Source organism: Somniosus microcephalus, chromosome 28, assembly GCF_052327205.1.
Source record: "Somniosus microcephalus isolate GS21.2 chromosome 28, FLI_Smic_1.0, whole genome shotgun sequence".
NCBI classification, from domain to species: domain Eukaryota; kingdom Metazoa; phylum Chordata; class Chondrichthyes; order Squaliformes; family Somniosidae; genus Somniosus; species Somniosus microcephalus.
Genome location: NC_141014.1, coordinates 40948928 through 41013886, shown reverse-complemented (window position 1 = coordinate 41013886; position 64959 = coordinate 40948928). Strand labels below are relative to the sequence as shown.

Sequence of the window (64959 nt, the reverse complement as noted above, 5' to 3'; positions counted from 1 at the left end):
AGTCTCTGGAGTGGGACTCGAAGAACCCACAACCTTCTGACTCAGAGCTGAGAGTGTTACCCACTGAGCCACAGTTGACACTTTGGACCTTGTGGTTTAAATGTCTTCCCTGAGTCTCATAACCAGCAGTGGACACAACACTGACCAGAATGAGACTTCCTTCGAGTTGTGGTCTCGGTGAAGCTCAGTAAGATCCAAGTCTCGTGGACACGCAATAGGAGTCATGGTTTCCACCAATCAGCGCCTACGGCTTGAGGTAATTGACCTTTCTGGGGTCAAGATGTGAACATGATGTATTTTAATTCCAATTTACAAGACTAGAAATTGCAAATTGCATATGTTTACAACCGCTATCACCTCCTGTGTGGCAGGAGCATTCAATCAAGTGTGGTAATAACAGGCTAGTGCTTCTTCAGCAGCACCTCCCAAACCCACCACCTCCACCATCTAGAAGGACAAGGGCAGCAGGCGCATGGGAACACCACCACCTCCAAGTTCCCCTCCAAATCAGACATCATCCTGACTTGGAAGTATATCGGCCGTTCCTTCATCGTCGCTGGGTCAAAATCCTGGAACTCCCTCCCTAACAGCACTGTGGGAGCACCTTCATCACACGGACTGCAGCAGTTCAAGAAGGCGGCTCACCACCACCTTCTCGAGGGCTAATTAGGGATGGGCAATAAATGCTGGCCTGGCCAGCGATGCCCACATCCCTTGAACGAATATAAAAATATGCCGCGTGGACCAATCTCAACCACATGGCAATGATGTAGCTTGCACTGTCGGAGGGGCAGTACTGAGGGAGCGCCGCACTGTCGGAGGGGCAGTACTGAGTGAGCACCGCACTGTCGGAGGGGCAGTACTGAGGGAGCGCCGCACTGTCGGAGGGGCAGTACTGAGGGAGCGCCGCACTGTCGGAGGGGCAGTACTGAGGGAGCGCCGCACTGTGGGAGGGGCAGTACTGAGGGAGCGCCGCACTGTCGGAGGGGCAGTACTGAGGGAGCGCCGCACTGTCAGAGGGTCAGTACTGAGGTAGCGCCGCACTGTCGGAGGGGCAGTACTGAGGGAGCACCGCACTGTCGGAGGGGCAGTACTGAGGGAGCGCCGCACTGTCGGAGGGGCAGTACTGAGGGAGCGCCGCACTGTCGGAGGGGCAGTACTGAGGGAGCGCCGCACTGTCAGAGGGGCCGTCTTTTAGATGAGACGTTAAACCGAGGCCCCATCTGCTCTCTCAGGCGGAGGCTGAAAATAACAAAGTGAGGGGGTTCGACATCACAAGAGGGGAACGGGACCCAGGGGGGAAAAGTACATTTCAAAGCTGGACAAGACCGATATCTGGATTTGGAAAGAAACATGACAAATTGCAGTGCAGTTGGACCTTTAGCCCATTTAATGGTTCAGGATGTAACGGAATCGATATTAAAACACCACAAATCACTGCACAGTATTAAAAGATATTAACAAGTTATCATTTAAAAAGGCCTTGACACAGAAACAATATTCAGCATCTTGGGATTGAGAAACAGGGATAACTAAAGCGAAGCTCACACTCGGAGCGGGGCTCAGTGTGCTGGCGTGAGTTTCCTCGCAGTTATCATGTCACAATCAATGACCAACAACACATGCTGACAAGACACAGCTCCGCATTCACTGTTACTGTACCCCAGAGAAAAATCGAGAAACTCACGTAGTGTATCATTTACAAGTGCTGGCCTACAAACTACTGCCAGTGATATTAGCAAATCGACAGTCACCTAACGGGCTTGTAGGACGTTCCTCCGCTATCAGATTATCTTACCGCCTCCTTTAACTGGCAGGGTGATAGCACTCTGATGTCGCCAGCCCGCCCTTCGGGATTGGCCCGGGGCTCTCCAGGAATTGAAGATTCATCGCCAGGACACCCCAGGGAGAAAACAATCAGAGGGGCGTTAAACAAAACCGGTGTGTTTTTACTCCTTTTCTTCGAAAGACTTTAGCTATAAAAAATATTGGAGATGGGGGGAAAAACTGTATTCACTAGAGTTTAGAAGAATGAGAGGGGATCTCACTGAAACGTATAAGATTCTGACGGCTAGACGGACTGGATGCAGGGCGGATGTTTCCCTTGGCTGGGGGGTCTAGAACGAGGGGTCACAGTCTCAGAATACGGGGTAGGACATTTAGGACTGAGATGAGGAGAAATTTCTTCACTCAGAGGGTGGTGAACCTGTGGAATTCGCTACCACAGAAGGCTGTGGAGGCCAAGTCACTGAATATATTTAAGAAGGAGATAGATAGATTTCTAGACACAAAGGGCATCAAGGTGTCTGGGGAGAGAGCGGGAATATGGTATTGAGATAGAGGATCAGCTATGATCATATTGAATGGCGGAGCAGGCTCGAAGGGCCGAATGGCCGACTCCTGCTCCTATTTTTCTATGTTTCTAAAAAAGGCTGTTCGACCGGATGAGGCAGTTGGAGGTGGGCGGTCAGGGAATACGGCCAATCAGAGTTGGCGATCTTGTAGCACTTGAACACCTTGACTGCGCCAATATTGGGCGACTGTCTATGATGGTCAGGCTGTGGTTGGTACGCAGGATTGTGCATGGTGCAACATTTAAACTCAGGGATCACACTGTGCGATACGAGAGTGCATTGACACCTCAGTCTGCGGGGCATTGTCTGTCCCTTCTGACTGGCGGGCAGCGGGCAGACCTTATCACCGCGTCAGGTGCTGACGCCCGTTAACAGGCCGGTGTGTACTCTTTTGGATTGGGTGGTTAAACAATTGGTCTGTAAATTAATAAAACTTTAAATAAAACTTAACAAATTAAATTAGAATTTGATTGTCCAGGTTGACTTGCACTCCAGTCCCTGCGGCGCCCACCGGTTGCGGAAATACTCAAGCGCGCCGGCGGACACCGCGTGCTCCATCTCCAGGGCCACCCGGGCAGGCCGGTGTGTAAAGCGCCCGCTTGTGTCTCGACCCCTCCTCAGCCAGTCAGTGTTAGGGCGCCGGGTAAACCCCGCAGGGCCGAAGTCCGCGTGGCAGCGAGCATCTCGACCGATTCACGCGGTCCCCCGCTGTTCCCACGCCGTCTCCTACCAAACACGACAGAAATATTTGCAGCCCTGTAACTTTGGCGGCAACAGCAATAGTGGCAAAAATAAAGGCCACAAGGAAACGAGCAGGTGGTAAGTCGGAGTGACCAGGGCGATTCGCCGCCCCATTCTGTGCTGTGTAACTCTAACCCTGACTGTGGTCGTGTCCCTGGACTGCGATGTTACTGATTGTTTTGTCTAGTTCCCAGGCTGCCCAGCAGACCCTGGGTTATTCGGTCCGGCCAGAGAGTCTGGTGGCTAACGCTCCACAGTGTTGGCCGTTCAACATCAGAGCTTTACATTCACCTTTAAAAGTCGGCACAAGCCCCTGAAACATTGAGAAATAAAAGGTACAAAGCGGGGCGCCCACCGGGAGAATTGGTACGTTGTGCGGATTTTCATACTTTGGGCATCGAACAAATCACCACGGGGGAAGCTTTCTGCTTCTGCATCCATCGGGAAATCAAGGGTCAATCGAAGGTCAATCGAGGGTCAATCGGAGAATCGAGGGTCAATCGAGGGTCAACTGAGGGTCAATCGGAGAATCGAGGGTCAATTGGAGAATCGTGGGTTAATTGAGGTCAACTGAGGGTCAATCGAGGATCAATCGAGCAACAACTGAGGGTCCATCTTTTTAGTGTACTCTTTTGGTGGGTACATTAACAAATTTGACTGTAAATTAAACAAACTTCAAATGAAACTTAAACGAATCAAATTAAAATCGTGTTGTCCGAATTTATTACGCACTCCAGTCCCCGCGGCGCCCACTGGTCACGGAAATACTCAAGCGTGCCGGCGGACACCACATGCTCCATCTCCAGGGCCACCCGGGCGTGAACATGGCCGTGGAAGAGAGGCAGGCAATCTGGCTGAACGACCCCCTCAACCGCCCGCTGCCTGGACCAATTGATGGCTCTCTTGGCCAGGCCCAGGAGCAGTCCCAGGAGGAGGTCCTCCAACCTGCCCGCTCCCCTCCGCACCGGGTGACCGTAGATCAAGAGCGTGGACAACTGAGGGTCAATCGAGGATCAATCGAGGATCACTTGGGGGTCAATCACTTGTGGGGATGTGGAACGCTCGACCTGAACAGGTGGTAGAAGCTGATTCCATCAATAATGTTAAGAGGGAGTCGGACGGGTTCTGGAGGATGAGGAACTGACAGAGTTACCGACAGAAAGCGGGGGGGTGGGACTGAGCGCGACCAATCTTTCAAAGAGCTGGCACAGGCACGACGGGCTGAATGGCCTCCTCCTGCGCTGTAAGTTTCTATTTCTATGAATCTAAGAATCGAGGGTCAATTTGAGAATCTCGGACCGTGTGCACATCAGGAGCGCAAAAGCAGAAAGCAAATCCTCGGAGGTTTACAAACAGGTTGTCTGTTGAGGGAGGAGGCGGTGAGATTCACTCTGGGCTCTGTGAGTTAGTGACATCAGAAACAGATTTCCTACATTCAAAATCATAAAGGTATCAGAGAAGAAAACGTTTATAATCTCAGGAGAGGTAAGGAGGCGAAGACATCTTCACACAATGTTATTGACACACAAAGGCAGGAGGATGTCTCACCCACCCCCCCGCCCCCAGCCCATCGGTCCGTACTGGGGGTACGTGAGCTGCTATACACACTGTAATGGTATACGGTGAGGTACCGGTGCCTACAGGGGTACACTTTCCTGTCGAACACTCCGGGCCCTCGCATTGCCCACTAGGAGCGCGAATCAGGAAATGGGGCACGGACAACACACGGTGGAGAAATTGGGAGCGGTTTGTGCTCTCGGTGGGCGAGGCTTCCCGTTGCAACATATCGGCCGTTGACAAATCTCGAGCCGATTTTTACGGAATTCATGTGAGGGGCTGTGTGGGTGTACAAACCGCTCAGCCCTCGAAGGTCAATTCACCCCCCCACCCCACTCCCCCTGGATCGCTGGCTGTTTACGTCCCCTGTAGGCGCCCGCACCACATTCGAAGGATGGCGAAGAGTGCAGAAGCTGGTTTGGTCACGCCAGAGTCACGGGACCGTCCGTTAATTCTCCTTCGAGTCTTTACTTTCTCGGCACCTCTGGAAAGGCCACTTGGAGACCCCCCCGAACAAGTCGATGCTGCCGCCCTCCCACGAGAGGACGTTGCCCGGCGTGGCGGAGGAGCAGTTGGCGACGTTCTGGATCTCGGCCGCTGTTAGAATCCGGTCCCAGACGTTGAACTCTGCCAGCTCCCCCACAAACGCCTGTGCAGCATCATAGCTTCCCCCAGCCACATCCTGCACAATTAAAGGAAAGATGGACTCATATCAAAACCATGGCCAGTTTGTCGTTAAATACGCGCGCAGAGCACGAAACGCCTAAAGCTTTCGCAGCGTTACACCGAGGACGGTTTCCAGCACAGGGCTGTTCCAGGCAGGGATGGAAGTGACTTTGCCCCTCCGCTCACCGAGCTCCCCATTCTGGCTGGGTCGCCTCAGGTGCTGGTTGGAGCCAAGGAAGGGACTCCGCCCGTCACATAACGTTAGGAACGGGAGCAGGCCATTCAGCCCCTCAAGCCTGTTCCACCTTCAATGAGACCATGGGCAACAGTGGGGGAATTGTCCCAACCTTTCTTGTTTTTGTAAGAACCTCAGCCATGTACCAAGGGAAGGGATGGAGGAGGGAAGGGGAGGGAGAGGGGAGGAGGGGGAGGGGAGGAGGGGGAGAGGGGAGGAGGTGGAGAGGGGAGGAGGGGGAGAGGGGAGGAGGGGGAGAGGGAGGGGAAGGGGGAGGGGGAGGGGAAGGGGGAGGAGGGGGGAGGGGGGAGGGGGAGGGGAGGAGGGGGGAGGGGATGGGGAGGAGGGGGAGGGATAGAGGAAGTGGAGGGGGAGGAAGGGGAGGGGAGGGAGAGGGGGAGGGGATGGGGAGGAGAGGGAGGGGATGAGGGGAGGAGGGGGAGGGGAGGGGAGGGAGAGCGGGAGGGGAGGGGGGAGGGATGGGGAGGTGGAGGAGGGGGAGGGGGATGGGGAGGGGAGGGGGAGGGGGAGGGGGATAGGGAGGGGAGGGGGGAGGGGAGGAGGTGAGGGGGGGTGGAGGAGGGGGAGGGGAGGGAGAGGGGAAGTGGAGGAGGGGAGGGGGAGGGGGAGGTGGAGGAGGGGGAGAGGGAGGGGGATAGGGAGGGGAGGGGAATGGGAGGAGGGGAGGGGAGGAGGTGAGGGGAGGTGGAGGAGGGAGAGGGGAGGTGGAGGAGGGAGAGGGGAAGTGGAGGAGGGGAGGGGGAGGGGGAGGGGGAGGAGGGGGAGAGGGAGGGGGATAGGGAGGGGAGGGGAATGGGAGGAGGGGAGGGGAGGAGGTGAGGGGAGGAGGTGGAGGGCGATGGGGAGGGGAGGGAGAGGGGAAGTGGAGGAGGGGGGGAGGTGGAGGAGGGGGAGAGGGAGGGGGATAGGGAGGGGAGGGGAGGAGGTGAGGGGAGGTGGAGGAGGGGGAGGGCGATGGGGAGGGGAGGGGAAGGGGGATGGGGAGGGGAGGGGAGGGTAAGGGGAGGAGGGGAGGGGAGGGGGAGGGAGAGGGGGTGGGGAGGAGGGGAGTTGGAGGAGGGGGAGTGGGAGGGGAGGGAGAGGGAGAGGGGAGGTGGAGGAGGGGAGGGGGAGGGGGAGGTGGAGGAGGGGGAGAGGGAGGGGGATAGGGAGGGGAGGGGAATGGGAGGAGGGGAGGGGAGGAGGTGAGGGGAGGTGGAGGAGGGGGGAGGGCGATGGGAGGGGAGGGGAAGGGGAGGGAGGGGGGAGGGGGATGGGGAGGGGAGGGGAGGGGAAGGGGAGGAGGGGAGGGAGAGGGGGTGGGGAGGAGGGGAGTTGGAGGAGGGGGAGTGGGAGGGGAGGGAGAGGGAGAGGGGAGGTGGAGGAGGGGAGGGGGGGAGAGGGAGGGGGATAGGGAGGGGAGGGGAATGGGAGGAGGGGAGGGGAGGAGGTGAGGGGAGGTGGAGGAGGGGGAGGGCGATGGGGAGGGAGGGGGGAGGGGGGAGGGGGATGGGGAGGGAGGGGAGGGGAAGGGGAGGAGGGGAGGGGAGGGGAAGGGAGAGGGGGTGGGGAGGAGGGGAGTTGGAGGAGGGGGAGTGGGAGGGGAGGGAGAGGGAGAGGGGAGGTGGAGGAGGGGGAGGGGGAGGGGGAGGGGGAGGGGGAGGGGGAGGGGGAGGGGGAGGGGGAGGGGGAGGGGGGAGGAGGGGGAGAGGGAGAGGGAGGGGGATAGGGAGGGGAGGGGAATGGGAGGAGGGGAGGGGAGGAGGTGAGGGGAGGTGGAGGAGGGAGAGGGGAAGTGGAGGAGGGGAGTGGGAGGGGGAGGTGGAGGAGGGGGAGAGGGAGGGGGATAGGGAGGGGGGGAATGGGAGGAGGGGAGGGGAGGAGGTGAGGGGAGGTGGAGGAGGGGGAGGGCGATGGGGAGGGGAGGGAGAGGGGAAGTGGAGGAGGGGAGGGGGAGGGGGATAGGGAGGAGGGGAGGGGAGGAGGTGAGGGGAGGTGGAGGAGGGGGAGGGCGATGGGGAGGGGAGGGAGAGGGGGAGTGGTGATATTATTATTTCGGTCATTATTAAACACTCTATGCAAGGCTGTGTTTGCAGCTTTATCTGTAAGATGTTGGTGATTCTGTGATCGGCTGAATATGGTGTAAATCTTGAATGGACAGTAATGATGGTCAGAGAGTGGTGACAGCTGGGGGTCTCTAGACCAGCCAGGCTGGGACTGACCGGCCAACTAACATCTTGGTGCAAAGTCTCCACAATTGGGGTTTGCAAGTCTGAGTCCGAGGACGAGCCTGCTGTGAGCGGAGGAGTTTAGTCCCTTCGCAGGTGGGACATTGAATAGAGGGGACCACACTGAGCCACAGCCCGGGTCAGGAGGTGAGCAACGGGCAATAAGACTGAAATCTGTGGATCACATCTCACTTGTCCAAAACATTTCCTCCCGCCATGGAAACACAAATCAGCTCCGTCTGCTCGGAGAGCCCGTGACTGATGGTCGATGAGTTTCCTGCTACATACCTGCTCCTGGCCAAGGACGAGGGACCCGCCTGGCTTGATTGGGTGCCAAGGTGCCAGGTTATTGCCCGATCCCTGGCGTGTGCCATCCTGATAAGCCTCCCACACACCATCCCTGGTTGTCCAGGTAACGCACACATGGTGCCACTCGCCATCTTTGACCTCTAACGGGAGGCGAGTCACCTAAAAACACAGCAATTCACTCTTAAAGTATCTTTCCTTTACTAGGTGGTCAGGTACAGCAACCACCCCAATAAACAGCGATCACCCCAATAAACAGCAATCGCCCCAATAAACAGCAATCGCCCCAATAAACAGCGATCACCCCAATAAACAGCGATCACCCCAATAAACAGCGATCACCCCAATAAACAGCGATCACCCCAATAAACAGCGATCACCCCAATAAACAGCGATCACCCCAATAAACAGCGATCACCCCAATAAACAGCGATCACCCCAATAAACAGCGACCACCCCAATAAACAGCGACCACCCCAATAAACAGCAATCACCCCAATAAACAGCAATCACCCCAATAAACAGCAATCACCTCAATAAACAGCAACCACCCCAATAAACAGCGACCACCCCAATAAACAGCGACCACACAATAAACAGCGACCACACAATAAACAGCGACCACCCCAATAAACAGCGATCACCCCAATAAACAGCAATCGCCCCAATAAACAGCGATCGCCCCAATAAACAGCAATCGCCCCAATAAACAGCGATCGCCCCAATAAACAGCGATCACCCCAATAAACAGCAATCACCCCAATAAACAGCAATCACCCCAATAAACAGCAATCACCCCAATAAACAGCAATCACCCCAATAAACAGCAATCACCCCAATAAACAGCGATCACCCCAATAAACAGTGATCACCCCAATAAACAGCGATCACCCCTGATGTAACAAAAGAGTCTCACACATCAAGGAACTTTAAAGTAAGCTTTAAGCAACTTATAATTAAACTATATACAAGAGCGGTCTTCACCATGCCTCTAGGTGAAGCCCTTTTACAATACTGAGCAGTTCAGTATTTATACTAGTCCAAACACAGGAAGTGACGTATGCACAGGAAGTGATGTATGCACAGAGTTCATAGTTCACAGTTCACAGGAAGTGATGTGCACATAACTTCCCGGAAGTTATTATTATTATCACATTCTTCCCTCCTGCAAGATTAGAAGGCTGTGGTCTTCCTTTTATTCCGCAGCCGCCGAACGAGAAAGAGTCGCACCCGTTTGGGTTCCCGTCGTACAGGGTCGCTGGTCCGCTTACATGCTGTTGGCCATTGGTCAGAGTCTGTGTGGCCTGGATTACCCTGTGAAGGGTCGGGGAGATCATGGCTTCGTGTACGAGTCCCAATAGGTGCAGAGTCGGTCTGTCTCTGTTCAGAGGGAGGTGCAGAGCTGGTCTGTGGCGGATCAGTACTTTGGTGTGCGGTACTGGGAGGGTCGCAACTTTGAGTACGGGGTTCTACCGGCACCAAGCTAGTTGGTGTCAGATCAGGATCCTGGAGAGGGGTACCCGGTAGGTTCCAAGAGGCTCCTGGTAAAATACCATCACTCGATGTCCCACTAGGTCCTGGTGGGCAGGGAGCCAGATCCCGTAATGATACGGTAGATTCTCGGCCGTTGGGATATCGTATGTATGCATAGGTGGGGTTGGCATCGGTTAGCTCGACCTCGTCTACGAGAGGGTCATTTTTAGACATCCGAACGTATCTTCGGAGTAGTACAGGTCCAGGAGTAGTTAGCCATGACGGGAGGGATGTCCCATAAGATGAGCGATGCTGGAATCCAAAGAACCGCTCATGAGGTGTAGTATTTGTGGCTGTAGAAAGAAGGGACCGTATAGAGTGCAATGCATCTGGAAGCACTGCTTCCCATTGCTGGTTTGGTAGGCCCCGAGATCTTAAAGCAAGATGTACGGAATTCCAGATGATACCGTTATACCTCTCTACCTGCCCATTTCCGATGGGATGATATGGCGTCGTTTTGCTTGTAGCAATTCCCCGCTCTGAGAGGTAGTCCTTGAGTTCCCTTGACATAAAGGATGGACCCCGATCCGAGTGAATGTAAGCCGCCATGCCACAGAGAGAAAATACCTGCTCAAGGCAGCAGATTACTGTGGACGCTGTTGTGTATGTAACCGTTTACCTTTAAGGGAACTATAGAATGTGACCGTTCGCCTTTAAGAGCACTACTTCAGGGTGGCACTATTTATTGGCTCATGTATACTGTAATACCGATAGTGACCACACCAGTATATAAGGGTTGTGATACGTTAACTAGGGCAGAAATCGCCCAGACCTCTGAATAGTAAAGACCTGTTTTGTTTGTACTTCTAAAGTCTCTGAAGTTATTTACTGCACAACCTACAGACTTTACAGTGGCGACGAGTCCGATCGTACCCTGCGGCAAGACTAACCAGTAGCAGAGAGCTTCAAAAAGAAAACACGAGGCTCCGTCTACTAAAAGTATAGTACTTACTGGAAGCTGGAAGATTAACAGCAAAGCTGCGGCAGCAACAGGCACAGATTACCCTGCTACCAAATCTTGAGCGAGCCAATCAGCCTAAAACAAGGCGGCCGAAGAGACTGTGAGTAGTTAAAACAAATAAATTTTAAAAAAAACGGGGTAGAAGTATTTGGAGGAGAAGGGCAAAGCATTCGGGTCCAACGGCGTCGGGTGACAGCCGGACCGCGGGCAATGTGAGAAGCCGTGCAGCAACCGCTGCCACGAAGCGCTGAGCCTGCGAGTAGGCGCGGGAGTGTCAGAGCCGAGAGCCGCGCGAGCGGGGGAGCCAGAGCCGAGCGGGAGGCGTTGCAAGCCAGCGATCGCATCTCCAGATAAGGGCCGAGAGCCGCGAGAGCGATCGGATCTACAGATAAGGGCCGGCAGCCGCTTCGCGATCCAGCGATCGCATTATAGATAAGGACCGCACTCGGGCTGACAGACGGCGTCGGGGGACCGGGTGAAGACCACCAAGCGCGGGAAAACCGCCATTGAAGTGGGCGGGGAGAGCGAGAAGCGCGGGAAAGCCGCCATTTTTCGGGGAAAACCGCTGAAGAAGAAGGAAGAAGCGGGAAACCGCCATCTTGGAAATTATTAAGAATTTCAGAAAAGTAATAAGATTTTTCAGAAAGGCTGGTGTGTTCTCAAGAAGAGAGAAGAAAATTAATAATAAGTAAAGTAATACTTGTACTGTTCTCAAAAAGAGAAGAAGATGCCTAAGCGAGGAAATATTAATGACTTTAATGCAGAAATAGAAGACTGGGCCACGTATGTGGAACGCATAGAAATATATTGCGTAGCCAACGAAATTGAGGATGACAACAAGGCAATAACTTTGTTAAATTCGATGGGAGCAAAAACATACGGGCTTTTGAAACATCTAATAGCACCAGTTAAACCAGTGGACCAGACCTTCGAAGAGATCGTAACAGTGTTGAAGGATCACTTGAACCCCACACCGTTGATGCTGGCTGAACGATTTAAATTTTACGCCAGAACCCAGAGGCAAGATGAAAGCAATGCGGAATACTTAGTCGAACTGCGTAAGCTAGCGAAATACTGCCAGTTTGGAGGGAATTTGACAGAGGCGCTGCGGGACAAGTTCGTATGCGGCTTGGCCAAAGAAGGAACGCAGAAGCGACTTCTGGAAGAAAACGACCTCACACTGGACAGGGCTGTCCTCATAGCTTCATCGCACGAAGCCGCAGCGAAAGGGACGGCGGAAATGCAGCTAAAGGCGGCGGCACTCGGGGTGGACCAAATTACAACAAGCACTCCCAAATGCTACCGTTGTGGAAAGACAACGCACGACCAGAATCAGTGCTGGTTTAAGAACCAAGAGTGCAGGAAATGTGGCAAACTGGGTCACATCGCGAAGGTATGCAGGTCCGGAAAGAAGACCAACAAGCAAAGGAAGCCACCACCACAAGGAAAGTACAACAAGGTGCATCAGGTGGCTGAAAAGAGTTCAGACGAACAAAATTCAGACTCAGACCCAAACAGCCAGGAGCTGGATAGTCTGAGAATCCACCATGTGGGTAAAGTAACTGATCTACAGTTGATCTGGGTCACACTAAAAATAGCGGGAGTCCAAGTACGAATGGAGCTGGACACGGGATCAGCTGTATCCGTCATCAACCAAAAGGACTATCACCGGCTATTCTCTCACATACCCTTAAGAAATACCAAATTCGTATTACAGACATACACGGGGCATCATGTATACCCCCTGGGAAAAATACGAGTCAAGGTGAGAGATAGGGGTAAAGAACACCCACGAATGTATCTGTACGTACTACCTGAGGGAGGACCACCACTTCTGGGACGGGAGTGGATCAAGAAAATAGACATGGAATGGCACTACCGACAAGCAATGACGAGTGAGGACTCGGTGCAGACAAGCAGCTCAGACTCCGAGCCGGAAGACGATAAGTCCAGCTTATGTATGAAAAACAAGATTAACATGAACTCACGGACTAAGGTTGGGAAATCGATGGCGTGCATAAAGACAGAGAATTCTGAGTCTGTTCAAGCTACAGACAGATGCATTACGGAGGAACACCGGGCTAGAACTCAACGTTATGTCAAAGTACAACGACAATTAGAACAGTTGAGTGCCCGTCTCCTACAAGAGATGGAAAAGGTGAAAAAGTTCTGGGACACCGAATGGGAGTCCCTGGAAAGACAACAGAGACAGCTCGCTCAAGCAGAGAGCGACCATAGAGCCATCGTGGCCAAGTACCAATCACATCTCCCTGAGGTTGTTCAGGAACTAGAATATACACAGAACGATCCAAAGGAAGAGGAATCTTCAGGAAGTCAGGATGGTATTCCAGTTCACCTCTACGACTTGTTGCAAGCAGAGTGTAACGAGTTGAAAGAACAGTATGAACAGGCTCGGACTACAATCCTGGAAGGGGTTAACTTGGCAACTTCCGAAAAGCTCGTGTTAGTGAAAGAACATGAACGACTAAAGGTTGACCATAAGCAAGAATTACAAAGTCTGCAGGAAATGTTTGATGAGCTTCAGGCCAAGGCTGACTCATCGTTAGGGATTCAATCCATAGGAAAAAAATTAGTGGTGGAAGACATACCAGAACAGGGAATACAGGATGTCCAAGAACTCGTTAAATTATTAAAGGAAACACAAAATAAATATGAAGCGGCAATGGCCGAGGTCCAACGACTTGAAGAACAGATGCAACTGGAAATCTTTTCAGTGGAAGAAAAGGGAACTGTAAGAAATACAGAGACCGTAAGAATGAGCCATGAACATGAGCTTAAATCGTCAGAGGAGAAGGGTTTGGAGCTCTCAAAAGTTATTGAAATAGCCGAGGTTGCAACACAGACTGAGAAGATGGCAGCAGAGCAACCCTTAGATACCAAAAGTACGCTGACTCATGTCAAGGTTGAACAACAGAACGCTGAAACAACTGCTCCGGTAGAGGGATTGAATAGTCCGATCAATCAATCTCCAAAGGAAGTTGAAGTATTAAAATCACAAATGAGGTCATTAGTAAACAACTTGCTGAAAGCCCAGAAAAAGTTAGAGGAAGCGGAACACGTGAAGAAGTCTCTTCAGGAAAGATGTCTGGATTTGGAACAAAAGCTGGCTGACGTCCAGCTGGGTAGGGAGGACATAGAAGACCCTCTCGCTGGCCTAGCTCAGGACGACTCCGAATATTACTATGTCCTGTCCTGCCCAACTTGTAACTTCGACTCCCACCATACAGAAATCATGGAGGAGCACCGAAAGTCTACGGAACATCGGGAGAAGGTGGCTCTACTACGGAAAAAGGAGGAAGAGAAGGAGGAACTGCGCATGCAGCTGGCAGCTGACAGTGGAGCCCAGAGAGTCTCCAAGAAGCAGAAAAGGAAAAGTCGAAACAGAAGATGACCCATCTGAACCATGATTACCTCTACCAGATCACACACGTGGTCCCTCCGAACGGAGCCAATTCAGTTCGGAAGTTCAAACTGTTAAACCCATGGAAGGACTATTGAATGAGTCACTCCAGCAATGTGAACCGACTACACCACAGAGACTGAATCTATGAACTGTTTTCCACAGAGACTGAATCTGTGATCTGTTTTGACATGAAGTTATATATGTTATTATGTTATGTTAAACATGAAGTTATATGACGTTGACTCCATCGAGAGTATATCTGTAAATTGTTATATGACGTTGACTCCATCGAGAGTATATCTGCAACCTGTTTATATAAAATTGAAGATTGTATGTTTAACGGGATTCTGTAAGTAATAAGCTAGGAAGGGAGGAGTGTTGTGTATGTAACCGTTTACCTTTAAGGGAACTATAGAATGTGACCGTTCGCCTTTAAGAGCACTACTTCAGGGTGGCACTATTTATTGGCTCATGTATACTGTAATACCGATAGTGACCACACCAGTATATAAGGGTTGTGATACGTTAACTAGGGCAGAAATCGCCCAGACCTCTGAATAGTAAAGACCTGTTTTGTTTGTACTTCTAAAGTCTCTGAAGTTATTTACTGCACAACCTACAGACTTTACAGACGCCAGCATATTGGAGCAGGGGAAGGCAAATGGAAAATGTGAATATTCATCAATCATGGTGAGCAAATATGTGTTCCGAGTTGAAGAGGGTACTGGGCCCTTAAAATCGATGCTAAGTCATTGCATCGGTTGGGTTGCGTGTATGAGCATACCATCTGAGGGGCGGAAGAACTGAGGTTTTAATTCTGCACAAAGCCGGCATTCTGAGCACATTTTCTTTACATCTCCAGTAGAAAAAGGGAGATTCCGTGATCGTACGAAATGTAGCATGCGCATAACGCCAGGATGACACAATCCATTATGGACATCTATGAGAGTAGAGGACGACATAGTGGAGCAGAATGCTCGTGTGAGGGTATCCGGGGCCACATTCTCCTTGCCAGGTCGATAGTGAATGGTGTAACCAAAAGAGGCCAGTTCCATCCTCCAAAGCTGTATTTTATTATTCTTAATTTTGGTTCGTTTTCGATTATCGAGCATGAAGGCGACTGATCGCTGGTCCGTGATTAATGTAAAGTGCTGGCGAGCTAGGAAATGGTTCCACTTCCGTACCACCTCTATGATGGCTGTGGCTTCCTTCTCAACCAGAGGATAATGTAGTTCGGCACCTTGTAAGGTCCTGGACATAAATGCTACAGGACGACCTTCCTGATTTAGAGTAGCCGAGATCGCCACCTCCGAGGCATCACATTCGACTATGAAAGGGAGATTCTCATCGATGGAGTGAAGAGCCACTTTCTCCAACTGTTTTTTGAGAAGGTTAAAGGCTGCAACAGCCGCTGTTTCCAATGGAAATGATCGAGCATGCAGCAAGGGTTGGATTTTGTCTGAAAAATGAGGAATCCATTTAGCGTAGTATGCAAACAGACCGAGAGCCCGACGTAAAGAAGCCGGATTCTTAGGTGACGGGAGCTCTTGGAGCGGGCAAAGTCTTTCTGGGTCTGGCTTAATGATACCATTGCCTACGCAGTAGCCAAGGATGTTGATGGTCGGTTGTGACTCAACAGATTTAGATTCATTCAAAGTTAAGTTACGGTGATGGAGGGCATCCCGAAATTTTTGGAGGTTGGCGTCGTGTTCCTGTTGATCGTGACCTGCAATACTAATGTTATCAAGATAGGGAAAAGTGTCCCTTAAGTTTTCCTGCTTAACCAGGCCATCCATTGCCCATTGGAAGACAGCCACTCCATTAGTAACCCCGAATGGGAGGCGACGAAATTGGTACAGCCGTCCATTAGCCTCAAAGGCCGTGTACTGCTTATCTGAGACCTTCAAGGGTACCTGATGATAGGCACTTTTTAAATCGTAAGTTGAGAACACTTTGTATTCGGCCAGTTTATTAACCATATCATCAATGCGTGGCAATGGGTAGGCATCCAAGTCAGTATATTGATTGATGGTTTGCGAATAATCAATGCATAGTCGTTGTTTGTGAGGTTTTAGAGGGTTCTTGACGATGATGATTTGAGCCCGCCAGGGCGACGAACATGGTTCGATGATATCCTCTGCTAAAAGTCGAGAGATTTCAGCCTCAATAAAAGATTGGTCTTCCTGACTAAAGCGCCGCAATTTCATTATTATTGGTTTGCATCGAGGAGGAATACTGGCAAATAATGAGGGTTCATCAAGTGAAGCTGCTGATAATGCACAAAATGGTAATTTAGACAGTATATTAGAAATAGTAAGTCCAGGTTTGGATCCGCCGAACTCAATGGTGAGTTTCTTATGCTGTTTTTGAAAATCCAGCCCTAAGATGAGATCACTACATAAGTCCTTGAGCACCGAAAGTCGGGTGGAGGGATACATGCAACCATTAAGTGTCATATCAATAATACAAAAGCCGGAGATTCTGGTATTAAGTGATGACTGAGCCATCGCAATTGCCTGGTCCGATGGGAAGATATGTAGTTTCAATTTCGCAACAATCTGTTCTCTAATGAAACTATCAGTACTTCCTGAGTCAATTAAGGCATCTAAGGTATGCCCATCAATTGAAACTTTTGTAGCTGCATGAAACAGGTTCTGTGGGCAAGCAGCTGTAATTGGTGTCGTTGCACAGAGAGTGGCTGAAACTCTCGGTGTGCTTCTTCGGGAGAGAGCTCGAGAGGAAGCTTGATAGGTCCTAGCCGGAGCATCTTGATAGGCCCTAATTGGGGCAGTTCGGTCGGCCTTAGCTGGATAGGCCCTCGTAGAGGCTCTTGATTGGCAAACTTTTGCAAAGTGTCCCTTTTTATCGCAATGACTGCAGATCGCATTGCGAGCAGGGCAGAATTTCCTAGGGTGAAAAGAATCTCCACAAAAGAAGCATTCCTTCCTAGATTACCAAGAGGCTGCTAAAGTGGGGTCATCTTCCTCTTCTTCATCAGAAGTATCATCAGGATTAGATTCCTCCATGATAGGGTTCACCTGAGGCCACTTGAATCGTCTGGTTGCAGTTACAGCAGCAGATCGAGATCTGGGCAGCTGATAGAGGTCTGCATTTTTCTTTGCCAAATCCAGAGAACAAGCCAGGTCAAAAGCCTTTTGTAGCTCAAGTGTTTTACTTTCTAGTAGACGCTGGCGTATAAATGGAGAGGCAATCCCACAGATGAAAGCATCACGAATCATTTCTTCGCGGTACAGCTCAGCCGAGGCTGCCTGAAAGTTACAATCTACACTGAGCCTGCGAAGTTCTTGAAGGAATTCGTTAATCGATTCCCCTGGCCCTTGTCGGGCTGTGGCCAGTAGATGTCTAGCATAGACCTCATTTGCGGTCTTGGCATATAGTTTTTTAAGTGCCCAAATCACCTCATCGTAATTATCCCATTCATCAACATATTCAAACACTGTTGGGGTCACATAGTTGATAAGTATCCTCAGTTTAGTAGAAGCATTCGCTTTACATTCATCAAGAAAATTCTCAAAAGTACGGTACCAATGCTTCCATACCCTGCCAGCTGCTGGTGCGTTTGGGTCCAAGTCCAGATGAGTAGGTTTAAGGATGTTTTCCATGATGGGTGGTTCCCTGGATCCTTAACTCCGAGTTTGTCCGAAGGTCTAGTATTTGTGAGTGTAAATATTAAGCTGCTTAAATTGATGTAACAAAAGAGTCTCACACATCAAGGAACTTTAAAGTAAGCTTCAAGCAACTTATAATTAAACTATATACAAGAGCGGTCTTCACCATGCCTCTAGGTGAAGCCCTTTTACAATACTGAGCAGTTCAGTATTTATACTAGTCCAAACACAGGAAGTGACGTATGCACAGGAAGTGATGTATGCACAGAGTTCACGGTTCACAGTTCACAGGAAGTGATGTGCACATAACTTCCCGGAAGTTATTATTATTATCACAACCCCAATAAACATCAATCACCCCAATAAACAGCGATCACCCCAATAAACAGCGACCACCCCAATAAACAGCGATTACCCCAATAAACAGCAATCGCGCCAATAAACAGCAATCACCCCAATAAACAACGATCACCCCAATAAACATCAATCACCCCAATAAACAGCAATCACCCCAATAAACAGCGACCACCCCAATAAACAGCGATCACCCCAATAAACAGCAATCGCCCCAACAAACAGCAATCGCCCCAATAAACAGCGACCACCCCAATAAACAGCGACCACCCCAATAAACAGCGACCACCCCAATAAACAGCGACCACCCCAATAAACAGCAATCGCCCCAATAAACAGTGACCACCCCAATAAACAGCGACCACCCCAATAAACAGCGACCACCCCAATAAACAGCGACCACCCCAATAAACAGCAATCGCCCCAATAAACAGCGACCACCCCAATAAACAGCGATCTGGACATTTGAATCTCTCCTGGTGGCTGAAATAAGATGGGCTGAATGGCCTTCCCCACCCGTTTTCTTGTGATGTGGTGAACAGTCAATAACAGGGAACGGTGACTCAGTGGATCTGTCACTGGGCGAGTAATCCCGAGGCCTGGACTAATGATCCGCGAGACGTGAGTTCAAATCCCACCACAGCTGGGGAATTTAAATTCAATTAATTCAATAACTCTGGAATTAAAAAGCTAGTATCGGTAATGATGAAACTATCAAAGTGTCGTTAAAAACCCATCTGGTTCACTAATGTCTTTCAGTGGAAGGAAATTCAGCCGCCTTCTCCACCACCTTCTCGAGGCAGTTAGGGATGGGCATTAAATGTTGGCCTTTCCGGTGCCGTCCACATCCATTAAAATACCGAGCAGGAACGTCGGCAGTTTCCCCCACCCTGGTCAGGAGCACTCAGTCCATATGCAGCAACCCTAGTTCTGGCCCGGAAGGGAGTCGCTGTCGACTGTAGGCATTCATTAATGAGATTCGTTACAAAAGAAATCAGCTCTTACTTTGTCATTGATCAGCAGTTCAATGGGATTCTTGCCCCACTCCACTAAGACAATCTCATTGGCTTGTCCAGGCACTGCATAGGAGAAAGGGGTTCCAATCCCCACGGTCGCCTTGGACCTCAGCCACAGGCAGATGGTCAGTGTGTACAGCTCCGGCAGGCTCCTCTTCAACCTGGCATACATGTAGTTCGTCCGCACTGGGAATGAGATCTTGTAACCTTCCTGCAATTTATACATTGCGGTTTCTGTCGGGTAGAAGTAAAAACACCTGATTTTAGCTGTTGCAATCACTCGCCTCTGACTCAGAAGGTTGTGGGTTCAAGCCCCACTCCAGAGATTGAGCACAAAAATCCAGGCTGACACTCCCGGTGCAGTACTGAGGGAGTGCTGCAGTGTCGGAGGGGCAGTACTGAGGGAGCACCGCACTGTCGGAGGGGCAGTACTGAGGGAGCGCCGCACTGTGGGAGGGGCAATACTGAGGGAGCGCCACACTGTCGGAGGGACAGTACTGAGGGAGCACCGCACTGTCGGAGGGGCAGTACTGAGGGAGCACCGCACTGTCGGAGGGGCAGTACTGAGGGAGCGCCGCACTGTCGGAGGGGCAGTACTGAGGGAGCGCCGCACTGCCGGAGGGGCAATACTGAGGGAGCGCAACACTGTCGGAGGGGCAGTACTGCGGGACTGCTGCACTGTCGGAGGGGCAGTACTGAGGGAGCGCCGCACTGTCGGAGGGGCAGTACTGAGGGAGCGCCACACTGTCGGAGGGACAGTACTGAGGGAGCACCGCACTGTCGGAGGGGCAGTACTGAGGGAGCACCGCACTGTCGGAGGGGCAGTACTGAGGGAGCGCCGCACTGTCGGAGGGGCAGTACTGAGGGAGCGCCGCACTGCCGGAGGGGCAATACTGAGGGAGCGCAACACTGTCGGAGGGGCAGTACTGCGGGACTGCTGCACTGTCGGAGGGGCAGTACTGAGGGAGCGCCGCACTGTCGGAGGGGCAGTACTGAGGGAGCGCTGCACTGTCGGAGGGACAGTACTGAGGGAGCGCCGCACTGTCGGAGGGTCAGTACTGAGGGAGCACCGCACTGTCGGAGGGTCAGTATTGAGGGAGCGCCGCACTGTCGGAGGGGCAGTACTGAGGGAGCGCCGCACTGTTGGAGGGGCAGTACTGAGGGAGCGCCGCACTGTCGGAGGGGCAGTACTGAGGGAGCGCCGCACTGTCGGAGGGGCAGTACTGAGGGAGCGCCGCACTGTCGGAGGGGCAGTACTGAGGGAGCGCCGCACTGTCGGAGGGTCAGTACTGAGGGAGCGCCGCACTGCCGGGTCCCAACTGCTCTTTCAGGTGGCACTATTTTGAAGAAGAGTAGGGGAGTCCTCCCCGGTGTCCTGCTGCCAATCTTTATCTCTGAACCAACATCACAAAGAAACATGATCTGGTCATTATCACATTGCTGTTTGTGGGATCTTGCTGTGCACAAATTGGCTGCCGTGTCTCCCACATTACAACGGCGACTACACTTCCAAAGTACTTCATTGGCTGTAAAGCGCTTTGGGACGTCCTGAGGTTGTGAAAGGTGCTGGAGAAATGTGAGTCTTTCTTTCTTCGGAAATGTTATTCCACCCCACCGGGCCGGGAGAGCTCAGTTCCACGCCTGCAGTCCCCAAATGATGAACGTTGGGTCTGGGCAGCGTGCTGGGGGAGGTGCTGCGAGTTTTAACAGTGCTCAGTAATGGGGCCCGGAAGGATAAGCCTGTCACTAAGGCCTAAGGATTCTTTCCACTTAGTTGCAGATAATGCTGCCTCCATGGCCTCACCCCTCCCTATCTCTGTGACCTATTCCAGCCCCGCAACCCCCCGAGATCTCTGCGCTCCTCTAATTCTGGCCTCTTGACCATCCCCCGATTTTAATCGCTCCACCATTGGTGGCCGTGCCTTCAGCTGCCTGGGCCCTGAACTCTGGAATTCCCTCCCTAAACCTCTCCGCCACCCAGCCAATGGTGGGGGCGAAGGACGTGGGGGATGCACAAGAGGCCAGAGTTGGAGGAACGCTGAATTGTCGGAGGGTTTGTTGGGCTTGAGCAGGTTTTAAAGGGAAGATCTGACGTATTCTCTTAAACCAGGGGCGCTGTGCGCTGCTATCTCCGAAACCCCACGTCCTTGCTATCCTTCTCTCCACCTTTTAACACCTCCTCCAATCCTACACTTCCTGTGCTTCTGGTCTCCTCTCCCAAACCCCCCACAGCAGCTGAATGTCGGCCTTTCTCTTCCCGTGAAGCACCTTGGGTCATTCAGTACATCGAAGAATCATCACAAGGTGTTGTTGGTGTGAAGTGGTCGACACACAAGGTTCAGTTCTAACTCAGGAAACTAGCGAGCGCAGTAAACGGTGGCGCCTCTTGAAATCCCACTAGTTTGCACTCACTGCGGTATAACTCCAGTCTAAAGGCCTTGACCGTACCTGCTTCCCCTCTACCCACTTAAATTTACTGAACGTAAAATCCTGGGGGAAGCGCACACTCGTGCTCTCTCGATGCGCGCTCCAGGAGGGCAGGATTCCGTACAGCGAGCGCGCGTTGTAAAACCAGCCTTGTAACCTCCCCCATCCCCAGCCTGACCGTTAACCTTTGACCTGCCCCCCCAGCCCTACCTTTCTCCAGGTGGTCGATGCGCTGGTGAAGAGCTTCCAGCTGTTTCTCCAGTCGGTGCCTCTGCCGGTCACTCTTGTCCTGCAGCAGGGAGCGCTCTTTCTCCAGTTCAGAGAGTTTCGAAAGCAACTGCCCTTCCAGCTCCTGGATCTGCAGGTCGAGGTGGCCCCGGGGCGCGCCAGAGAGCGCCAACGTCGAAGAAACGCTGCCCCGAGCCGGCAGCTCCCCCTGCTCCCCAGGAGAGAGGGAACAAGACAAGAATCACCATCATTGTAATCACAGGCAAGAGAACAGGTATTATCATCGGTCAGGTGGACGCACCCATGGTAACTGTGCATGGGCACTGGACACAAGGCCTCACCTGCCCAGCACTGACATGGGCCCTGATAGGCCCAATCTGTGTCGGGGGTCACCTCCAAGGGTCTAGTCAGGTGACCCCCGTAGCTTCCAATTGCAAATCATTCAACTCTCAACTTGAAGACCCAAATTCAAATTTCTGACAGTGGGGTGGGGATCAGACAGTGGGGTGGGGGTCAGACAGTGGGAATCTGGTCAGACAGTGGGGTAGGGGTCAGACAGTGGGGTAGGGGTCAGACAGTGGGAATCTGGTCAGACAGTGGGGTAGGAGTCAGACAGTGGGGTAGGGGTCAGACAGTGGGGTTGGGGTCAGACAGTGGGGTTGGGGTCAGACAGTGGGGTAGGGGTCAGACAGTGGGGTAGGGGTCAGACAGTGGGGTAGGGGTCAGACAGTGGGGTAGGGGTCAGACAGTGGGTTAGGGGTCAGACAGTGGGGTAGGGGTCAGACAGTGGGAATCTGGTCAGACAGTGGGGTAGGGGTCAGACAGTGGGGTAGGGGTCAGACAGTGGGTTAGGGGTCAGACAGTGGGGTAGGGGTCAGACAGTGGGGTAGGGGTCAGACAGTGGGGTGGGGGTCAGACAGTGGGGTAGGGGTCAGACAGTGGGGTAGGGGTCAGACAGTGGGGTAGGGGTCAGACAGTGGAGTAGGGGTCAGACAGTGGGTTAGGGGTCAGACAGTGTGGTTGGGGTCAAACAGTGGGGTAGGGGTCAGACAGTGGGGTGGGGGTCAGACAGTGGGGTGGGGGTCAGACAGTGGGGTAGGGGTCAGACAGTGGGGTGGGGGTCAGACAGTGGGGTAGGGGTCAGACAGTGGGGTGGGGGTCAGACAGTGGGGTAGGGGTCAGACAGTGGGGTAGGGGTCAGACAGTGGGGTGGGGGTCAGACAGTGGGGTGGGGGTTCGGAAAGTGGGGTAGGGGTCAGAGAGTGGGGTGGGGCTCAGACAGTGGGGTGGGGGTCAGACAGTGGGGTAGGGGTCAGACAGTGGGGTGGGGCTCAGACAGTGGGGTGGGGGTTCGGAAAGTGGGGTTGGGCTCAGACAGTGGGGTTGGGGTCAGACAGTGGGGTGGGGGTCAGACAGTGGGGTAGGGGTCAGACAGTGGGGTGGGGCTCAGACAGTGGGGTAGGGGTCAGACAGTGGGGTGGGGGTCAGACAGTGGGGTAGGGGTCAGGCAGTGGGGTGGGGGTCAGACAGTGGGGTGGGGCTCAGACAGTGGGGTAGGGGTCAGACAGTGGGGTGGGGGTCAGACAGTGGGGTAGGGGTCAGACAGTGGGGTGGGGGTCAGACAGTGGGGTAGGGGTCAGACAGTGGGGTGGGGGTCAGACAGTGGGGTGGGGGTCAGACAGTGGGGTAGGGGTCAGAGAGTGGGGTGGGGCTCAGACAGTGGGGTAGGGGTCAGACAGTGGGGTGGGGGTCAGACAGTGGGGTAGGGGTCAGACAGTGGGGTAGGGGTCAGACAGTGGGGTGGGGGTCAGACAGTGGGGTGGGGGTCAGACAGTGGGGTGGGGGTCAGACAGTGGGGTAGGGGTCAGAGAGTGGGGTGGGGCTCAGACAGTGGGGTGGGGGTTCGGACAGTGGGGTAGGGGTCAGACAGTGGGGTGGGGGTCAGACAGTGGGGTAGGGGTCAGACAGTGGGGTGGGGCTCAGACAGTGGGGTGGGGCTCAGACAGTGGGGTAGGGGTCAGACAGTGGGGTGGGGGTCAGACAGTGGGGTAGGGGTCAGACAGTGGGGTGGGGGTCAGACAGTGGGGTAGGGGTCAGACAGTGGGGTGGGGGTCAGACAGTGGGGTAGGGGTCAGAGAGTGGGGTGGGGCTCAGACAGTGGGGTAGGGGTCAGACAGTGGGGTGGGGGTCAGACAGTGGGGTAGGGGTCAGACAGTGGGGTAGGGGTCAGACAGTGGGGTGGGGGTCAGACAGTGGGGTGGGGGTCAGACAGTGGGGTGGGGGTCAGACAGTGGGGTAGGGGTCAGAGAGTGGGGTGGGGCTCAGACAGCGGGGTGGGGGTTCGGACAGTGGGGTAGGGGTCAGACAGTGGGGTGGGGGTCAGACAGTGGGGTAGGGGTCAGACAGTGGGGTGGGGCTCAGACAGTGGGGTGGGGGTCAGACAGTGGGGTGGGGGTCAGACAGTGGGGTAGGGGTCAGACAGTGGGGTGGGGGTCAGACAGTGGGGTGGGGGTCAGACAGTGGGGTAGGGGTCAGACAGTGGGGTAGGGGTCAGAGAGTGGGGTGGGGGTCAGACAGTGGGGTGGGGGTCAGACAGTGGGGTAGGGGTCAGACAGTGGGGTGGGGGTCAGACAGTGGGGTGGGGGTCAGAAAGTGGGGTGGGGGTCAGACAGTGGGGTAGGGGTCAGACAGTGGGGTAGGGGTCAGACAGTGGGGTGGGGGTCAGACAGTGGGGTGGGGGTCAGACAGTGGGGTAGGGGTCAGAGAGTGGGGTGGGGCTCAGACAGTGGGGTAGGGGTCAGACAGTGGGGTGGGGGTCAGACAGTGGGGAAAGGGGTCAGACAGTGGGGTAGGGGTCAGAGAGTGGGGTGGGGGTCAGACAGTGTGGTTGGGGTCAAACAGTGGGGTAGGGGTCAGACAGTGGGGTAGGGGTCAGACAGTGGGGTAGGGGTCAGACAGTGGGGTGGGGGTCAGACAGTGGGGTAGGGGTCAGACAGTGGGGTAGGGGTCAGACAGTGGGGTGGGGCTCAGACAGTGGGGTGGGGGACAGACAGTGGGGTGGGGGTCAGACAGTGGGGTAGGGGTCAGACAGTGGGGTAGGGGTCAGAGAGTGGGGTGGGGCTCAGACAGTGGGGTGGGGGTCAGACAGTGGGGTAGGGGTCAGACAGTGGGGTGGGGGTCAGACAGTGGGGTAGGGGTCAGACAGTGGGGTGGGGGTCAGACAGTGGGGTAGGGGTCAGACAGTGGGGTGGGGGTCAGACAGTGGGGTTGGGCTCAGACAGTGGGGTGGGGGTCAGACAGTGGGGTAGGGGTCAGACAGTGGTGTGGGGGTCAGACAGTGGGGTAGGGGTCAGACAGTGGGGTGGGGGTCATACAGTGGGGTAGGGGTCAGACAGTGGGGTGGGGGTCAGAGAGTGGGGTGGGGGTCAGACAGTGGGGTAGGGTTCAGACAGTGGGGTGGGGGTCAGACAGTGGGGTGGGGGTCAGACAGTGGGGTAGGGGTCAGACAGTGGGGTAGGGGTCAGACAGTGGGGTAGGGGTCAGACAGTGGGGTAGGGGTCAGACAGTGGGGTGGGGGTCAGACAGTGGGGTAGGGGTCAGACAGTGGGGTGGGGATCAGACAGTGGGGTGGGGGTCAGACAGTGGGGTAGGGGTCAGACAGTGGGGTAGGGGTCAGACAGTGGGGTAGGGGTCAGAGAGTGGGGTGGGGCTCAGACAGTGGGGTGGGGCTCAGACAGTGGGGTTGGGCTCAGACAGTGGGGTAGGGGTCAGACAGTGGGGTGGGGGTCAGACAGTGGGGTAGGGGTCAGACAGTGGGGTGGGGGTCAGACAGTGGGGTAGGGGTCAGACAGTGGGGTGGGGCTCAGACAGTGGGGTAGGGGTCAGAGAGTGGGGTGGGGCTCAGACAGTGGGGTGGGGGTCAGACAGTGGGGTGGGGGTCAGACAGTGGGGTTGGGGTCAGACAGTGGGGTGGGGGTCAGACAGTGGGGTAGGGGTCAGACAGTGGGGTAGGGGTCAGACAGTGGGGTAGGGGTCAGACAGTGGGGTGGGGGTCAGACAGTGGGGTAGGGGTCAGACAGTGGGGTGGGGCTCAGACAGTGGGGTGGGGGTCAGACAGTGGGGTGAGGGTCAGACAATGGGGTGGGGGTCAGACAGTGGGGTAGGGGTCAGAGAGTGGGGTGGGGCTCAGACAGTGGGGTGGGGGTCAGACAGTGGGGTGGGGGTCAGACAGTGGGGTAGGGGTCAGACAGTGGGGTAGGGGTCAAACAGTGGGGTAGGGGTCAGAGAGTGGGGTGGGGCTCAGACAGTGGGGTTGGGCTCAGACAGTGGGGTGGGGGTCAGACAGTGGGGTAGGGGTCAGACAGTGGGGTGGGGGTCAGACAGTGGGGTAGGGGTCAGACAGTGGGGTGGGGGTCAGAGAGTGGGGTGGGGGTCAGACAGTGGGGTAGGGGTCAGACAGTGGGGTGGGGGTCAGACAGTGGGGTAGGGGTCAGACAGTGGGGTGGGGGTCAGACAGTGGGGTTGGGGTCAGACAGTGGGGTAGGGGTCAGACAGTGGGGTAGGGGTCAGACAGTGGGGTAGGGGTCAGACAGTGGGGTAGGGGTCAGACAGTGGGGTTGGGGTCAGACAGTGGGGTGGGGGTCAGACAGTGGGGTAGGGGTCAGACAGTGTGGTAGGGGTCAGAGAGTGGGGTAGGGGTCAGACAGTGGGGTAGGGGTTCGGACAGTGGGGTGCGTTGCCCAAATGGTGTTTGGTACCAGTGTTGAATGCACTCCATCACATTCCTCTCTGCTACATTCTAAAACTGCAGAGTTTGGTTTTTGTGCATTCAATGTCTGAATGTGGACAGCACCAACTGAGAAATGACCCCTCGGTTTACCAGGTTGGCCACGGAAAGTGGCAGCGGGAATGGTTCCTGCACCATCCAAGCACATCATCTCAAATCAAATCATGAGCATGACAGACGGGCTTTCTGGCGCTGTCAGTGCTGAACCACGTTTACAGTCAGTGAGACTCCATCTGCTTTTAGCTTCAGTCCAGCTTACTGCAGCATCGCAGTACATCACCACAAAAAACAGACTTGCATTTCAACAGCACCTTTCACAAACACAGGATGGCCAAAGCACTTTATACCCAGTCAAATACTTTTTTGAAGTGTGGTCACTGTTGTAATGTGGGAAACGCAGCAGCCAAAGTGTGCACAGCAAGCTCCCACAAACAGCAATGAGATAAATAATCTCGTGATATTGGTTGAGGGATAAATATTGGCCAGGACACCAGGGAGAACTCCCTTGCTCTTCTTCAAGATAGTGGCATGGGATCTTTTATGCACAACAGATCAGAAGGGGTCTTGGTTTAACGTCTCATCCAAAAGACGGCAGCTCCGACAGTGCGGCACTCCCTCAGTACTGCCCCTCCGACAGTGCGGCGCTCCCTCAGTACTGACCCTCCGACAGTGTGGCGCTCCCTCAGTACTGCCCCTCTGACAGTGCGGCGCTCCCTCAGTACTGCCCCTCTGACAGTGCGGCGCTCCCTCAGTACTGACCCTCCGACAGTGCGGCGCTCCCTCAGTACTGCCCCTCCGAGGGTGCGGCGCTCCCTCAGTACTGCCCCTCTGACAGTGCTGCGCTCCCTCAGTACTGATCCTCCGACAGTGCGGCGCTCCCTCAGTACTGCCCCTCCGACAGTGCGGCGCTCCCTCAGTACTGCCCCTCTGACAGTGCGGCGCTCCCTCAGTACTGCCCCTCTGACAGTGCGACGCTCCCTCAGTACTGCCCCTCCGACAGTGCGGCGCTCCCTCAGTACTGCCCCTCTGACAGTGCGGCGCTCCCTCAGTACTGCCCCTCTGACAGTGCGGCGCTCCCTCAGTACTGCCTCTCTGACAATGCAGCCCTCCCTCAGTACTGCCCCTCTGACAGTGCCGTGCTCCCTCAGTACTGCCCCTCTGACAGTGCAGCCTTCCCTCAGTACTGCCCCTCCGACAGTGCAGCGCTGCCTCAGAACTGCCCCTCCGACAGTGCAGCACTCCCTCAGTACTGCCCCTCTGACAGTGCGGCGCTCCCTCAGTGCTGCCCCTCTGACAGTGCGGCGCTCCCTCAGTACTGCCCCTCTGATAGTGCGGCGCTCCCGCAGTACTGCCCGTCTGACAGTGCAGCGCTCCCTCAGTACTGCCCCTCCGACAGTGTGGCGCTCCTTCAGTACTGCCCCTCCGACAGTGCGGCGCTCCCTCAGTACTGCCCCTCCGACAGTGCGGCGCTCCCTCAGTACTGCCCCTCTGACAGTGCGGCGCTCCCTCAGTACTGCCCCTCTGATAGTGCGGCGCTCCCTCAGTACTGCCCCTCCGACAGTGCGGCGCTCCCTCAGTACTGCCCCTCCGACAGTGCGGCGCTCCCTCAGTACTGCCCCTCTGACAGTGCGGCGCTCCCTCAGTACTGCCCCTCTGACAGTGTGGCGCTCCTTCAGTACTGCACTGGAAGTGTCAGCCTAGATTTTTGTGCTCAAGCCTCTGGAGTGGGACTCGAACTCACAACCTTCTGACTCAGAGGTGCAATTGCAGTACAGACTCGATGGGCTGAATGGCATCCTTCTGTGCTATATTATTCGATAATTCTATCTGCGGCCGTGTGTATCAGAAGCTGTGCGTGGTCAGCCGTAGGATCTCAAGTGTGTCTTTCTCTATTCAGATTCCGTGCAGTACTTGCTGCACTTAAATGTTTCTCTTGCGTAATGACATAATCTGTTATTAAATCCTTCACAACAAAGCAATTCAACAGAGACAGAGAAAGAGCGGGAGAGAGAGAGCAGGAGAGAGAGAGAGCAGGAGAGAGAGAGAGCAGGAGAGAAAGTGAAAGAGAGAAAGAGCAGGAGAGAGAGAGAGCAGGAGAGAAAGTGAAAGAGAGAAAGAGCGGGAGAGAGAGAGCAGGAGAGAAAGTGAAAGAGAGAAAGAGCGGGAGAGAGAGAGCAGGAGAGAAAGTGAAAGAGAGAAAGAGCAGGAGAGAGAGAGAGCAGGAGAGAGTGCTGCTGTCTCTACAAACACATAACTCCAAAATCAAACAGAGTAAAATGAGAAGTCAGAAAGGGAAAAAGAAAGAAAGTGAAAGGAGGTAAAAGAGAAAAAATACAAGAGACAGAGAGAGCAACAGCGTGAAGGAGAAAGAGATGGAGAGAGCAAAAGCCAGAATCAGAGAGCGCAGAGAAGAGGGAGAGAGAGAGAGAGAGAGCGAGACAAAGAACAGTGAAGGAGAGAGAGAGGGGTGGTGGAAGTGGAGGCGAGAGAGAGGGGTGGTGGAAGTGGAGGAGAGAGAGAGAGGGGTGGTGGAAGTGGAGGAGAGAGAGAGGGGTGGTGGAAGTGGAGGAGAGAGAGAGGGGTGGTGGAAGTGGAGGAGAGAGAGAGGGGTGGTGGAAGTGGAGGAGAGAGAGAGGGATGGTGGAAGTGGCGGAGAGAGAGAGGGGTGGTGGAAGTGGAGGCGAGAGAGAGGGGTGGTGGAAGTGGAGGAGAGAGAGAGGGGTGGTGGAAGTGGAGGAGAGAGAGAGGGGTGGTGGAAGTGGAGGAGAGAAAGAGGGATGGTGGAAGTGGAGGAGAGAGAGAGGGATGGTGGAAGTGGAGGAGAGAGAGAGGGGTGGTGGAAGTGGAGGCGAGAGAGAGGGGTGGTGGAAGTGGAGGAGAGAGAGAGGGATGGTGGAAGTGGAGGAGAGAGAGAGGGATGGTGGAATGGAGGAGAGAGAGAGGGATGGTGGAAGTGGAGGAGAGAGAGAGGGATGGTGGAAGTGGAGGAGAGAGAGAGGGATGGTGGAAGTGGAGGAGAGAGAGAGGGATGGTGGAAGTGGAGGAGAGAGAGAGGGGTGGTGGAAGTGGAGGAGAGAGAGAGGGATGGTGGAAGTGGAGGAGAGAGAGAGGGGTGGTGGAAGTGGAGGAGAGAGAGAGGGATGGTGGAAGTGGAGGAGAGAGAGAGGGATGGTGGAAGTGGAGGAGAGAAAGAGGGGTGGTGGAAGTGGAGGAGAGAGAGAGGGGTGGTGGAAGTGGAGGAGAGAGAGAGGGGTGGTGGAAGTGGAGGAGAGAGAGAGGGATGGTGGAAGTGGAGGAGAGAAAGAGGGGTGGTGGAAGTGGAGGAGAGAGAGAGGGGTGGTGGAAGTGGAGGAGAGAGAGAGGGGTGGTGGAAGTGGAGGAGAGAGGGATGGTGGAAGTGGAGGAGAGAGAGAGGGATGGTGGAAGTGGAGGAGAGAGAGAGGGATGGTGGAAGTGGAGGAGAGAGAGAGGGATGGTGGAAGTGGAGGAGAGAGAGAGGGATGGTGGAAGTGGAGGAGAGAGAGAGGGATGGTGGAAGTGGAGGAGAGAGAGAGGGGTGGTGGAAGTGGAGGAGAGAGAGAGGGATGGTGGAAGTGGAGGAGAGAGAGAGGGGTGGTGGAAGTGGAGGAGAGAGAGAGGGATGGTGGAAGTGGAGGAGAGAGAGAGGGGTGGTGGAAGTGGAGGAGAGAGAGAGGGATGGTGGAAGTGGAGGAGAGAGAGAGGGGTGGTGGAAGTGGAGGAGAGAGAAAGGGATGGTGGAAGTGGAGGAGAGAGAGAGGGATGGTGGAAGTGGAGGAGAGAGGGGTGGTGGAAGTGGAGGAGAGAGAGAGGGATGGTGGAAGTGGAGGAGAGAGAGAGGGATGGTGGAAGTGGAGGAGAGAGAGAGGGATGGTGGAAGTGGAGGAGAGAGAGAGGGGTGGTGGAAGTGGAGGAGAGAGAGAGGGGTGGTGGAAGTGGAGGAGTGGTGATGGTAGAATGGAGGAGAGAGAGAGGGATGGTGGAAGTGGAGGAGAGAGAGAGGGATGGTGGAAGTGGAGGAGAGAGAGAGGGATGGTGAAAGTGGCGGAGAGAGAGAGGGGTGGTGGAAGTGGAGGAGAGAGAGAGGGATGGTGGAAGTGGAGGAGAGAGAGAGGGATGGTGGAAGTGGAGGAGAGAGAGAGGGATGGTGGAAGTGGAGGAGTGGTGATGGTAGAATGGAGGAGAGAGCGAGGGCTGGTGGAAGTGGAGGAGAGAGAGAGGGGTGGTGGAAGTGGAGGAGTGGTGATGGTAGAATGGAGGAGAGAGAGAGGGATGGTGGAAGTGGAGGAGAGAGAGAGGGATGGTGGAAGTGGAGGAGAGAGAGAGGGATGGTGGAATGGAGGAAAGAGAGAGGGATGGTGGAAGTGGAGGAGAGAGAGAGGGATGGTGGAAGTGGAGGAGAGAGAGAGGGATGGTGGAAGTGAAGGAGAGAGAGAGGGATGGTGGAAGTGGAGGAGAGAGAGAGGGATGGTGGAATGGAGGAGAGAGAGAGGGATGGTGGAAGTGGAGGAGAGAGAGAGGGATGGTGGAAGTGGAGGAGAGAGAGAGGGATGGTGGAATGGAGGAGAGAGCGAGGGATGGTGGAAGTGGAGGACTGGCGATGGTAGAATGGAGCTGGTGCCATTCTCACAGCCCAAGGATCCCGAGATGTATCAAGTAGATTGAGTCTCCTCGAGGGTGGGATTACTCCTGATTCTGCCTGATTCAGATGTGGTTGAATCAGACCCAGGTCCACTCCCAAGTTGTGTTCCAAGGATTCGGACACTGGACTCTCCCCCGCCCCGCTGCTGGTCCTAGGGCTCCAGGTTATCCAATTCTTCACTGACATTTCCCCTCAGTATTCTGACGTTAATTATAAAATGATCCGACTGCTACCTTCTGGAAAAATCCTTGGAGAATTCTTTAATGGCAATTTGGAATATTTTTATTAGTTACAAAAAATTCATGTATTGCAAGAGTTATGCCTAAACTTTGTATAATAAAGTGAGTAAGTTCAATTACTCAGATCCTGCAGGAGATGTTTAAAAATAGCATTTGGTTGATGTGCTGAAGGTGTTCAATATATAATGGGAAGCTGTCACCACTGATCGAGTAGGCTAGTCTGAAGAGCGTGCGGTAGTGTCGTGGTAATGATACTGGATTAATAATCCGTGAGTTCAAATCCCACCAGGGCAATTTGTCAATTTGAACTGAATTATAAAAAACAATCTGGAAATACAAAGCTGGTCTCAGTAACAATGGCCATGAAACCATCAAATTCTGTCGTAAAACCCAACTGGTTCACTGAAAGAACTTGCATTTCTATAGCGCCTTTCACCTCCTCAGGACATCCCAAAGTGCTTTACAGCCAATGAAGCACTTTTTGAAGTGTAGTCGCTGCTGTAATGTAGGAAACGCAGCAGCCAATTTGTGCACAGCAAGCTCCCACAAACAGCAATGTTTGACTCCGCCCTTGCCTCAGCTCATCTGCTGCTGAAACCCTCATCCATCCTTTGTTACCTCTAGACTTGACGATTCCAACGCATTCCTGGCTGCCTCCCACATTCTACCCTACGTAAACTTGAGGTCATCCAAAACTCGGCTGCCTGTGTCCTAACTCGCACCAAGTCCTGTTCACCCATCACCCCCTGTGCTCGCTGACCTCCATTGGCTCCCGGTTGAGCAACGCCTCAATTTTAAAATTCTTATCCTTGTTTTCAAAATCCTCCATGGCCTCGCCCCTCCCTATCTCTGTAACCTCCTCCAGCCCAGAACCCTCCGAGATCTCTGCGCTCCTCTAATTCTGGCCTCTTGCGCATCCCCCGATTTTAATCGCTCCACCATTGGCGGCCGTGCCTTCAGCTGCCTGGGCCCTAAGCTCTGGAATTCCCTCCCTAAACCTCTCTGCCTCTCTCTCCTCCTTTAAGACGCTCCTTAAAACCGACCTATTTGACCCAAGCTTTTGGCCATCTGCCCTAATATCTCCTTATGTGGCTCGGTGTCAAATGTTGTTTGATAATCGCTCCTATGAAGCGCTGCGGGATGTTTAACTACATTAAAGGCACTATATAAATGCAAATTGTTGTTATGGTTGAATAAAGATTATGCTTGGATCAGGAGTTATTCAACTTACAGATTAAAAAGAGCTACAGGTAGTTTGCAGACTGCTGCACACCGTAGTTTAGACACTCATGGCAATATACTATAAGCAGAAACATCAGTAACTCTTAGTAAATAGTGCATCTCACAAAGCTGATTAGAACCCAGTATTCTCTCGAGGAGAAAACTGACAGGAATTAGCAACACGTCAACAAAACGCTGCTACTGGGAGCACTGTGCGCCTGGGCCACGGGATTACATATCAACTTAATACCTGGAGCATGAGGTCTCTGCAATGGGTCTGATTGGAAATGAGTTAATTGGAATTCAACACAAATGAGACTGAATCGAGAGTGCGTGGTGGGAATGGCGAAGAGGCAGCTGCTCCTTGTGAACTCAGTACATGTGGAAACTTGCTGTGCGCAAATTGGCTGCCACGTTTCCTATATTACGACAGTGACCACACTTCAAAAAGTACTTCATTGGTTGTGAAGTTACGAGGAGAGATTACACAAACTCGGGTTGTATTCCCTGGAATTTAGAAGGTTAAGGGGTGATCTGATCGAAGTTTTCAGGATATTAAGGGGAACAGATAAGGTAGATAGAGAGAAACTATTTCTGCTGGTTGGGGAGTCTAGGACTGGGGGCAGAGTCTAAAAATTAGAGCCAGACCTTTCAGGAGTGAAATTAGGAAACACTTCTACACACAAAGGGTGGTAGAAGTTTGGAACTCTCTTCCGCAAATGGCAACTGATGCTGGGTCAATTGTTAATTTTAAATCCGAGATTGATAGTTTACTGTTAACCAAAGGTATTAAGGGATATGGGGATGGGGCGGGTAGATGGAGTTAGGTTACAGATCAGCCATGATCTCATTGAATGGCGGAACAGGCTCAAGGGGCTCAATGGCCTCCTCCTGTTCCTATGTTCCGATGTAAAGCGCTTTGGGACGTCCTGAGATTGTGAAAGGCGCTATATAAATGCAAGCCTTTCTTTCTTTTCCATTGGGAATGAATGGGAAGAGATGGTCAGGTAGATTCTAGATATTGGGCGTGAATGGGGAGATCTGCTACACCGAAACTCATTTCCTTGATGCTGGCTGCAGGATTTTGAAATAGCTTTTCAATTATTTATTGACACATTTGATGAGACCAATTTCTCTCGCTGTTGCAATGGAGTTGGGCACTTTCTATTCAGAAGCAGCAATCCTTCTCAGAGTCAGGGCCTTTTTACAGTCTCACACCAGACAGAGGATTTTTAATCAACCTGCAAAGCCCAAGGATATAAATTTATAATGTTGCATATTTATAAAGAAATAAAAATTCAATACGCCAGGGTGAGACGGTAAAGCACTGGAGGAGATGATAACATTATAAAAAATAATTTTCATTCTTTCAAAATGTGACAGTGCTGCGCTTCCTCCCCACCTCTCTAGCATCTCTGCCGATTGGGCAGGGAGTGTTGACAGGCTATTCGACCATGAGGGCACCACAGCCGAGCCTGCCCTTGTCCTCACTCGACATTGGAGGGCGATGAGGAGCAGGAACCCTGGTGGATTATCCCCACTGTGGGACCCCGGTAGCGGGCTAAGATGGGTGTCAGTGTAGCCCCACCACTGCCTGCCTCCTCTGTGCCACTAGGAGGGTGAGTGTACTCATGATTACGCTGCATAGAGAGAGAAAAATAAATTGCACAAGGGTTTGTGGTTTTTTTATATTACAAGGCGATGGTAAAAGCCAAAGACTCGTAACACGGGGCTTAAACTCTCCAGGACACCAACACACGAAAATAACGGGCCGGATACGACCATCTAGCCCATCAATCCAACCAACACAGTCACCATTCATGAAGCATTGTGATTAGACACCGCCCCCACCGATTCCCCCACCGATCCACCCAACCAACCCCCAGACCCCCCACAACCCACCGATCCTCCACCGATACACCGATCCCCTGAACCATCCCCACGACCTCCAACCCGCTGATCCCCCTGAACCACAGCCAATGACCCCCCCACCCACCGACCCACCCCCATGACCCTGTTAGGCGATCAGAACTTTTTTTTATTCGTTTATGGGATGTGGGCGTCCCCAGCAAAGGCAGCATTTATTGCCCATTCCTAGTTGCCCTTGAGAAGGTGGTGGTGAGCCGCCTTCTTGAACCGCTGCAATCCGTGTGGTGAAGGTACTCCCACAGTGCTGTTAGGGAGGGAGTGCCAGGATTTTGACCCAGCGACGATGAAGGATCGGCGATATATTTCCAAGTCAGGATGGTGTGTGACTTGGAGGGGAACTTGGAGGTGGTGGTGTTCCCATGCGCCTGCTGCCCTTGTCCTTCTAGGTGGAAGAGGTCGCGGGTTTGGGAGATGCTGCCGAAGAAGCCTTGGCGAGTTGCTGCAGTGTATCTTGTAGATGGTACACACTGCAGCCACGGTACACCAGTGGTGGAGGGAGTGAATGTTTAAGGTGGTGGATGGGGTGCCAATCAAGCGGGCTGCTTTGTCCTGGATGGTGTCGAGCTTCTTAAGTCTTGTTGGATCTGCACTCATCCAGGCAAGTGGAGGCCGGGTTTCTCCAGGCTCGGGAAATGGAGATGAGAGCAGTCGGATCGAGCAGGCAAGGCCGAAGCAGAGCTTAAAAACTTCAGTCCTCATTACCAGCGACAATACTCTGTGGCCTTCTTCAACCATGTCCAATGTGAGGTAGAGCAAGACTGAGAGGTACAACCCCAACTGCTGCAGCATAAGACCCCAGCATCTGCAACATTTGACCCCTTGTGACCCCACCTCATTGTTCTTTGATGTAATGTTTTCCTGACTGACCTGTTTGGACACCATTCACACCTTTGATTGCTGTGATTATCTCTCTGCCGAGGTGTGATAAATGGCAGTTAGAAAGATTACCTGCAATCATCTTGCATTATTCTCTGACTATATAAGCTGTGTCTTTATGCATCTCTCCACTTCTCCTGACGAAGGAGCAGCGCTCTGAAAGCTTGTGATTTCAAATAAAACTGTTGGACTATAACCTGGTGTTGTGTGACTTCTTACATTTGTCCACTCCTTACTTGTGCCTTGTAGATGGTGGAAAGGCTTTGGGGAGTCAGGAGGTGAGACACTCGCCACAGAATACCCAACCTCTGACCTGCTCCTGTGCCACAGTATTTTTGTGGCTGGTCCAGTTAAGTTTCTGGTCAATGGTGACCCCCAGGATGTTAATAGTCCAGGAGATCACGCAGAGTCTGCCTTTCACTAAACTGGTTCTTTGGCATTAAAAAAATGGAACTGGATGAGCTGTCCATTAAACACGTTACTTAAATATCATCGAGGGGAATCTCTGTATTGGAATTCAATTCAAAATGTTGCCGTGTGATTAAATCTTTTTATTGACACAGCAAATGACCGATTTTATGCTTTGGCAAGGGTCCAATTCAATCAGCAGTTTCGATCGCTGTTAGATGCCCACAGGTCTAAGTTGCACTGAATTCCAGCGGCTTGTTTGATCAATCTGCTAATTGCGCTGAGACACATCCTTTCCAGAATGAATGAGTTTAATGTGCTCCGATCTATTGACAGTCTCTCTCAGTACAGCTCTAATGACCTGCTTATGGATCCCAGTGATTCTGTTACTGGGATACATCCAATGGGAGGGACATCCTTCCTGGAGCCACGTATGCAGCCTGGGGACCCATTTGATTTTATGATGTAACACTCTCATTGACCATGAACGGGTTAATGTCTCTGTTTAAAAGACAGACAGCGGGATGTCGCACAAGCACATTAAGTCACATAAGAACATAAGAAATAGGAGCAGGAGTCGGCTATTTGGCCCCTCAAGCCTGCTCCGCCATTCAATAAGATCACGGCTGACCTTCTACCTCATCTCCACTTTCCTGCACTATCCCCATATCCCTTGATTCCCTTAATATTCAAAAATTTATCGATCTCTGTCTTGAATATTCTCAATGACTGAGCATCCACAGCCCTCTGGGGCAGAGAATTCCAAAGATTCACCACCCTCTGTGTGAAGAAATTTCTCCTCATCTCAGTCCTAAATGACCGACCCCTTATTCTGAGACTGTGGCCCCTGGTTCTAGGCTCTTCAGCCAGGGGAAACATCCTCCCGGCATCCACCCTGTCAAGCCCCCTCAGAAATGTATACGTTTCAAGGAGAGACTGGTAGGCTTGCTGCGAATTCGCAGCATTTTCTGGTTTTACTTAACGTAATGGAACACACATACACACACCCACACACACACAAACAGGTACACAATTACATGTGCACATATACATACTAACCCACACATGTACACATATATGTGCGATAGCAAAATACTACAGATGCTGGAAATCCGAAATAACAACAGAAAATGCTGGAAAAACTCAGCAGGCCAGGCAACATCCGTGGAGAGATACCTCTTAATGTCTCTTTACTTCTTTTGTTCTCTCGCAGCCCTGCCTTCGATCTATTTCATTTCCTTTCCAGTTTTGAAAAAGGGTTTCGACCCGAAACATCGACTCTAATTTCTCTCCACGGATGTTGCCTGGCCTGCTGAGTTTTTCCAGCATTTTCTGTTGTTATTACACATATATGTGCGTACACACACAGAGCAAACTGCCAAAAAATGTATTTTTGAAATAAGCTTTCTTATCCTTAAGTTTCTCCCTCAAATTGTGAACTTGGGAATCTGAATGAAAGGCCTCCCTTCAGATCTACGTTCTTCTCAAAATCTTACCGAATGGAACAGAGTGAATATAATCAGTGTTCGCAGTGTGGGGCCCACATTCAGTGAAGCAAAGCGCGGAGATCGTCCCAGGGATCTTCTCCAGGGTATTCGAATTACAAAACCTTTTTTGCTCTCTGACATTCTCCCTTAATTTGTTGTGAATTTAATAATCAGACTGCCAGCCAGTGCTCACTGCTGTCCGCCTCTACAATGGACTCTCGCTTTTCCCTCCCCCTTCACAGTTCAGACTCATTTGCATTCACTCCATCTGACATTTTTGAGCCTTCCTAATCTTCACAGGCCGAGATCCAATGTGGCCTTTCTGTTTGAAGCGGTTAGTCTGTTGAATCCAGCAATGTCACACCGACAGAATGAATACACATGGAAGAAAGTTTCAAAAAAGAGGGAGACTGGGTGAGGCAAGTTCATTACTAGCCTTTACTCTAAGTTCAAACCCAGGCCTCGGCAGGTGGACTGATGGCATTCTCTGTGTCTGGCTACAGGTGTCCTGTGTGAAATGTATCTGAACAGTTTAATCCAGTCCCCTGAGGGCATGGGACAGAAGGAATGCACCCCCACCCCCGCCACCACCCACCCCGGTCAGCACCAGTGGGATTTAAATTCACAATCACACTCAGAAAGCCAATGGGGGACGGAGATTAACTCTGGGTGAAAGCCTGCAGCCATCTGAAAGTAACAGGATTGTGATTTCAAACAGGGAGCAGCAGAATTCAAAAACGTCACGCTAGTGCATGCACACACACACATGTACACACACATTTAACATAAGAACATAAGGAATAGGAGCAGGAGTCGGCCATTTGGCCCCTCGAGCCTGCTCCGCCATTCAATAAGATCATGGCTGATCTTCTACCTCATCTCCACTTTCCTGCACTATCCCCATATCCCTTGATTCCCTTAATATTCAACAATCTATCGATCTCCGCCTTGAATATACTCAACGACTGAGCCTCCACAGCCCTCTGGGGTAGAGAATTCCAAAGATTCACCACCCTCTGAGTGAAGAAATTTCTCCTCATCTCAGTCCTAAATGGCCGACCCCTTATCCCGAGACTGTGACCCCTGGTTCTAGACTCCCCAGCCAGGGGACACATCCTCCCTGCATCTACCCTGTCAAGCCCTGTAAGAATTTTGTATGTTTCAATGAGATCACCTCTCATTCTTCTAAACTCTAGAGAATATAGGCCTAGTCTACTCAATCTCTCCTCATAGGACAATCCCCCCAATCCCAGGAACCAGTCTGGTGAACCTTCGTTGCACTCCCTCTATGGCAAGTAATATCCTTCCTTAGGTAAGAAGACCAAAACATACACGTACACTCATATGTATGTACACATGCACACACACCTGTACACATTCTCATATATGTTGTGGGAGGTTAGCACGTCACTGGACTGGAGTGCTAAGTCTATATACCATTAAATGCATGCACACGTGTGCATACACAAGTTCAAATGCACACACATGCATGCATACATATATACATGCGCACACACATGTACTCCAAGTAACTGCAGGAGTGAATGTCCTGATCAATTTCCAATGGTAAACAGGAATTTGAGACAGAACTTTAAGCAGAGCTGGTTCTGTCAATTAACAATTTTTCAGTTAAATATATAATCACTCAATCATAGTTTAACATTCCACGAACAACCATTGGCTCCGCCTTCAAGCCTTTGGTTGTCTTTTTCCACTTCCGGACCGAACAGCACGGCGAGTCTTGTGTGAGCAATCTCCTAGGATTTTTAGGAGAGGGTAAATCCTGCTTTGATGGGCAGGGAAGCCCTTTTATATGTATTATAGTTCAAAAGGCCTTTGACAAAGAACCGCATGAGGCTGCCCCAGCTGTCGGGGGAGGGGGAAACTGTGAGAAACAATTCAATAAACTGGGGCTCTTCAGTCTTGAAAAGAGACAACATAAGAGGGGTTTTACCGAGGTGTATAAGACACGTAGTGGGATAGAGAGAGTAATCCCGGGGCAGTCCCTCTGCTACACCATGACACAAGGTCTAGGACAGGTGTCAGGAAGTGTTTCACTACACAGAGGGGAATAAACAGCTGGGATTGGGTTAGCAGGAAGGATGGTTGGGGATAGAGCACTGGACACAGTTAATACTCACCTGCTCAGTTAGCTCATTGCTGTTTGTGGGAGCTTGCTGTGTGCAAATTGGCTGCTGTGTTTCCCTACATTACAACATTGAGTATGCTTCAGAAAGTACTTAATTGGCTGTAAAGCACGTTGGGACATCCTGAGGTGGTGAGAGGTGCTGTAGAAATTAATTTTTTTTCTTTAACAGTTACCCATCTATACTGTTGACTGATGAATCATACCGGGAGCAAAGGGACATGGAAAAATATATAAGTAGAGACTATATAGAGCACATATTCACTTTCATAGTATAACATGTGTATTTATTACACATTAAGCCCAATGAGTTATAAATCTTCAGTTAACTGTGGCCAGACTCCAGTCATCCAACCAATGAACAGCCCATACTACCACACCTCGAGTTCAGACTTGTAAATTGGAACTGGTACATTTGAACATCATTATTTATTAACCTGATGGAGGGCAGGCTGTAAATGTGACCCATCTACTTATCATTAATCATACATTTACAAGAAAGCTTCATAGTCTGACTAAATGCTAAAGTAGTTTTCTTGTTGATAACAGTGAATACGAGAATTGGTGTCGCTGAGGCAGTGTGTACTGTAAATCAACAGCATTCTGCACACAAATCAATTCTGCTCTATCCACAAATCTGAATTTGCTGCAATTTTAAAACATAACACAAATACCTCTGTGCTGTAGGCAGTGCAAAATATTCTCTCTGTTAATATTTCCTGATTTACATATCACACACATTCATTATTTTTACCTGAAGAATCCTCACAATGTGATTATGATTCATATACAGAGCCCTGATTGCCATGCACTGCAACTATTTTTACCGTCCGTCTCCACCCCTGCCTCAGCTCATCTGTCGCTGAAACCCTCATCCATGCTCCTGTTACCTCCAGACCCAACTATTCCAATACTCTCCTGGTTGGTCTCCCATTTCCCATCCTCCATAAACTTGAGTTCAATCAAAACCGCTGCACTCGCTGACCTGTATTGACTCTGTGTCCGCAAATGCCTCGAGTTTGGAAATGATCTTCCTCCTCGGAACCGAGGATGACTTGCTTCCACATTAAAAATGAGTTCTCAGGTGACTGATGAGTCCAGTGCAGGACCTACAGTCTCTGTCACGGGTGGGGCAAACGGTGGTTGAAGGGGCGGGTGGGTGGGGTGCTTGGGTTGACGTGCGCTCCTTGCGCTGCCTGCGCTTGGCTTCCGCTTGCTCCTGGCGAAGAGACTCGAGGTGTTTGGTGCCTTCCCGGATGCTTCTCCTCCACTTTGTGCGGTCTTGGGCCAGGGATTCCCAGGTGTCGGTGGGAATTTTGCACTTTTTCAAGGAGGCTTTGAGGGTGTCCTTGAAGCGTTTCCTCTGCCCACCTGGGGCTCTCTTGCCATGTCGGAGCTCCGAGTAGAGCGCTTGTTTTGGGAGTCTCGTATCGGGCATGCGGACGATGTGGCCCGTCCATCGGAGCTGATCGAGCGTGGTCAAAGCTTCGATGCTGGGGATGTTGGCCTGAGCGAGAACACTGACGTTGGTGCGCCTATCCTGCCAATGGATTTGCAGGATCTTGCGGAGGCAGCGTTGGTGGTACCACTCCAGTGCTTTGAGGTGCCTGCTGTACATGGTCCATGTCTCTGAGGCATACAGCAGGGCAGGTATCACTGCTGCTCTGTAGACCATGAGCTTGGTGCCGGGTTTGAGGTCCTGGTCTTCAAACACTCTCTTCCTCAGGCGACCGAAGGCTGCACTGGCACACTGAAGGCAGTGTTGGAAATGATCATCCTCATGTTCAAATCCCTCCATGTTCTCACCCCTCCATACCACTGTAACCTCTTCCAGAAATACATCCCTCCAAGGTCTCTGTGATCCTCCAAATTATGGCATCTTGTGCATCCCCCACTCCTTTCACCCCTTCATTGGCAGCCGTGCCTTCTGTTGCCTGGGCCCTAAGCTCTGGAACTCCCTCCCTAAACCTCTCCGCCTCTCTACCTCTCTTTCCTCCTTTAAGCCACTGCTTAAAACCTACCTCTTTGGCCAAGCTTTTAATCACCTGTCCTAATATTTCCTTCTTTGGCTCAGTGTCAATTTTTGACTGAAATGTCATGGGGCGTTTTACTATGTTAAAGGCGCTATATAAATGAAAGTTGTTGTTGTATAAGAAAGAAAGCCTTGTATTTCTATGGCGCCTTTCACAACCACCAGACGTCTCAAAGCGCTTTACAGCCAATGAAGTACTACTTGAAGTGGAGTCACTGTTGTAATGTGGGAAATGCGGCAGCCAATTTGCATATAGCAAGGTCCCACAGCAATGTGATAATGACCAGATCATCTGTTTTTGTTATGATGGTTGAGGGATAAATATTGGCCAGGACACCGGGGATAACTCCCCTACTCTTCTTCAAAATAGTGCCAAAGGATCATTTACGTCCACCTGAGAGGGTAGATGGGGCCTTGGTTTATCATCTCATCCAAAAGATGGCACCTCCGACAGTGCAGCGCTCCCTCAGTACTGCCCCTCCGACAGTGCAGCGCTCCCTCAGTACTGCCCCTCCGACAGTGCAGCGCTCCCTCAGTACTGCCCCTCCGACAGTGCAGCGCTCCCTCAGTACTGCCCCTCCGACAGTGCAGCATTCCCTCAGTACTGCCCCTCCGACAGTGCAGCGCTCCCTCAGTACTGCCCCTCCTACAGTGCGGCACTCCCTCAGTACTGCCCCTCTGACTGTGCGGCGCTCCCTCAGTACTGCCCCTCTGACAGTGCGGTGCTCCCTCAGTACTGCCCCTCCGACTGTGCGGCGCTCCCTCAGTACTGCCCCTCCGACTGTGTGGTGCTCCCTTAGTACTGCCCCTCTGACAGTGCAGCAGTCCCTCAGTACTGCCCCTCCAACAGTGCAGTGCTCCCTCAGTACTGCCCTTCCGACAGTACGGCGCTCCCTCAGTACTGCCCCTCTGACAGTGCAGCACTCCCTAAGTGCTGCCCCTCCAACAGTGCAGTGCTCCCTCAGTACTGCCCTTCCGACAGTATGGCGCTCCCTCAGTACTGCCCCTCTGACAGTGCGGCGCTCCCTCAGTACTGCCCCTCCGACAGTGCGGCGCTCCCTCAGTACTGCCACTCTGACAGTGCGCGCTCCCTCAGTACTGCCCCTCCAACAGTGCGGCACTCCCTCAGTACTGCCCCTCTGACAGTGCGCGCTCCCTCAGTACTGCCCCTCCGACAGTGCAGCGCTCCCTCAGTACTGCCCCTCCGACAGTGCGGCGCTCCCTCAGTACTGCCCCTCCGACAGTGCGGCACTCTCTCCGGAGTGTCAGCCTGGATTTTGTGCTCAAGTCTCTGGAGTGGGACTTGAACCCACAACTTTCTGACTCAGAGGTGAGTGTGCTACCCACTGAGCCACAGCTGAAACTGTGTCAAAAGACTCACAGATCCTGAGGAGCACTTGCACCAACAAGTTGTGAAGACTGTTTGTTTTCACTCACGAGTGAAAGATGTCTCTAATTCCCCAACATCAGTGTGACAAAGAGATTGCTCAGGGCATCACTGGGAAACATCATTTTATTTGCACTGAGGTTGGCAGGAGATCTGATAAGTAATAAAATGGTGCATAAATTGAAGTGTCGCACCTGGAAATGTAAAACATTTTTCACACAACACACTGAACATTCTGCTTAGTATGCTGGCTGTGTTTTTGAGATTTAGAAAATATTTCTGTAGTTTTCAAATCTCTGCATGGCCTCCTCACCCCTTCCCTATCTCTGTAACCTCCTCCAGCACTACAACTCTCCAAGATCTCTGCGCTCCTCCAATTCTGGCCTCTTGCGCATCCCCCGATTTTAATTGCTCCACCATTGGCTGCCTGGGCCCTAAGCTCTGGAATTCCCTCTATAAAACCTCTCCGCCTCGCTACCCCTCTCTCCTCCATTAAGACGCTCCTTAAAACCTACCTCTTTGGCCAAACTTTTGGTCACCTGCCCTAATATCTCCTCCTGTGACAACAAATTTTGTTTGATAATCGCTCCTGTGCAGTGCCTTGGATGTTTTACTATGTTAAAGGCGCTATATAAATACAAGTTGTTGTTCTTAATGAAAGAAAATCTCCCCTCTCGTTCTGAAAGCAATGATCATAGCTGGGAGTTCAGAACCATGAGTATTAGCAAGGCTCATGGAAGAGCTGGTTCTACATATGTTAGCCTGCACAATGATTGTCAGAGGGTTATTCCACCACAGAGAGAGGGCACATTCCAGCCAGCCCTCCTCCTGTCCTCATTCAATGTCCAGACACATACACTTCAAGCAGGGATTGCTGGACAATGAAACAGAAATGTACAAGGATGTGGGGAAAGAGCAGGGGAGCGGGACCAAGTGGCTCGCTCATTCGCAGACCTGGCACAGGTACAGTGGGCCAAATGGCCTCCTGCTGCACTGTAAAGTTCTATGATTGGGAGCAGAGGTTGATTTCTCTTTCCTCGCCCGGGGTCCTGAGGCCAACATCAGTGCCTATGGTGCTGCTGCCCCGACCTGAGATCAGCTTGCCGGACAGACACCCGGGGTCAAACCCAGGACCGTCCTGTGCAGCTCAGTAATGCGGTATTACTAGTTGTGTGTTGAACTGAAAAGCGAATAAAGCCATCCTAACCAGGAGTATTCAGGAGGCAAACCAGAGTTGGGGGGGGGGGTGGATGAGAGCAGAGCAGCTGCCCCAGGGAGCAGTGTGACCTGAGTGCCACACTGAGAGCAAGGCAGTGAGCCTAAAGTGCATGTCAGGGCCCCCCGTTACACAATTCCCTTTCTAACATTAAAGGGCCAGTGATCTGTATATTTGAGTTGACAGGCACTGAGAGAATAGGGCCCCTCTCGCCCAGCAGTCCCAGTTCTGGTTGGCCCAACAGGTCTCTGATCATGCCATTTGGAGGGGAGGAATATTTCAAGCACATTCTAGAATACAAAGACTATAGCTGTGGACTGCTTTTTTGATTATATTAATTTGCAATAAATCACCATTTGTTGGCGAAAATACTTTTTGCAACATTGACTCATTTGTATTACTCGCCATTCCCAGTGACAAACTGTTGCTGCGGGTTTCTGCGTGCTCAAAGTGACAAGATTTACCTCCGGATTTCCAATGCTGTCCTTTAAGGATTGGACGCTCTGCTCCAGCTCCAGCACCGTCCGCTCAGATTCCTCCGTCCCATCCTCCGAGCTGCTTCTCCCCACGTCCCAGGCGTATTCCTCGGGGCTGTTTTGGAAGGAGCCCGCTTCTTGGCCGCTCTCGCAGCGGCTGAGTTTGCCGGTCAGCTCTCGGATGGTCTCCTGAGCGTGGGCGATCTGGCCCTCCTGCTGGCTGACCATCTGGCGGAGCTGGCCGGCCGTGGTCCTCAGCAGGAGCAGGTCTTCCCTGGCGGATGGGGACGGGCAGTCCTGAGCCAGGGGCAGGCAGAGGAAGCGGCTGGTGCTGCCAATGTAAGACTCGGAATCCAGGACGGGTCCCTGGCCGTGCTGGGAGCCCGCAGAGGCTTGGCCAGGCGCGGTGGGCTTGGCAGCTTTGCTGCCCGTTTCAGCACCATGGACAGCTCCAGCACCACGGACAGCTCCAGCGCCGCCCAGAGCCCCGTCCCCATCTCCAGCACCACGGACAGATCCAGCGCCGCCCAGCGCTCCCTCCTTATCTCCAGCACCATGGACAGCTCCGGCGCCTGGCAGATCTCCCTCTTCATCTCCAGCACCACGGACAGCTCCCGGAGAACCCGGGGCGATGCTTGCGATGATGCAGATAATTGCACCCAACAAAGCAAGCATCCCTGCCCCCAGCAGGATGGTTAGATACTTCAGGGTGACGGAGTTTACACAACACAGCCAGAGGAAGAATCAAGCCACAATAGGGGTAGGGGGGGGAAAGAGTGAAAAAAATGAATTTACAAAGCTCCAGTTTCAGAGCGGCTGTGAGACCGATACTGACAGAGATAAGAAGTGCACTGGCAATCCCTGGGAATCAGATGTCAATCACTGCCCACCAACACGTCATTGATTCCCACAAGAGCGTCCCACATTCTTAAAAGGGAATTCTTTAAAAAAAAAAGCTCCTTAAAAGGGCAACACTCCTCGGATCTAACTATCTGAAGAATCAATTAGTGCTTCAGCAACAGGATGCTAAATGTCATTTAAACGCTCACTCGAATCTATCAGAGAGCATCGCAAACGAGGGAGAAAGGGATAGAGGGATGTGTTGATGGGGTGAGATGAAGAGGGGTGGGAGGAGGCTCGAGTGGGGCATCACAACAACAACAACTTGTATTTATACCATGCTTTTAACGTAGTAAAACGTCCCAGGGTGCTTTGCAGGAGCGTTATAAAACAAAAAAATTGACACTGAGCCACATGAGGAGAAATTAGGGCAGATGACCAAAAACTTGGTCAAAGAGGTGGGTTTTAAGGAGCATCTTAAAGGAGGAGAGAGGCGGAGAGATTTAGGGAGGGAATTCCAGAGCTTAGGGCCCAGGTGGCTGAAGGCACGGCCACCAATGGTTGAGTGATTATAATCAGGGATGCTCAAGAAGGCAGAATTAGAGGAGCGCAGATATCTTGGGGCTGGAGGAGGTTGCAGAGATAGGGAGGGGCGAGGCCATGGAGGGATTTGAAAACAAGGGTGAGAATTTTGAAATTGAGGCGTTGCTTAACCGGGAGCCAATGTAGGTCAGCGAGCACAGGGGGTGATGGGTGAATGGGACTTGGTGTGAGTTAGGACATGGGCAGCCGAGTTTTAGATGACCTCAAGTTTACGTAGGGTAGAATGCGGGAGGCCGGCCAGGGGTGCGTTGGAATAGTCGAGTCTAGAGGTAATAAAGGCATGGATGAGGGTTTCAGCAGCGGATGAGCTGAGGTAAGGACCTTATAAACACCAGCATGAACCAGCTGGGCTGAATGGCCTGTTTCTGTGCTGTACATTCTGTGTAATTCTATGAACAATAAGCACTGCGATTCGCTCATTTACTGTATCATTTTGAAGATTGCCAGCTCCTTCTCCACATGGTGGAGGGGAGATTTAATTTGTAGAAAAATCATAAACAATTTGATTAAACGGTTTATGATTTGACTCCACCAAGTACCATGGGGAAACTCCACTACAGTCCCCACCCCGCGCCCCCCCCCCACCCCTACCACCCTAGGGATGTTTTATAAAGACAGATGTTTTTCTAAAATGAAATAAAGTTCCCACTGATTTCATTCATTGACTCAGCCTAGCCTCTCCGTGATGATTCAACATGGTAAATAAAACATGAGGCTAAATGATGAAGCACTCAGTAAATAAACCAGCACAGGTGAGGATTAAGGTGCTGCTCTACTGAGTCCCCCATCTGAGGTGTGTAGAGTGGGTGGAGGGGTCACTGAGAATGGGGCGGTGGGGTGGCAGGGAGGGTGGGAGTAAACCCATGCCCCTGCCATCTTTAGCACTCCCTTGATTTCAGATACAGGGGCATCAGTGACCATAGAAACATGGAAAAATAGGAGCAGGAGTCGGCCATTCAGCCCTTCGAGCCTGCTCCACCATTCAATATGATCATGGCTGATCCTCTATCTCAATACCATATTCCCGCTCTCTCCCCATACCCCTTGATGCCTTTTGTGTCTAGAAATCTATCTATCTCCTTCTTAAATATATTCAGTGACTTGGCCTCCACAGCCTTCTGTGGTAGAGAATTCCACAGGTTCACCACCCTCTGAGTGAAGAAATTTCTCCTCATCTCAGTCCTAAATGTCCTACCCCGTATCCTGAGACTGTGACCCCTCATTCTAGACCCCCAGCTAGGGGAAACATCCTCCCTGCATCCAGTCTGTATAGCCCTGTCAGAATTTTATACATTTCAATGAGATCCCCTTTCATTCTTCTAAACTCTAGTGAATACAGGCCGAGTCTACTCAATCTCTCATCATACGGCAGTCCTGCCATCCCAGGAATCAGTCTGGTGAACCTTCACTGCACTCACTCTATGGCAAGTATATCCTTTCTTAGGTAAGGAGACCAAAACTGCACACAGTACTCCAGGTGTGGTCTCACCAAGGCCCTGTACAACTGTAGTAAGACATCCTTGCTCCTGTACTCAAATCCTCTTGCAATGAAGGCCAACATACCATTTGCCTTCCTAACTGCTTGCTGCACCTGCATGTTAGCTTTCAGTGACTGGTGTGCAAGGACACCCAGGTCCCTCTATACATCAACATTTCCCAATCTATCACCATTTAAATAATACTCTGCCTTTCTGTTTTTCCTACCGAGATGGATAACTTCACATTTATTCATGTCATACTGCATCTGCCATATATTTGCCCACTCACTCAACTTGTCTAAATCATCTTGAAGCCTCTTTACATCCTCCTCACAACTCACAATCCCACGTAGTTTCATGTCATCAGCAAACTTGGAAATATTACATTTGGTTCCCTCATCCAAATCATTGATATATATTGTGCATAGCTGGGGCCCAAGCACTGATCTCTGCAGTACCCCACTAGTCACTGCCTGCCACCCAGAAAAAGACCCATTTATTCCTACTCTCTGTTTCCTGTCTGTTAACCAATTTTCAATCCATGCCAGTATATTACCCCCAATCCCATGTGCTTTAATTTTGCACACTAACCTCTTACGTGGGACTTTATCAAAGGCCTTCTGAAAATCCAAATACACCACATCCACTTGTTCTCCCTTATCTATTCTACCAGTTACATCCTCAAAAACCACACCGCATGCCCCCCGCCCCCCTCCCAGCCACAGCCACCTGGTTCAAAACAGGGAATAGAAAGTAAAGATAGGAAACTTAAGGAGGTTGTAAGTGGTCAGGGGGAAGGGTTTCTGGGGGCCTTTTGAAGACAGGAAGGAAGTAACTAGAGGGAGAAATTTTCAGGAGAGAGGTTTGGGAAGGGCTGTTCCAGTGCTCTTGCCTCATTGGTGGATAAATCCTCAAATCAGAATGCAGAGATCTGTGTATCTGCAACTTGGGATTTCTGCATTCAGTTCTCAGTCAAATAAAGAGTTCGGGCATCACAGTTTGCCTCAGTGCCCTCTGGACTAAGGAAAGGGAGAAGAACCTGCTGATCATCCAGTGTCCATTAATGGAGGATATATGTGAGTGTATGTGTGTGTGTGCATAAGAACATAAGAAATAGGAGCAGGAATAGGCCACTCGGCCCTTCGAGCCCGCTCCGCCATTCAATGAGATCATGGCTGATCTTCTGCCTCAACTCCATTCACCGGCCCTATCGCCATATCCCTTGATGCCCTTACTAGTCAGAAATCTATCGACTTCTGTTTTGAATATACCCAATGACTGAGCCTCCACAGCCCTCTGGGGTAGAGAATTCCAAAGATTCACCACCCTCTGTGTGAAGAAATTTCTTCTCATCTCAGTCCTGAATGGCCTACCCTTTATCCTGAGGCTGTGGCCCCTGGTTCTAGACTCCCCAGCCAAGGGAAACATTCTCCCAGCATCCACCCTGTCAAGCCCTGTAATAATTTTGTGTGCTTCAATGAGATCCCCTCTCATTCTTCTGAATTCAAGAGAATACAGGCCTAGTTTACTCAATCTCTTCTCATACGACAGTCCCACCATCCCAGGAATCAATCTCGTGAACCTTCGTTGCACTCCCTCTATGGCAAGTATATCCTTCCTTAGGTAAGGAGCCCAAAATTGTACACAGTACTCCAGGTGTGGTCTCACCAAGGCCCTATATAATTGGAGTAAGACTTCTTTACTCCTGTACTCAAATCCTCTTCTAATGAAGGCCAGAATACCATTTGCCTTCCTAATGGTTTGCTGCACCTGCACATTCACTTTCAGTGACTCATGTACAAGGACACCCAGGCCCCTTTGAGCATCTGCATTCCCCAATCTTTCACCATTTAGGAAATACTCTGACTTTCTGTTTTTTCTACAAAAGTGGATAACTTCACATTTATCCACATTATATTCCATCTGACATGTTCTCGCCCACTCACTGAGCCTGTTGAGATCCCCTTGAAGCCTCTTCACATCCTCTTCACAACTGACACTGCCACCTAGCTTTGTATCATCAGCAAATTTGGAAATGTTACATTTAGTCCCCTCATCCAAATCATTGATATAGATTGTGAATAGCTGGGGCCCAAGCACCGATACTTGCGGTACCCCACTAGTCCCAGCCTGCCATCCTGAAAAAGTCCCGTTTATCCCGACTCTTTGTTTTCTGTCTGTTAACCAATTCTTAATCCATGCTAGTATATTACCCCCAATTCCATGTGCCCTAATTTTGTTCACCAACCTCTTGTGTGGGACCTTATCGAGGCCTTCTGAAAATCCAAATACACCACACCTACTGTTTCCCTTTGTCGACTCCACTAGTTACATCCTCAAAGAATTCCAATAGGTTTGTTAAACAGGATTTGCCTTTCATAAATCCATGTTGACTCTGCCCAATCTTACTATTAGTTTCTAAGTGCCCAGTTATTGCATCCTTTATAATAGATTCCAGCATTTTCCCAACTACTGATGTGAGGCTAATAGGTCTGTAGTTCCCCGTTTTCTCTCTCCCTCCTTTCTTAAATAGCGGGGTTACATTTGCTATCCTCCAATCTGCAGGAACCGTTCCAGAATCTATAGAATTTTGGAAGATGACAACCAATGCGTCCACTATTCCAATGGCCACCTCTTTCAAAACCCTAGGATGAAGGTTATCCAGTCCTTGAGATTTATCGACTTTTAGTCCCATTAATTTTGCTAGTACTGTTTTTTTACTAATAATAATTTCCTTAAGTTCCTCATTCTTGCCACACCCTTGGTTTTCTCATATTTCTGGGAGGTTTTTTGTGTCTTCCTCCGTGAAGACAGAAACAAAGTATTTATTTAATTTCTCTGCCATTTCCTCATTCCCCATTATAAATTCTCCCATCTCTGATTGTAAAGGACTTACATTTACCTTTGCCAGTCTTCATGTGTGTGAGTGAATGTGTGTGTACGTATGAGTGTGTGTGAGTGTGCATGAGCATGTGAGTGTGTGTGTGAATGTGATTGTGTGTGTGTGCACGAGTGTGTGCATGTGTGAATGTGTGTGTGCACAAGTGTGTGTGTGTGCATGAGTGTGTGAGTGTGAATGTGTGTGTGTACGAGTGTGTGTGAGTGTGAATGTGAATGTGGGTGTGTGTGTGTGAATGTGAGTGTGAGTGTGAGTGTGTGTGTGTGTGTGGGTGTGAGTGTGTGTGTGTGCCTGAGTGTGTGTGCATGTGTGTGAGTGTGTGTGTGTGTGAGTGTGTGTGTGTGCCTGACTGTGTGTGAGTGTGTGTGTGTGCATGAGTGTGTGCAAGTGTGTGTGCGTGAGTGTGTGCGAGTGTGTGTGCGTGAGTGTGTGTGAGTGTGTGTGTGTGCGTGAGTGTGTGTGAGAGTGTGCGTGAGTGTGTGTGTGTGAGTGTGTGTGTGTGTGTGTGAGTGTGTGTGAGAGAGTGTGTGCGTGAGTGTGAGTGTGTGTGAGTGTGTGTGTGTGTGTGAGTGTGTGTGTGAGAGTGTGTGCATGAGTGTGAGTGTGTGTGAGCATGAGTGTATGTGTGAGTGTGTGTGTGAGAGTGTGTGCGTGAGTGTGTATGTGTGTGAGAGAGTGTGTGCGTGAGAGTGTGTGTGTGTGTGTGTGAGAGCATGTGTGAGAGTGTGTGCATGAGTGTGTGTATGAGTGTGTGTGAGAGAGTGTGTGCGTGAGTGTGAGAGTGTGTGAGAGTGTGTGAAAGTGTGTGTGAGAGTGTGTGCGTGAGTGTGTGTGTGTGAGTGTGAGAGAGTGTGTGCGTGAGTGTGTGTGTGTGAGTGTGTGAGAGTGTGTGCGTGAGTGTGAGAGTATGTGAAAGTGTGTGTGAGAGTGCGTGCGTGAGTGTGTGTGTGTGTGAATGTGTGTGAGAGTGTGTGTGTGAGTGTGAGTGTGTGTGAAAGTGTGTGTGTGTGTGTGTGTGAAAGTGTGTGTGAGAGTTTGTGCATGAGTGTGCGTGTGAGTGTGTGTGTGAGTGCGTGTGAGAGTGTGTGCGTGATTGTGTGCGTGTGTGTGAGTGTGTGTGCGTGTGTGTGTGAGAGTGTGCGTGTGTGTGTGTGTGAGAGTGTGTGCGTGAATGTGTGCGTGTGTGTGAGAGTGCGTGTGTGTGAGTGTGTGAGAGTGTGCGTGTGTGTGCGTGTGTGTGTGAGAGTGTGTGCGTGAGTGTGTGCGTGTGTGTGAGAGTGTATGTGTGTATGTGAGTGCGCATGTGTGAGGTGAATGAATGTGTGTGAGTGAATGTGTGTACGTGTCCATGTGTGCGTGTGTGTATTGGTCTGTGTGCGAGTGGTGTGTGTGTGAGAACTTTTGGATGATGTCTGGAATAGGCTTACTTGTGATCCCTCCACGGTTGAATATCCTGCCCCACCCCCCCCCCCCCACATGATAAAATGGGTGAGGGACTGGCAGGCAGCACCCTGGGACAGAACTTCCAAATGAGGCGATGTACAGGAGAAGAGGGAGCAAAAGGGAGGGGGGGAAATTGCAAAGTCCCAGGATTCTATTCCTGCAGCTACTCACAGTATCGGCTCAATCACCTTTACAATAATCATCATGGCTAATTCAGCAGCCACGGCAACACTAATCTTTCTCATGCTGCGGCCTCGTGGGGGGAGGTGTCAGATGCCCCCTTTAGTATCACTCAGCAATTTAACAACCTTTCACTTCAGTTGTACAAGGCATTGCAGTCACAGAAATCCACTAAGTCTGACTGCATCACTCAAGACACATTCTACCACACAACCAGTGAGAGGCAGTGTCTCCTTCTCAGCAAATAAAAGCAGATCATGCGGGAAAACAAACAAACAGGTCGATGCACTTTGCTGAACTGCATCAATGAGATCGGTCCCCAACCACAGAACAGAAACAGCAATGGAGAGCTAATGGTGCTGTCAGAATGCCAGCACTGATCGCCAGGTTTGGTAGCACGAGCAACAGATCAGGACTCCCCCAGGGCGATATCAAAGGGTCCTCCCAGTGCCCAGGCCAACATTCCTCCCTCAACTCACACCATCAAAACAGATTGAATTGGCATTGCATCCTGTGGGATCTCACTGTGCACAAATTGGCATACGCCGCATTTGTCTACACAACGGCAGTGACTTCACTGCGAAGGTAATTCATTGGCTGTGAAGCACTTTGGGATGTCCTGAGACTCGATATAAACATGACAGCTCACTTTCTGTACTGCCTGATATAGACAGGCACTGCGGCTGCCCATCTCGGGAGCCTAGCCAGGGTAGCAGAGGCATAACCGGGGCAGTAAGTGACCCCGTGCCGTTTACAGGCTGCTACCGCCTCGGTTATCCCGGGTGGAGGGAGTTAAAATCAGTCCTCTTCTGTTTAAACCTTGCCTTGATGGGCAACGCCTCTCACTCTCTCCACCGGAACAGCATGACCATGTGTGAGAATAGATCAGAATTACTGGCTGTGACCGTGTCGCACACATGTGGGCATCACTGGCAAGACCGGCATTTATTGCCCATCCCTAATTGCCCCCGAGAAGGTGGTGGTGAGCCGCCTCCTTGAACCGCCGCAGTCCGTGTGGCGAAGGTGCTCCCACAGTGCTGTTAGGGAGGGAGTTCCAGGATTTTGACCCAGCGACGATGAAGGATCGGCCGATATATTTCCAAGTCAGGATGGTGTATGTGACTTGGAGGGGAACTTGGAGGTGGTGGTGTTCCCGTGCGCCTGCTGCCCTTGTCCTTCCAGGTGGTGGAGGTCGCGGGTTTGGGAGGTGCTGCCGAATGTTGATTAAAGAGAATGAGGGTGACCCACTGAGAGTTACGGCTGACACTCACAGTGAGAAGTAGAGAGAGTGCAGTCACGGCGAGGGTTAGCAGCAAGCCTGTGGCTGGAGGGCGGACGTTGCTGGTTAATTGAGGTGGTGGTGAGCCACCTTCTTGAACCGCTGCAGTCCGTGTGGTGAAGGTGCTCCCACAGTGCTGTTAGGGAGGGAGTTCCAGGATTTTGACCCAGCGACGATGAAGGATCGGCCGATATATTTCCCAGTAGGGATGGTGTGTGACTCGGAGGGGAGCTTGGAGGCGGTGGTGTTCCCATGCTGCCCTCGTCCTTCTGAATGGAAACATCCCATCCCCACACTAAAATGGTAGCCATGGCAACATGAGGTGGGGCATTTCCTTGATGATTATTTAACTGGCAGATCACCCATTGCGAAAAGGCCAAGTGCTACATTAAGATTATGACAGAACCATTATTCTACATTGTCCACCGTGTATTATTGTGCAGCACTGTGGGGTGTGGCCTTTAAAGCCACGAGGTGATACTGCTGTAATTCAACACCTCCTCAGGTTAGTTCCTGTTGGTGGGAAAATTTCTTTGAAACTAGCAGTAAAAAGACTTGATTTTCTTTCTCTTTTTTAACACGACGCAATTTTGGGACCAGTGGAAAATGTTGCTAATAATATCCCAGCGGTGACAACCCTCCTTCAAGATTTGCTCATATTTGTTAAATAATTCTCCCTTGAACTCATTTATCACATAAATTGTCTGAGCTTCAATAGTCACTTGACTCGAGTTGCAATGTTGGGCGGCTGAGAGTCTGTCAGCCTTTCATGTGTAACTGAGGCAATTGGAGCTGGTCGCAGTGATCGATTGCTGATTGTCTCCTGGGCCGATAGGTTTCTCCACCTTAGATCTACCCAAGCACTAGAGTAGTGTCGACATCAAGTCAAAACTCCCTGTACGCTCGCTTGGGCCCATTCCCAATACATCAAATATGACAGTGACAGTGGATCACAGCCACAACTTTTATGAGTTCATAAATCATTTGGACAACTTTAATTTAACTGAATCGACATCACTGTGAAAACTATCAATGAGCCCCATGGCTACAAAGTTTCAAAAGGGGAATTGGATAAATACTTGATAAGGAAAAAAATTGCGCAGCTATAGGGGAAAGAGCAGGGGGGAGTGGGACTAATTGGAGAGCTCTTTCAAAGAGCCGGCACAGGCACCTTCCTGTGCTGAAAGATTCTACGGTTCCAAGCCTCACGCTAGAGACTTGAGCACATAATCCAGGGCGACACTCCCAGTGCAGTACTGAGAAAGTGCCGCACTGTGGGAGGGGCAGTACTGAGGGAGCGCCGCACTGTCGGAGGGGCAGCACTGAGGGAGTGCTGCACTGTTGGAGGGGCAGTACTGAGGGAGTGCTGCACTGTCGGAGGGGCAGTACTGAGGGAGCGCCGCACTGTCGGAGGGGCAGTACTGAGGGAGCGCCGCACTGTCGGAGGGGCAGTACTGAGGGAGCACCGCACTGTCGGAGGGGCAGTATTAAGGGAGCGCTGCACTGTTGGAGGGGCAGTACTGAGGGAGTGCTGCACTGTCGGACGGGCAGTACTGAGGGAGCGCCGCACTGTCGGAAGGGCAGTACTGAGGGAGCGCCACACTGTGGGAGGGGCAGTACTGAGGGAGCGCTGCACTGTGGGAGGGGCAGTACTGAGGGAGCGCCACACTGTGGGAGGGGCAGTACTGAGGGAGCGCTGCACTGTCGGAGGGGCAGTATTGAGGGAGCGCCACACTGTGGGAGGGGCAGTACTGAGGGAGCGCTGCACTGTCGGAGGGGCAGTACTGAGGGAACGCTGCACTGTCGGAGGGGCAGTACTGAGGGAGTGCTGCACTGTCGGGGGTGCCAGCTTTCGGATGAAACGTTAAACAGAGTCTGCCCTCTCAGGTGGACGTAAAAGATTCCAGGGCACTATTTTGAAGAAGAGCAGGGGAATTTTCCCCTGTGTCCTGGGGCCAATATTTATCCCTCAACCAACATCACTAGATTATGTATCTCCTTGCTATTTGTGGGACCTTGCTGTGCACAAATTGGCTGCCGCATTTCCTACATTACAAAAAGATACAACTGAATCTGCTTTCACCTGCCTTTCGGGCAGTGTGTTCTAGATCGTAGCAACTCGGCAATACAAAGTCCAGGAGCACTGACGCTCTTTCACAGGGAGTAACGATTGAGTAACCTTATCAATGCAATATGGGACATGTGGTAAACCACGTTCACTATCGTATCACTGTTAGTAGTTAGCACTGTTCACCACTGTTCGTTATAACTGTATCACTGACCACTATTGTATCACGGTACGAGGTCGCCTCTTGCCACACTGCTATACCTGGGATGACCACTGCCGACTCCGCCTTGGCTCCACCCACCAGGCCAGGTATAAAGGTGAGCGACTGGCTGGTATTCCTCCTGCTTGGATCGGATCACCCACGAGAGTGGGCTCTGTTATTTAGTCAATAAAAACCTTTAGTCACCTTCGTAACTCTTCGCCTTTTATTGGAGGAATTGATAGGTATATCAATTTTATTGACTAAATTTAATGATGTCCGACAACGAGTCACAACCGGCGGAGGAGCCACCAGCGCAGCTCCCAGGAGCACAGCCACACCAGCCAGCTTGGCTGCGAGCCCTCAGACCGCCGTACCTGGACTTGAACCCACGAGCAGCAAACTCAGCCGCAGACTTTAAACACTGGCTGGTCTGCTTCGAATCATACCTGAGAGAATCCAGCGTCCCTCAGGCATCCAAACTAAGTGTCCTGCAGGCACAACTGAGCCCGAGAGTATACACTCTCATCGAGGACATGACTACCTACGAGACCGCCATCAACCTGCTGAAACAGAAGTACCGGACCCCGGTAAACTACATGTACGCTAGGCACCTCCTAAGATCACGGCCGCAACAGCCAGGAGAATCAGTAGCCGAATTCTCACAGGCGCTATATGCACTCGCCAGGAACTGTGACTTTAAATCGGTGTCGGCAGCCGAAAATACTGAAGATAATATCCGCGACGCATTCCTGAAAGGCCTACGGTCCGAGTACTCACGGCAAAGACTGCTGGAAGCTAAAGACCTCAGCATGGAAAAAGCTGAAGCCCTCGCTATCTCCCTGGAAGTGGCCCACCAAGATCAGGAAGCATTCACCAGGTACTGCTCGCGACCCTGGGACTCGGGCCCGACCCCTACCACAGCACCCTTCCCAGCGCCGCCCCCGGGACCTACCTCTGCGTCGGCGTCCCGGACCCGACCGGCCCCGCCACCCCCGGCACCGGCCCCGACATCGGGCATCCGCGATCGGGCCGCCGGCTGTTTTTTTTGTGGCCAGGAGAAGCACCCGAGGTCGCGCTGCCCAGCCAAGAACTCCATATGCAAAACCTGCCTGAAGAAAGGCCACTTCTCCAAGGCCTGCAGGAGCGGATCCTCAGAGGCCAGCAGTGCCGCATGCGAACTATGGGGGCGGCCATCTTCGTTTAGGGCAACTGAGGCCAGCATCCCCACACATGAGTCATGGGGGCGGCCATCTTTGTTTAGGGCAACTGAGGCTAGCATCCCCACACATGAGTCATGGGGGCGGCCATCTTTGATTAAGGCAACCAACCCCAATAGTGCCTCATGTGAGCTACGGGGCAGCCATCTTCTCCGTCATTTTGCCCTACCTCGTGGGAGACGCCATTTTACTCACCATGCCTGACCGCCTCGCCCGCAGATGACAACGACTCGCTCAGCTACACACTAGCTTCCGTCACCCTGGACCAAGCCCGCCCGCACCATCTGTCCAAGTCAATGATGGACATCAAAGTGAACGGCCACGCCACGACCTGCCTGTTTGACAGCGGAAGCACGGAGAGCTTCATCCACCCAGACACGGTGAGCCACTACTCCCTCTCTGTCCTACCAACGCACAGCCGAATCTCGATGGCATCGAGGTCCCACGCCACGGACATCAGCGGCTACTGTGTCGTGACCCTGTCGGTTAAGGGCACGGAGTATAAAAACTTTAAACTCCTCGTCCTCCCCCATCTCTGCGCTGCCGTCCTACTAGGGCTGGACTTCCAATCCCACCTCCAAAGCGTAACCCTAGCATACGGTGGACCCCTCCCCCCCACTCACAGTCAACAACCAGCAAACGTTAAACCACCCACCGCGTAACACCTGCAGCCTCTCCACCCTCAAGGTCCCGCCACCCTCTCTGTTTGCTAACCTTACCCCTGACTGCAAACCCGTCGCTACCAAGAGCAGGCGGTATAGCGCCGGGGACAGAGCCTTCATTAGCTCTGAGGTGCGGCGCCTCCTGAAAGAGGGCATTATCGAGGGGAGCAGCAGCCCCTGGCATGCCCAGGTCGTAGTCGTAAAGACCGGCGATAAAAACCGCCTGGTCATCGACTACAGCCAGACCATAAACAGATATACCCAGCTGGACGCATACCCCCTCCCCCGCATATCTGACATGGTCAATCAGATTGCACAGTATAAAGTATTCTCGACCATCGACCTGAAGTCGGCCTACCACCAACTCCCTATCCACCCTGAGGACCGCCAGTATACCGCCTTCGAGGCGAATGGGCGCCTATACCACTTCCTTAGGGTCCCCTTTGGTGTCACTAATGGGGTCTCGGTCTTCCAAAGGGAGATGGACCAGATGGTTGACCAGAACGAACTGCAGGCTACATTCCCCTACCTAGATAACGTCACTATCTGCGGCCGCGACCGGCAGGAACATGACGCGAATCTGGAGAAATTCCTCCGTACGGCCCAACGGCTGAACCTCACCTACAATAAGGAGAAATGCGTGTTTAACACCACGCGCCTTGCCATCCTCGGCTGCGTAGTGGAGAACGGAATCATCAGCCCCGACCCAGAAAGAATGCGCCCCCTCATGGAGCTACCCCTCCCCCACTGCCCTAAAGCACTTAGGAGAACCCTGGGGCTTTTCGCCTACTATGCCCAATGGGTACCCAATTACGCGGACAAAGCCAGACCCCTCCTGAAAGCCACTTCCTTCCCCCTCACAGAGGAGGCGTGCGCGGCCTTCTCCCTCATTAAGGGAGACATAGCCAAGGCCACGATGCACGCAGTGGACGAGTCCATCCCCTTCCAGGTGGAGAGCTACGCATCCGACTTCGCCTTAGCCGCCACCCTAAACCAGGAGGGGAGGCCAGTGGCCTTCTTCTCAAGGACCCTACAGGGCCCCGAGATCCGACATTCGTCGGTCGAGAAAGAGGCCCAGGCGATCGTGGAGGCAGTACGGCGCTGGAGGCACTACCTGGCAGGCAAACGATTTACCCTCCTCACCGACCAGCGTTCGGTGGCTTTCATGTTTAATAACAAGCTGAAGGGCAAAATCAAGAATGACAAGATTTTGAGATGGAGAATCGAGCTCTCCACCTACGATTATGAGATCTTGTACCGGCCAGGCAAGCTGAACGAATCCCCTGATGCCCTTTCACGAATGACATGCACCAGCGCGCATATCGATAGGCTTCAGACCCTCCACGACCAGCTCTGCCACCCCGGAGTCACCAGACTCTACCATTTCATTAAGGCCCGCAACCTGACCTACTCCATCGAGGAGGTCAGGACCATGACCAGGAACTGCCAGACCTGTGCGGAGTGCAAACTGCACTTCTATAGGCCGGACCGAGCAAGCCTGATCAAGGCCACCCGCCCCTTTGAGCGCCTGAGCATCGACTTTAAGGGGCCCCTCCCGTCCTCTGACCGTAATGTGTACTTCCTCAACATCGTTGATGAGTACTCCCGTTTCCCCTTTGCCTTCCCCTGCCCCGACATGACCAGTAGCACGGTCATTAAGTGCCTGAATGCCCTCTTCGCCTTGTTCGGGTTCCCGAACTATATACACAGCGACCGGGGCTCCTCCTTCATGAGCGAGGAACTCCGGCAATTCCTCCTAGAGAGAGCTTTTGCAGCAAGCAGGACCACCAGCTACAACCCCAGAGGTAACGGTCAGGTGGAAAGAGAGAACGCGACGGTATGGAAGGCCGTCCTCTTAGCCTTAAAGTCTAAGGGCCTCCCAACCTCCCGCTGGCAAGAAGTCCTCCCGACAGCGCTGCACTCCATCCGGTCATTACTTTGCACGGCCACTAACACCACCCCCCATGAACGAATGTTCGTTTTCCCCAGGAAGTCGACTACGGGAACCACTCTACCAACCTGGCTGACCGCCCCGGGGCCGGTCTGGCTGCGGAAACACGTGAGGGCCCATAAAACGGACCCCCTGGTCGAGAGGGTGAACCTCCTGCACGCCAACCCCCAGTACGCCTACGTGGCGTACCCAGACGGGCGGGAGGACACTGTCTCCCTACGAGACCTCGCACCCTCAGCCGATCCGGAAACACCGCCACCACCCCCCCCAACCCCAGCCCAGGTAGACGGCATGCCGGAACCCCACGAGCCCTCGCCGACCACGCAAACACCAGCATCAACACCGGATAAGGCACCAGCACCGGATAAGGCAACACCACCGCTGCGGCGATCGGAGAGGCTTACGAAGCCTCTGGACAGACTGACCTACCAGAATTGGTAGTACACTTCACCCCGCCGGACTTAATTCTAAACAAGGGGTGAATGTGGTAAACCACGTTCACTATCGTATCACTGTTAGTAGTTAGCACTGTTCACCACTGTTCGTTATAACTGTATCACTGACCACTATTGTATCACGGTACGAGGTCGCCTCTTGCCACACTGCTATACCTGGGATGACCACTGCCGACTCCGCCTTGGCTCCACCCACCAGGCCAGGTATAAAGGTGAGCGACTGGCTGGTATTCCTCCTGCTTGGATCGGATCACCCACGAGAGTGGGCTCTGTTATTTAGTCAATAAAAACCTTTAGTCACCTTCGTAACTCTTCGCCTTTTATTGGAGGAATTGATAGGTATATCAGGACATAAAGCAGATTAAAAGCTGAAGTGATAGGCGAGGACAGAGATACATGGAAGACTATCAGCCCTGTCAGACAAGCTATTAGGGTCTGATAGAGGAGCTTACATTGTGACTGAGATCAGGGAGGCGGGCAATGCATGAAATAACACCTCATGCTTACTTATTGAGGTTACAATGGATGATTGAAGAGACTTCAGGATTTCAACTACAACATAGAAGGAAGAGCTCATTAAAGCACAGGAGGCGAAATGACTTACTCATCTTGAAGACCCTTATTTCAGATTAAAGAAAGACTTGCCTTTCTACAGCCCCTTTCACAACCTCAGGACATCCCAAAGCGCTTTATAGACAATGAGGTATTTTTGAAGTGTAGCCACTGTTGTAAAGTAGGAAACAGGGCAGAAAATTTGCACACAGTAAGCTCCCACACACTGTAGTCAGATAAATGACCAGATCATCTGTTTTAGTGATGTTGATTGAGGGATAAATATTGGCCAGGACTCCGGGGAGAACTCCCCCTGCTCTTCTTTGAAGCCCTGGGATATTTTACGTCCCCATCATCGAAAACACAGCATCAGTTTCCAATGTACGTTGACGACACCCTCACTACCTCTTCTCTCGACCCCTCCATGGTCTCTAAATTATCCGACTGCTTGTCCGACATCCAGTACTGGATGAGCAGAAATTTTCTCGAGTTAAATATTGGGAAGACCGAAGCCATTGTTTTCGGTCCCCACCACAAACTCCGTTCCCCTAGCCACCGACTCCATCCCTCTCCCTGGCAACTGTCTGAGGCTGAACCACACTGTTCGCAATCTTAGTGTCGTATTTGACCCTGAAATGAGCTTCTGACCACACATCTGCGGCATAACTAAGACCGCCTATTTCCACCTCCATAACATCGCCCGTGTCCGCCCCAGCCTCAGCTCATCCGCTGCTGAAACCCTCATCCAAGCCTTTGTTACCTCTAGACGCGACTATTCCAACACACTCCTGGCCGGCCTCCCACATTCCACCCTAAGTAAACTCGAGGTCATCCAAAACTCAGCTGCCCATATCCTAACTCGCACCGAGTCACGTTCGCCCATCACCCCCTGTGCTCGCTGACATCATTGGCTCCTGGTTAAGCAGCACCCCGATTTCAAACTTCTCATCCTTGTTTTCAAATTCCTCCATGGCCTCGCCCCTCCCTATCTCTGTAACCTCCACCAGCCCCACAACCTCCCCGAGATTCTGCGTTCTTTTAATTCTGGCCTCTTGAGCAGCCCTGATTATAATCACTCAACCATTGACGGCCGTGCCTTCAGCTGCCTGGGCCCTGGAATTCCCTTCCTAAACCTCTCCGCCTCTCTCTCCTCATTTAAGACGCTCCTTAAAACTGACCTCTTTGACCAAGCTTTTGGTCACCTGCCCTAATTTCTCCTTAGGTGGCTCGGTGTCATATTTTTTGTCTTAAAATACTCCTGTGATGTGCCTTTGGACATTTTACTACGTTAAAGGTGCTATATAAATGCAAGTTGTTGTTGTTGAGAGGGCAGTCGGGGCCTCGGTTTATTGTCTCATCCAAAAGATGTGCAGCAGTGCAGCGCTCCCTCAGCACTGCACTGGAGTGTCAGCCTGGATTATGTGCTCAAGTTTCACTGGAGTGGGATTCGAACCCACGACCTTCTGGCTCCAAGGCGAGAGAGTGCGACCCACTGAGCCACGGCTGACAGCCAAAAGCATGTAAAGAAGCCGCTGTACAAGCTGCTCCGGCCTGACTGTTCTCCGCCTGCCTCTCTCGATGGGTTTCGATCTGGCTGGCTGCCAGTGATGAGACAGCTGGTCAGTAGTTAGGGAATCGGGTCAACCAATAGGTGCTTCCTGACCCAGCGCAGGGTCAGTCACCTCCGCATGCACCCATCGTACAGCACAGAACAGAGGCCCCTGTGAGCCCCATTGCTTTCTCTCTCTCTGTGTGACTGCAGTCGGTAAAGGACCTTTGGAAAGTGTGTGAAGGCTGCAGCTCAAGGGGGGAGAGCGGGATATCAGTGAATCCTCCACCCCGCCCCCGGCACGTGTATTCCAGAGCTTGCCCCACACTCACATTTCAGCTCGACGGACAGAAACTACTGAATAAAGAGAATCAATTCCGCCTCGCAAAACTAGAAACCAATTCCTTCAACCGTACAACAACAACCTGTATTTATATAGCGCCTTTAACATAGTAAAACATCCCACGGCGCTTCACAGGATTATTATAAGACAAAAAAATTGACATCGAGCCACATAAGGAGATATTAAGGCAGGTGACCAAAAGCTTGGTAACAGAGGTCGGTTTTAAGGAGCGTCTTAAAGGAGGAGAGAGAGGCGGAGAGGTTTAGGGAGGGAATTCCAGAGCTCGGGGCCCAGGCAGCTGAAGGCACAGCCGCCAATGGTGGAGCGATTATAATCAGGGGATGCGCAAGAGGCCAGAATTGGAGGAGCGCAGATATCGCGGGGGGGCTGTGGGGCTGGAGGAGATTACAGAGATAGGGAGGGGCGAGGAGGCCATGGAGGGATTTGAAAACAAGGATGAGAATTTTCTGGTATATTCTGTTTGCTGATGTTCGAAAAAGCATTGGTGTGAGTACAAAATATTTTCCCTGCCTTATGGTCACCACTTTTTTCCACTAACATTGGCAAATAAGGGGAAAATATTGGCCTCTTGTCTCATGACATTATTGTAACTATTGTGGGTCGGAGCTCCTCTGAATTTTCCTCTTGCTCCTCCTGAGATGCAAATGCAGCATCTTACCCGTTCTTCACTGTGTATAGATCAGGACTTTGATATGTTACACTCGGTCCCTTCCTCCAAATCGTTAATATAGATTGTAAAGAGTTGGGGTCCCAGCACAGGCCCCTGCGGAACACTACTAGTTACTGATTGCCAGCCCGAGAACGAACCATTTATCCCAACTCTTTGTTTTCTGTTAGATAGCCAATCTTCCACCCATGCCAGTATATTACCCCCAATCCTGTGATTTTTTATCTTGATCAGTAATCTTTTGTGTGGAACCTTGTCAAATGCCTTTTGGAAGTCCAAATACACTACATCCACTGGTTCCCCTTTATCCACCCTGTATGTTACATCCTCAAAGAATTCGAGCAAATTTGTCAAACATGACTTCCCCTTCGTAAAACCATGCTGACTCTGTCCTATTAAATTATGTTTATCCAAATGCTCTGTTACTGTTTCCTTAATAATGGACTCCAACATTTTGCCAACCACAGATGTTAGGTTAACTGGTCTATAGTTTCCAGCTTTTTGTCTACTTCCCTTCTTAAATAAGGGTGTTACGTTAGCAGTTTTCCAATCTGCTGGGACCTTTCCTGATTCCAGGGAGTTCTGGAAAATAATCACCAATGCATCCACAATCCCTACCGCCACTTCTCTCAAGAGAACAGGCTGGGGCTCTTTTCTCTAGAAAAGAGAAGGCTGAGGGGTGACCTGATCGATAAGATTATGAAGGGGTTTGATAGGGTAGACGTAGAGAAGATGTTTCCACTTGTGGGCGAGACCAGAACTAGGGGCCATCAATATAAGATAGTCACTAATAAATCCAATCGGGAATTCAGGAGAAACTTCTTTACCCAGAGAGTGGTGAGAATGTGGAACTCGCTCCCACAGGGAGTGGTTGAGGCGAATAGTATCGATGTATTTAAGGGGAAGCTGGATAAACACATGAAGGAGAAAGGAATATGTTGATGGGGTGAGATGAAGAGGGGTGGGAGGAGGCTGATGTGGAGCAGAAACACCGGCATGGACCAGGTGGGCCGAATGGCCTGTTTCTGTGCTGTACATTCTCTGTAATCCCAAGCAGCACTGAGGTGGCGGAGGCTTCAGTCAGCGACGGCCACACTCGATCCCCACTCACTCATATCCTGTAGGTGTGACCGGCAAAAAACAAATATTAAAAAGGGCAGCTATGGATTTTCCGCCCTGCCAGATTGCTGCAGCTAATCTGAACATTTAATTATCACAGAGGCTGGTTGAAGGTGGATAACTGGTTTAACCCCGGATATGAAGTGTTTGCAATAAGCACAGAACTTGTGAGAATTTTTGCAACGAAAAATTAGTGCCTGGGCCCTAAGCACTGGAATTCCCTCCCTAAACCTCTCCGCCTCTCTCTCTCGCCAAGGCTTCTTCGGCAGCACCTCCCAAACCCGCGACCTCTTCCATCGAGAAGGACAAGGGCAGCAGGCGCATGGGGACACCACCACCTCCAAGTTCCCCTCCAAGTCACACACCATCCTGACTTGGAAATATATCGGCCGTTCCTTCATCGTCGCTGGGTCAAAATCCTGGAACTCCCTCCCTAACAGCACTGTGGGAGCACCTTCACCACACGGACTGCAGCGGTTCAAGAAGCAGCTCGCCGCCACCTTCTCGAGGGCAACTAGGGATGGGCAATAAATGCTGGCCTTGCCAGCACATTTTAATAATGAGACAGTTGCTAGTCTCTCTGGGTTTAGCAGGAATTTCCCAGATTCAGGAGAAGAGGAGGTTCAAAGTGAAAGAGAAAATTTCTGCATGAGCTTGCGATTGTTTATAAGACAAACAGGCAGTGCAAGTTTACAAAATGTGGATGTGTTTCTCGTATCGCTGCAGATCCTGGGCATTTAGTTTGCAAAGGGAACAGAAAGAGGAAGCTGCACCTGATTCGCAGAGGAGTTACTGTCCCAAAGAGGAAGTCCTGCTCATATATCCCAGGTTGTGTTATGAAGCACAGCTGTGTAAAAGATGTTCTGAGTGTGAGATCCGATGGATTTCAGACGTCAGCAAATTGAGGCT

At 51.8% G+C, this 64959-nt stretch overlaps 2 protein-coding genes across 2 annotated transcripts; both read right to left on the bottom strand.

The window, feature by feature from the left end:
- Positions 1 to 4974: 4974 nt before the first annotated feature.
- LOC147099653 (neuronal pentraxin-2-like) lies at positions 4975 to 26583 on the bottom strand. Its single transcript, XM_085969216.1, has 5 exons — positions 26539 to 26583; positions 21642 to 21867; positions 18994 to 19238; positions 8070 to 8249; positions 4975 to 5334 (listed from the first exon to the last, which is right to left on the bottom strand). The coding sequence occupies exons 1-5, from the start codon at positions 26581 to 26583 to the stop codon at positions 5101 to 5103; spliced, it is 930 nt and encodes a 309-aa protein (XP_085825342.1). The 3' UTR covers positions 4975 to 5100.
- A 12448-nt stretch (positions 26584 to 39031) lies between these two features.
- On the bottom strand, positions 39032 to 45406 carry LOC147099652 (uncharacterized). The gene is made up of 2 exons (XM_085969215.1): positions 44511 to 45406; positions 39032 to 39187 (listed from the first exon to the last, which is right to left on the bottom strand). The coding sequence occupies exons 1-2, from the start codon at positions 45195 to 45197 to the stop codon at positions 39032 to 39034; spliced, it is 843 nt and encodes a 280-aa protein (XP_085825341.1). The 5' UTR covers positions 45198 to 45406.
- Between the last annotated feature and the right edge of the window lie 19553 nt (positions 45407 to 64959).

What these genes read in the sequence shown, in the direction of transcription:
- LOC147099653 (XM_085969216.1), bottom strand. Translation starts at nt 26,583, where the DNA reads ATGGTGCAGGAACCATTCCCGCTGCCACTTTCCGTGGCCAACCTG. An exon ending in CACTTTCCGTGGCCAACCTG is followed by an intron (nt 21,868 to 26,538) that starts GTAAACCGAGGG and finishes CCTGGGGAGCAG; the next exon opens with GGGGAGCTGCCGGCTCGGGG. An exon ending in CATCGACCACCTGGAGAAAG is followed by an intron (nt 19,239 to 21,641) that starts GTAGGGCTGGGG and finishes TCTACCCGACAG; the next exon opens with AAACCGCAATGTATAAATTG.
- LOC147099652 (XM_085969215.1), bottom strand. Translation starts at nt 45,197, where the DNA reads ATGCTTGCTTTGTTGGGTGCAATTATCTGCATCATCGCAAGCATCGCC. An exon ending in ACAGCATTGGAAATCCGGAG is followed by an intron (nt 39,188 to 44,510) that starts GTAAATCTTGTC and finishes TCTCTTTTCAAG; the next exon opens with ACTGAAGAGCCCCAGTTTAT.